At 40.8% G+C, this 72,089-nt stretch overlaps 1 protein-coding gene and 2 long non-coding RNA genes across 4 annotated transcripts; all 3 read left to right on the forward strand.

Moving 5' to 3' along the window:
* Nucleotides 1-19,089: 19,089 nt before the first annotated feature.
* LOC139433796 (uncharacterized) lies at nt 19,090-20,552 on the forward strand. Its single transcript, XR_011643195.1, has 2 exons — nt 19,090-20,233; nt 20,454-20,552. It is a non-coding gene; the product is annotated as an uncharacterized lncRNA (long non-coding RNA).
* A 3,838-nt stretch (nt 20,553-24,390) lies between these two features.
* Nucleotides 24,391-54,803, forward strand: tprg1 (tumor protein p63 regulated 1). Of its 2 annotated transcripts, none has more exons than XM_034081944.1 (6): nt 24,391-24,478; nt 24,664-24,898; nt 25,949-26,040; nt 36,008-36,184; nt 53,456-53,609; nt 54,157-54,803. In XM_034081944.1, the coding sequence occupies exons 2-6, from the start codon at nt 24,689-24,691 to the stop codon at nt 54,349-54,351; spliced, it is 828 nt and encodes a 275-aa protein (XP_033937835.1). In that variant the 5' UTR covers nt 24,391-24,478; nt 24,664-24,688; the 3' UTR covers nt 54,352-54,803. The 2 variants fall into 2 exon arrangements, with proteins under 2 accessions (XP_033937835.1, XP_033937836.1); XM_034081945.2 differs by having other exon boundaries at nt 24,395-24,478; nt 24,577-24,898.
* On the forward strand, nt 41,994-43,787 carry LOC139433725 (uncharacterized). The gene is made up of 3 exons (XR_011643119.1): nt 41,994-43,056; nt 43,154-43,247; nt 43,538-43,787. It is a non-coding gene; the product is annotated as an uncharacterized lncRNA (long non-coding RNA).
* Nucleotides 54,804-72,089: the final 17,286 nt, after the last annotated feature.

Raw genomic sequence — 72,089 nt, forward strand, 5'->3', positions numbered from 1 at the left:
AGTCTTGGTGTGGATGATGTCCAGGTTAGATATGTTAAAATTATTCTACTGAAGAGTATGATGTAATTGTCATTTTTGACACTTGACTTTTCACACTACAGGGCCTACCAAGACAAGGGTTCTCAAACAACTGTGGGGTGTTTGTTTTGATGGTAAGATACTGGATATACAGTATACATATAGTAGTCCTATTTTGCTGTTTATAATAATGTATACAAATGTATACTGAGTAGTTATATTCATGCCGCATCAATCTCATTAGTATGCATACAAAAGTGACAGGTCACACCTCCCCCACTTATGCTAATGAGCTAAGTCCCGCCTCCCATTTGGTCGAGGTGTGATATCCCAAGTAGGTGTGATTTCCCAAGTAGGTGTGAGATCCGTCGATAGGAGGGGGTGATGTGTATTCACGGGTGTGAAATACCCCCACTGTTGCGCCTTATGGTGCCTAATATATATTTTTTATTTTAAATAAAATTCTGCTTCAATCACATTAGTATGCATAGAAAGTGACAGATGGGCCCGCCCCTAATTGTGTGTGTGTGTGCGTGTGTGTGTGTGTGTGTGTGTGTGTGTGTGTGTGTGTGTGTGTGTGTGTGTGTGTGTGTGTGTGTGTGTGTGTGTGTGTGTGTGTGTGTGTGTGTGTGTGTGTGTGTGTGTGTGTGTGTGTGTGTGTGTGTATCTACTTGTTTAGAAGAACCAACCAGTCCACCACTTGAAACTTTTTTTTTTTGTACTGTTTATTTTCCTCTTAACAAAACAAGACAAGACATATCCTGACATAGGACGTTTTCATTCAAATGGCAGATGATTACATGACAAAGCAAAGTATAGTTAATATTGAAATAAAGCAAATCCATTATAAATTGAAATAATTAAGTAAATAATATAAGTAAATACAAACTGGGATATAAAAATAAATCAAATCAAATCAAATACATATTAATGAAAGCATTTTACATAGGGACTGATATTTTGGCACAGCAGGATCAGTTACACAGGGATTTTTCCCCCTAGTATTCATCTTAAGTTCAGTTCAGTTTCAACAACCCTCTTCAACCATTGATACATCCAGATATATTTTAACACAGTTCCATCTTTGGGTAAAAGAGTCCATTTTTATCTGCAGGCTCGCCGTCATTCTTTCCATCGTGTAGACTTGTTTAAGTCTGTGCTTCCACTGAATGATTGTCGGAGATTTTGTATTTTTCCAGTTCACAGTTATAATCTTTTTGGCAATTAATAACAGTATCCGTAATATGTACCTCTGGTCTGAATCGTAAGTGTCTGTAGGTATAGCTCCGAGCAAGAACAACATGGGCTCCAGAGGAACAGTCATTTCCAGGATGTTTCCAATCTCCTCTTTAACAGATTTCCAAAATCCTTCAATTACTGGGCAATCCCAAAAGATATGTGTATGATCCCCTATTTTTCCGCATTTCCTCCAACATAATGCGACTGATGGTCCTTGTACATATTTAGAAATTAAAAAAGGAGTGTTAAAAAATCTGATTTTCAGCTTCCAATCAAACTCTTTCCATAACTGACTATTAATTCCTTTATGGCTGCCCACACATAAGCTTTCCCAGACTGCATCTTCGATTATAATGTTTAGTTCCAATTCCCATTTATCTCTAACATTCCAGGTGTTTTGGGAGTCGTCTGCCATAAGCCTCTTATATAAGTGAGAGACATGTTTCTTATTTGGGAAGCCTTTTTCTGCAATACTAATAAAATATGCTTCTATAACGTTTGGATTTTTTTGGATTGCTTCTCTTTCCTTGTGGCTTGTAATATAGTGTCTTATCTGGAAGTACCTATATAAATCATTTGACGGGAGCCCATATTGTTCTTGAAGTTGGGAGAAGGATTTGACATCTGTTCCATCAAACATTTGGTTAATTGTGATAAGACCTTTATCGGCCCATCTTTTAAAACCTCCATCCCTTACAGATGGAAGAAACTCTATATTGCCTATAATTGGCATGGCTCTTGATATTGATTCTGGGCTCCTGAACATTTTTTTAACTGCCGTCCACAACTTCAGGGTATGCCCTATCCATTCGTTCTCAATCTTAACTTTCTTGACAGATTTTATATCAATAAAAGGCTAAATTGATAACGACACACCCTTAGTTGCACTCTGCTCAATCTGTGCCCATCCTGTTTCCTCGTCCTTTCTAATCCAGGCCACTATAGCCGTTAACTGAGCAGCCCAATAATAATATTTCAAATTTGGCAGGCTTAAGCCTCCCTTCTCTTTTGGTAGAAAAAGAGTTTTAAGTCTTACTCTGGGTCTCTTATTCTGCCAAATAAACTTAGATATAAGTCTATTTAACATGTTGAAGATGGAGGCTGGAATTCCCACGGGAAGGGATTGAAATAGGAAGAGTAATCGAGGGAGTAGGTTCATTCTTACAGTTTCTACCCTTCCGAATAGCGACAGGGGGAGAATCTCCCACCGTATCATGTCATTCTTTATTTGCTTTATTAATGTATTATAGTTAGCCTCAAATAAATGCATTGGGTGGTGAGTAATGATAATCCCTAGATATCTAAACCCCTGCTTGGACCAACGGTAAGAAACATCCTTGTTTAATTGTGTAGGCCAACTCCCTGTTATCATCATTGCTTCTGATTTAATTGGATTAATTTTGTATCCCGAAATGGCCCCATACTTAGACAAGCACTGCATAAGAGCTGGAATAGAAGATAGGGGGTGTTTTATAAAGAGTAAAATGTCATCTGCAAATAAGGATATTTTATGTATTGACCCTCCCTCGTCCGCTATTCCTTGAATCTGTTTATTTTGGCGTATAGCCTCCGCTAAGGGTTCAATACTGAGTGCGAAAAGAAGAGGTGATATTGAGTCGCCCTGCCTCACCCCTCTCTCTACTTTAAAAAAATCCGAACAATGCCCATTTACTCTGATTATTGATATAGGATCCTTATAAAGCAAACTAATCCATGTAGTACATTTTTCTCCAAAACCCATTTCCAATAATGTTTGTTTAAGAAATAGCCAGTCCACTCTATCAAATGCTTTCTCAGCATCTAGGCTGAGAAGCATTGAAGGTTGTTTATCTTTTGCCGCTATTGATTGAAGGTTTAAAGCTCTCCTCACATTATTTGTCCCTTGACGACCTGAAATAAATCCTGTCTGGTCCGGTTTTATCAACTTCTTTAAAATATGTTGTACTCTGGTTGCTAAGATTGAAGTTAGTATTTTGTAATCAACGCATAGAAGACTTATGGGGCGATAACTAGTGCACTGTATGGGGTCCTTTCCCTCTTTATGCAGGACTGTGATGATAGCTTCTGACCACGATTTTGGGGGGTCTCCTGTATTTAATACATAATTATATACTCTACATAATATAGGGGAAAGATCATTTATGAAGGCTCTATAATATTCACCTGCAAACCCATCTACTCCCGGTGATTTGTTGTTTTTTAGTTTAGTAATAGTTTCCTTAATTTCCTCCTCTCTGATAGGCTCTACTAATTTAGATGCTTCGTCAGTTGCCAGTTTATTCATATTGAGGGGCTTTAAAAATTCACTAATTCTTTCTTCCTTAAATTCCTGATCTTCGCTTTTATACAGTTGCGCATAATATTTTGCAAAAGCATCTGATATTTTCCTAGGATCTGTTTCTGCCTGGTTAGTTTCAGGATGTTTAATTTTGGCGATAATGCGGCTGGACTGGGCTTTTCTAAGTTGAAATGCCAATAATCTGCTAGCCTTATTTCCCATTTCGTAATATTTTCTATTTATGAACCTGAGGGCTCCCTCTACTTTGTAAGTTAATTCTGCATCTAGCTTAATTCTAACTTCCTTCAACTTTTTGAGTACTTCCTCTTTTCTAGATGTCTTATGTTCTCTCTCTAATCTTTTAATTTCTGTTTCCAGTTCTTGTTGTTTCGCCAGTCTTTGTTTCTTTAATTTAGATCCTATAGAAATAATTTTGCCCCTAATCGTGGCCTTACCAGCATCCCATAGCACCGAGGGGGAGACCTCACCATTATCATTCAAGGCAAAGTATTCAGATATTGCAGAACGTATTTCCTGTTTTATCCGGTTATCTGCCAATAGTGAGACGTTAAGTCTCCAGTACTTAAACCATTTATCTATCCCCAGATTAATTTTCATAGAGACAGGACTGTGGTCTGAGATTGTTATTGGTTCAATTACACTATCTTTTATCTGGTGTGTATCCTTTTTCGACACCAAAAAGTAATCTAGTCTTGAATAACTTCCATGTACATGGGACATGAACGTGAAGTCTTTGTCACTTGGGTGTAGGTGTCGCCAGATATCAACTAATCCCAGCTCCTTCATCATGTTTAAGACATTTCTGGACATTTTAGGCAGGGGTCTTATTGTTACGGGTAATCTATCCATTTTGTTGTTCAATGTGCAATTGAAGTCCCCCCCTATGATTATTATTCCCTCTCCATTATCTGCCACTAGGGCTGCAATCTTTTTAAAAAATAAATCGCAGTCTTCATTTGGTGCATACACATTTAAGATAGTTATTTTTAGGCCAGCTATTGTTCCAATTACCATAACATAACGACCCTCAATATCCTGGAGGACTTTCTCATTGTTATAGTATACTGATTTGTTAATTAAAATAGCTACTCCTCGTTTTTTACTCTTCCCACATGATGCACTATAGATTTGATCCACCCATTCTCTCTTTAATTTTAAATGTTCTATTTCAGATAAGTGAGTTTCTTGAATCAGAGCTACCGAGCATTCCATTTTCTTTAATTGTCCCAGAATCTTTTTCCTTTTAATCGGGTTGTTAATTCCCCTTACATTATAGCTAACAATATTTAAGTAAGCCATAATCTCTGTTTAGCATTAGAGTAAATAGCCCTGCCTGCTTGAAGACACATGAAAAAACGTTGCCTAAATCGCATAAACAAAAACAAACTGTAGAACGCAACATATGTCAGGAGAAACATACAAAAAACACTTAAAACATAAAAGTGAACTTCCACCTGTCCAATCAGCCACAGCAAACGAACTATAGCTGTGACAGATCCCCACTGGCGCTGGGGCAGAGAGGTGTGACCAGCCCTCTGTGGGAAAAAGCACATAGAGTGCTAACCTGACCAATAATACACTAACATGTAAAAAAGGTCTAAGTGAGTGTAATTCACTCATTCCGAACTAAGAAAACGGGCTCCGCCAGAGCCTAGAATTGGTAAATAAAATATTAGAATATCTTATGAGAACAACTAATTTGTAGTATTTGCACAAGTAACAACCACTTATAACCTTTTTCCACTGTCAATGTGTTACCGTTACTGTGTGCAGAACAGAGCCAACTCCCAACCGGTTTCAGTCACTTTGGTTTTTTAAACGGCATCGGGAGACGATTTAAGCTTCTTCTTGCAGGAATGTCCTGAGATCCGATGCTGACAGTACCGTGTCTCTTTTCTTCTTCCCGCTGCTCCTCCATCCGTCCTTTAACTCATCCTCAGTGCGTTCTCTTTCTCCGCAGCGCACGTCAACTCCCAGGCCTTTCAGCACCTCTGCAGCGCTGGACAGTGTGGTGTAGGTCTTCTCCCCCGTGCCCAGCTTGAGTTTTAACTGCGCTGGGTATATACACCTCGCCAGTATGTCCTTCTTTTTTAGCTGCTTGATGACTTCGTGCACCTTTGCCCGCTTCTTGTGTAACTCGGGAGAGTAATCTTGATCAAAAAATATCCTTTTATCTTGGAAAGAGACCTGTCCCTGACTCCATGCCTGTCGTATCACCAGATCTTTAACCGCTGCGTCCAAAAATCTCACGATGATGTGTCTTGGAGGGGCTGTCGGGTCTCTATGTGGCGTAAACGGGGGTGAGCGGTGTGCTCTCTCAATCTTAATATCCGTTAGTGATGGTATTTTAAGCACCTTGTGTAACAGTTCTTTAATAAATTCTGCCATGTTTCCTCCCTCACTCCCCTCTGGTACCTGAAAGATTCTCACATTATTTCTTCTCAGTCTATTCTGCAAGTCGTCGCAGGTGGCTGAGAGGGCAATATCACGGTGGATCAGGTATCGGAGCGCCCTCTGATGCCGCACCGCTACGTCCTCGGCCATTCCGACTCTGTCCTCCAACTTTCCAATCCTCCCTTCATGTTCGCCCATTTGAACTTTTATATCTAGCACCATCTGTTCCAGTCGATCCAGAGACATTTTTGTTTGATTATGCCCCTCTTGATTTTCATTGCGGAGTTTCCCCAGCTCACCCATCAACGTAACTTCATGGTCCGACTCGCACATGTTGCTATCTGTTGTCAAGCTAGCGCTAGCTGGGCTGGCCGGTCTCCGTTGTTTATTGTTTTTTTCCTTTGAGATATCTTGTTTGTTGGGGGCTTTGTTTCTGGTTGACGAGCTCATCATGCAGGAGTGCTCTTTCTTATTTTTTAAAACGTCTTATATTACTAGTTGTCTCTATTTTTGTGTATAGTCTGGCGGAGCTCCACTTCTAAGTTGCTGCTTCTCCCATGACGTCACCGGAAGTCACCACTTGAAACTTTAACAAGACATTTGGAATCAAGGCAATGTGACACCTGAGGAAACATTTGATCATAACACATTTTAAGCATTATTTTAAGATTATGTCTTAATTACTTTTTACACTAGTATAAAATATGTTCTAAATAAACAAGTATGCTTTGAACAAGGCACTTGCTTTGCAACTTTATATTCCAGTCAATGGTCAGATAAGGGGTTAGCTCCACATTCATGCTTTTACACAAGTTATTCACCTGGGTAAATGGCATATCATTTTACAATTTACCCAAAAAGTAAGAGGGAGCAAACAGTACATTGTATTTTACAACTTCATGGTTTCCATATAAGAACAATGAAGCATGCCACTGTTCTTGTTTGAATCCTTAAACATCTTAGCAGTATTAAAAGGTCTTGAATTACATGAACAAATTACATTTCTGTCAAGTCAGGTTTGTGTTCTGCTGGAGAATATGTAATGTAGTCAATATGCAAGTTTGTTGTAGTTTGTGAACACACCACCAAGTTTGTGTAGTGAAAGATGGGTTCCCTTCTGGCCAGCTGGACTTCTCTATAACTAGTAAAGGTCCTGGTGAAGTGCTTATTTTAGGTCCCACATATACAGTATCTATAGCACCCCATTACTTGCAATTCTGCACAACTACTTCGAACATGAAAAACTCTTAACAGTTTGGATTGGTTTGGTTATTGTTGTTGGAGTCTAAACAATGTCCATAACCCATACATTGCTCTCAAGAACTGCATTGAATTCTGAACGGAAATCTGGGAAGTTCTCATAGCTGTCAGCTATGTGCAGAATATTCCCACATGTGTGTGCAATCGGTCTTCTTGTGAATTCTGTCATTTTCTCAAATCCCACGTAGATGCTGTCGGTCACGATGAGATCAGATCCTGTGCAGAACCGTAGAAACTTCTGAAGTTTACTCTCATCTAGCTCTCTGATGAATCTTTTCAGATGATTTGCTACCTCCTTTTGGTTTGTAGTCAAATCAACATCAAATGTCAGTAGTTTGCAGACTTTTTTTGTGGTGGGTTGCAGGTTAGTCAGTGCCTCTGGACTGAGGTTGAGATGTTGATGGTTAATCTCCCTCCAGCAGTCAATAACGAACATCGGATTTTGGACCATCTCTTTGTGAGCAATTTCTTCAATTATCTTAGGAAGATTCTCTGCGCTGACTTTCCTTCTACAGCCATAGCTGTCGAGAACCTGCAAAAGGTCATCAGTGTCAACTGCAGTGAAATCAGTCAGCGCTTGCATCAAAACTTCACGTTCTTGGCTGCTCACAAGTTGCATACAATATGCTTTGAGGTCACTGTACACATTATCAAACAGCACCTGTTCAAGGAAAGGCAGTGCAAGTTTGTTTGGGAAATATTCACAATCTTGGTAACCTTTCAAAAGGATTCTTCCAATTGCCTTCCATGTTTCAGCAGGAAATCATGGCGAATGAAGGGCACTTTAACTGTTGTCCCAAGTGTGCATCTCTCATAGAATTCTTGCCAGAAGCAGCTGAGAACATCCCTCAGTACCCCAGAACCACGGCCTGCTTCTTCCTTGTTGTCTGGGAGAATGCGCCTCACATTCAATGATTTGTTTAACATCTCTGCATCAGAAAAGGCAGTAATCATGTCAGCTAGGGTGTTTGCATGATGTACAGTGATTGTTAGTTGTTTCTCTGTCTCAAGTGGACTGGCGGGGACAGGAACATTCTCAAATATGAGTGTGTCTTCTTCTTCATCTTCCTCGATGCCGAAATGAGGACCAAAGGTGATTTCAGGATCACTAGAAATGTTTAGTGATCGCTATGTGTCGTCCAAAACAATAATGACATTTGTGTAGTCGTCATTTTCACCCGAGACAAGATTAAACTCAGAAGTCTCTTCAACTGTGTCGCTGTCAGCGTTTGCAGAAGGTTTTCGCTTTGTGGCAATGTAAAATCGCAACATTGTCATTTGCACAGTTTCGTACATTGTGCTAATTGAAGGGCACGTTTCAGCTGTAAGGCAGTTTTGTTTAAAATCCCACACCTCAAAGTCAAACTCTGATTCAGGTCCTTTAGGTGATATTCCATCAGGAAAAAATAGTGTCTTTCCTGTTTCAAGGATTTCATTCAAACCAGCATTAGTTGATAGTTTAATTTTTCTAGTGCCACCTCCTTGTTTTGCCCTTACTTGTTTGGTTGTGTTAGTGTCCTTGTGAATCCAGCCTATTTCAATATTTCTTGTGGCTTTCAGCTTCTTTGTCTGTGTTTTTCTTGTTTCTGTACCTGATGCGTTTCCTTGAGAACTTTCCGATCTGAGTGTCATTTTTTCCCTCAGTCTTTCATAAAGGCCTTTTTCTCGCTTTGATGTGGGCTTTTTACTTCTACAATGATTAAAGATGGCTATTCGGTCTCCGTAGGAGGGCATGTATTTTTGAAGAGTGGCATCATCCATAAGACCAATGACGTCGCTGTCAATCTGCAAAGAAGAAAGAAAGGAAAACACAATCAAGTTTGTGCACATTGTATAATTATTGTCAACCCTTGTACATCGTTATATATAGATATATACTATTTTGCCATTTCGCAGACCAAATCAGTCCTGTTCATAATACAAAACATTCATTCATTTTCAGAATATTAACCCTTAAAAAGCCAGTTTTTGCCATGATGGTATTACTGTTGTCACTTTATTAGAAAAAAACAGAAACTACTAGTTTCCCTGGTTACCCTAAAGTTTATAACCTTCACATAAGTATAACCCTTAAAAGTGTTTTTAACTTGTTGGAACAAGTTAAAAACACTTTTGGCAAATAAATATGATTGATCAGTTCGATGCGTAACATTCTTTTAAGACCGAGTGGTGCTTGCCCCATGAGGACGCATACGGCCGTTTGCGTAACTAGTGCAGCGTTTCTCAAAGTGTGGGGCACGCCCCACTGGTGGGGCGCAGAGATGTGATAGGTGGGTCGCGAATGGACGCGATGAACGGGAGATTTATTTTTTTATTTAAAAAAATATATTTTTTGGACCTCAGGCCGGAATCGAACCTGGGTCCTCGCGGGCGGTAGTGGATTATTACAGCCGGAGACTCGCAACGGCGGTGGACTTTCACAGCACCGCTGCACCGGACCTGCCGGAGCCACCAGAGCCTCGCAACAGCGGGTGTTTGCGGCGGCGGCTGATGCGGCGGCGGATGCGGCGGCGGATGCGGCGGCGGATGCGGCGGCGGATGCGGTACCGGCGCTGTGAAAGTCCACGGCCCACCTATGCCGGAGCCAGCGGACCACCAACGGCAGCTTTCAGTAACGTTAACGTTAGAGACTGACATGATACGCAGCAACACATACTAGATACAATTACCAACACTGTCCTGCTGTTTTAATCTCCTTCAGACAGTACAGCAGGATTCATATTCATATGCTGATAATTCTGTGATTGTGGGGTAAAAGGACAATGGCCCAAACCCCTGTGGTAACAATGCTACAGTACCGAGAGGGGTTTTACTGGGCGAATTTTGGGAATATAATTAGCAACTGCCTCCTTGCGTTGTACTTTGACCACTGATCTCTAAACTGTTACAGGCAAAATAATTTGAAGTAAAAAAAAAGAAGGTTGGGCGATATGGGCGGTACCTGTCAGGCTCTCAGCTAGCTGCCTTGTTAAACACACTTAATGAAATCTCTACAGAAACATGAAAACCACCAGGCTCTTGGTTAGTCGCCACTGTTCCAACAAGCACAAACTTGCGTGCCAACGAACTAAACCATTATTTACTGAATTAAATGGGGGGGGGGGGAGCCATAGCATATAAACTAATGCACTTGCTGCTAGCTCATCAATGTCTGCATTTCACATTCATATTCTAATGCCTTTTCGTTGTTTTTACGAACGCCCAAAACACACTTATATATTTATAACTCACCTTTTGTTCTTCCATTTGCAATATGGTTTCCTCTTGGACCCCTCTGGCGCGTAGAAATTCACTCACGTCCTCCATTGTTGCCTACTGCAATGTGTAAATCTCTCACTGAAGCTGGTTCTACAGTTACCGGTATTTCTGACTTTTTTCTCCCAAAGAAAATATTTTTTTTTTGTTCTGAGAAAAAAGTCAGAAATCTGAGATTAAAGTCAGAATTCTGAGATTAAAGTCAGAATTCTGACTTTTATTCATGTTTCCCTAATCCTCTTCCGTATCTTTTAAATGCACTTTTGAAATTATTTATTTATTATTTCCGTGGAACAATCCAGGTTTTGTTAAAATCAAAGCTTTTTTCTCTTTTCTTGTGTTACTAAAATACTTTTAGACACACTTTGATGTATGCAACACTTAACAACTGGTAGAATATGAAGTACTTTGTAAGGAATTCGGTTTCTTTTAATGGCCGTTTTTTTTTTAAACACTTGTTCAGTTAAACAAGGTTTTTTGTTCTTCTGAGAACCTTACATATTTTAGTTATTTTCTGCTACCAAGATACTTTAAGATACACTTTGATGTACGCAACACAGTACTTTGTAAGGAATGGGGTTTTCTTTAAGGGGTGCAAAACTTTAGAACTGGGTAAAATATTCAATAATTTGTAATGAATTGAGTTTCTTTCTTTTGATTTTCAACATACTATTTGTTAGGGCTGTGCATCTTCACTGGTCTCACGATTCGATTCAATTACAATTATCCTGTCAACGATTCGATTCAATTCGATATCCCGATGCATCACGATGCATCACGATTCATACCAATGCGTTGCATCCTCAATTTTCTATATTACTGCACATGGCTTATTTTTCATCAATGCATACATGCAGTAAATACATATGAACTCTCTTTTTATTATTTAGAAAGTGCTTCAGAAATCAATAACATAAATGTCTTGACAACCAAAATAAATGAATTGTATAGGTCTAGCCTCCCTATATCTGTGTGTGAAATTGTTCCATCCTCAAAAACAAAAAAATAATGCTTCTGCAGTCTAGCTGCAGCTTCTAGCAACGGCCTTCTGTTAAAAAAAGGATACTGAATGTCCTGAATGTGGCATCACACACAGGACTTGAGTCTGAACCAAGCGGCAAACTCTGGGGAAGAGCTGGGACGCCAATACGGAAGTGCCACACACTGCAGTTCATATATTGGCCGATAGGCGATGGCTGCAGAAAGGAGCAATTTCCATAGACCCCCATGTTAAAATGCCCAACTTTACAGCAGAAAAAAACATGTTTCTACTCGCTCTGCGGTTAAAACAGACGGTGCATGAATGCGGTAAGTGAAATTTGAGTGCTTTATTTATGTGTTAATGATTTTAATAAGCTACGTAATGAATGGTAAGGCTTGGGTTAGCATGTAAGCTAGTGGTAGCTACATCGGTAGCCTCCAAGTTAAAATCATAGACTGTATATATAAAGGTTCAAACGAAATAGACAAGTGTTAAGCGTTAAGTGGGATAATACTGTTGAACAAACGGCTTCTGTTTGAGGTTGATAAAATAAGGTTACATCCTTGTAATTTAGAGATATTTTATTATGTAGGTAGAACTGTATGCATCTAAGGTTAATTTAAATTGGCTATGCTCAAGTATGTAGACAAGCTAATGTCGAAGTAGTGTATGTGAAATCAACCTCACAATAAGATGTGTGTATATTACAATTATTAATGTCATATTTCAAGATGATTACTTAGTGTGAAGAAAACTTCTGTTCAGCAATGCAGAGCCAATGCTCGTGAAAGGAATGGAAACTGGATTCGCCTTAGTCAAACACTGTTATTTATTGAGAGAGAATACGGTGGGAGAGTTCACAAGGTATATTCACAACTTTCATTATGAGATCCCAAGCAAACTCTGAAGACAAAGGGGACAGGAACACATCTATACATTAGAAGAGGAGGGAACTAAGAGCCCGCCTTTTCTCTAATTAGTACCAGACATTTGGAACAAAAGCACCTCTGTTTTGCAACTCCTCATGTGCCCCAAACCCCTCACCCACAGGAAAGGCAGAAGGCCTCTTGACCTTTGTCCTCCTCAAGTTACAGACAGGGCACATGCAAGAAAGACTGAGAATCTCTAAATACACAGATCGGATTAAAATATTCTTTGACACTTAGATATTACGAAAGATTGAGCTGGAGTTCATTATTGAGCTTACACCTTAACGTCACAGTCATCTGAAGAACGAACCCAAACCTTGTTGTTTTTATTAATTGCATTACCAAATGGGTATCAAATAAACAGTAAGCATTGGTAACACAACTTCCAAAGTTACAGTAAAATAAAAAGGACCCTGACTCAGACAATACACAATCCAACATGTTCAACAGAAGAGAATCAGTTATATTGTTTGTACACATGGTACTTTACATATATATCTGTTTGTTTAAAGTGTCCAGGTGATGCATACATGCTGGACCAGAGAGTGAGAGACAGAACTGGACTCCTCAGTGAACTTCAGCTTAGGTACAAAGACTCTTTTTTCATACTGTACAAAGAATCAAGAAAGATATTGGTTTAAATGAATGAAGTATTGACTTGAATACACTGATATACATTCCATTAAACAATACTAAATACTAGATCACCTACACATCAGTTAAGTTGAGGGTTTATTCCATGCAAAAAGTTACATTTAGATATTTAGCAATATGACTTTGTCAGCTTTCTAATGTAATGTATTGAAGGCAAAGATATTTAACACATAGTGAGAACTGCTACTATTTATCTCTCAATATTGTAAAAAACGTGGTAAAAGTTATTCTTTCAGTGAGACAACAGAGCAAGCTTCTACAGTTGCACTACGTTTTGTAACAGTTCAATATTATTTTGATAATAACATATATTTCAATGTTGATAAACTTCATACTGTTCATTCATAATCTGATTGCTCACTGTTAAAATAAAATAAAAACATTACAATTACAAAATAATTATATCTACAGCCCCTAATCACACAAACACACCGCTTTCATAAATAACACACTTGTTCTGCAATAATATGTTTTATGTTTCCTGTCATTTTTGTTAGGAAAGGACATGCCTGAAAGACACGACATTTTCTCCTTCTCTGAGGGTCAAGAAGAACATCCAAGAGGAACATTAAAAGCTGATGTTATGAGATGTTAAGACCAGTACAGGACATTCACTAAGAAACTACTTTTATTGAAAAAACAGTCAGCTGATCGAATGCAGCTATTTCCACATCTACACTCCATCCACTGATTATTTCTATTTGCCTCACTTTATGAGCTTCGCATCACTTGTGCCTTGTACCGCAGAGTTTGCAACGTCACAAATAAATGGGGCCAATCTTCAGTCAGATGTGAATGTGTAATCTAACATTTTCAGTAAGAATAATGGACAAAAGGAGTGCAAATACAAATACAATTTATTGAAATGTGAACCAAAAGTTAATCAAATGTTTTAAATAAAAAGCACATATGGACAGAAGGTGTAAACCTATTAAATGTATAAGTAAACACATTTAGTCAAATAAAGTGACAGACTAGGCCTGTGCAGTTGGTATCAGCTTTGCCCAGCATGGACTCCTCCATCAGGCCTGGTCCTCCTCGCTGAGGAAAGACCCTCAGTCCTCTCCAAACCAACAGACAGGACGTCCATCACACGGAGGTTTCTCCCTGAAGTCTCTGCAGCTCTCTGGACACCATGCTGTCTCAATCCGTCCACACTGAATATGAGAGGGGGGAAATGAAAATAATAAATGCTTTAGACAATAAGAAACATAAAGTTGACTGTTGAGTTGCTCAGTTTTTTTAGATTGTCAATACTATTACTGTATAACTAATATCTCAGGTTAAGAGGCACATTCAAATAAAGATTGGTCTTTAAATATATTTTGTCTTTTGAATTGTTTGTCTAAAGTCAAGGATCTAGAACTGGTACTTAGTTTTAATGATACAGTCTGGTTATTATGCTGTTTGGAGGAGGCCTCACAGGTAAGAGCACTAACTAGCTACCATCACATGTACCTTAGCTTGACTTAAAAGTATTAAACGTATAGTTAAGTGATATCAAAATATAAATAACTAATGTCATGCAAACATATTAACATTTGCTTGATTCCAGTGTTGAATTTAGCACAATTGCATAAAAACGTTAAGGGTTTTAAGATTCTGAAGTATTATGCTAAAAACTCAATAACTTAGATTATTATTTATAGTTTTGCTGAATAGTTTCATGTCCGCTTACCTTAGAAACGTAAAATGCGACGGCAGCGTGCAGATGGGGAGCATGTTAGCTTAGCTTGGTAGCTTCAGCTCCTGAACTCTGTAGATTTGAGAATCAAACTCACCAGATCTAACGATGCCTTTACTCTCATGTGTGCTAATGATTCTACATACCGTCTAAAAATACTAGGGGCTTCACTTTCAAAAAAGCCACCATCTCCCCTGCCGTACGTTTGGGTCATGCCGCGGCTCTGATGAGAGGTAACGCCCTCTACCCCTTATCAAGGGTGAATATCAAGACATATAGTATCCTGGTGAATTCCAGAATATGCAACCAAGAAAATCTCTTTTTGGGTAATATGCCTAAATACATAGTATTGCGTATGGTAAATCACGAAGCCTTCACTGGAAGGAGACCGCTTTCACCTTTTAATTTCCTTCATAATGATATGGAATACCTTGCTCTGTGTCAGGTTGGTAGGCAAGTACCGGCCAAAGCATTTCAGCCTCCATTTAACCTGGGGTCGTCAGTCAGAGAGTTTTACAACATGTTCACTGCTACAGGGAGACACATGAAAGACTTACCTCTGAGTATTCACAGAGATGATTTCGAACAAGGATACTCATTATTTGTGTTTAATTTAACTGCGGCGGAAGACGCTGAAGCCCTGTCTCCCATCACGAGCGGCAGTTTAAGACTGGAAATGAGATTCAGAGTACCGCTGCCACAGACTACCACTTTAATCGTATATTCTTGTTTTGATTCGATTCTGGAGATTAATTCAAAACGTCAAGTGTTGGTAGATTATTACTAAGAAGACTACAACATGAATAATCATCAATTGGACAGTCTCCTGCGTCATATGGTGGGGGACTCTTTTGGGGGGATATGGGCCTCAGACCAGCTGCCCCGAGTAAAACAATAATTTAGATATCCTGTATACATGATTGTAAACACCCACCCATCCCACATGCCCTGAGAACACTGGCTAGCAGTGACTTTGGAGGAAGAGGAAGGGGTTGGAACTTTTTTTGATTCTTTCGGATTTCCTCCCGATTTTAATCATTACCCGAAAAGCATCCTACATTTTCTAGAAAAACAATGTAAAACTATTTTATACCATAACCGGCAACTTCAGAATGTCATGTCTACAGCCTGTGGTCAACATTGCATTTTTTATCAATGCAAAAGAGCGTCGGGGTTGTCTTACGAAAATGTGATGTGATTAAAAATGATGCTGCTGTGACTAATTTTGTGAAAAAATACCAACGGTGTGAGAGACGTCATAAAGACACTCATTTTAACCACAGTGTTTGTTCTCTACAAATGTTTAAAGATTGTTATAAAATGTAGAAAATAAAAAGGTCTGAAGACAAAATTAATTCAGATGACTGTCTTTATTAGGAGAATAAAATATAATACAACTTTAGGGGGTAAATTGTAACCAGCTAGGACTTAATATCCTGTCTTTCCTTATCCTTTTCAGCAGGGCACTCAACGGTTCTTTTGCGGTGTCTGGGGTTCCTGCCACCTCCCAGCTGAGGGTCGGAGGAGATGATTTATTATTTACTCTTCTTTTTCTGGGCATATTTTCTCCATATGGTTCGCCCTCTTTGATTATACGATATTGTTCACGAGCGTGCAGGTTTTGAAAAGCTGTTAAAGAAATGTTGAGCTCATTCAGACTATTTAAAAAACCCCGCCAGCCTTTAGGTTCTCGGGCATTTGTTTTATACGAACAGGATAAATGTTTAAATAAATCTAACATGTGTGAACCTTTTACAACTATCCCCTTTTCTACAAATTCCCCCGCTGGTGTCCATCCAGCTGTACTCGTGTTTAATTTTTTTATTTTTTCATAAGGGGGTAATCCTGTTTCGTTTAGCACTGCTCTCATTTTTTCATCCAGAACATCTTCGGCAGTGCGTCTCATTGATTCCATACTATGGGGTTTAGTTACACCAGTCTTATTGAGCTGATTAAACTGATCAGGTGATAACAAAAACATCTTTTGACTCATGATCGAGCGAGTCCTCCTAAAAGCTGCCCTAAAATGGGGATAACAGCACCGAGCAGAGGCAAAAGAAAACCTCCAGATTGCTTTCTTAAGGCCGTGAATTTAGCCGTGAATTTAGTTAAGTTGAAAATGTGTTTTTCTTTTTGAGCTTCTTATACTGAACGCCAGACAGGGGAATGTTACCTTTTAAAAGATTTAAAAACAGCTCACACAGTGATTGAAGAAAATCCAGGGAGCAGTTCTTGAGAATATCCTTGCGCTTCGACGGCTTGGCTTTACATAAGGCCTTCAGCAGAGGCATGTTTCTTTTTAAACGGGCCGACATACTGTTTTTCAAGTTTTCGTTGTTGGTACATAAACAACTGACCACTGATTAGGTAGTGCTCCCGATCTAAGTCTGTAGATGTCTGGACAGCTCTACTCCAGTCTCTGTTAGGAACCCTTTTCGAAATAAAGAGGCCCCCTGGGCAAGAATGTCCACATCGTTTTTACAGTAAAGCAATGCCTGCTTTCGAAAATCAAAAGTGCCAGTGCATACCGTCTCATACCAGGTGAAAAACTCACTTTTTTCATCAGTTGTCATTCGTTCAATCCCATAACAGTGTGCATGGGGATAAGGGCCTATATAATTCAGATTGGCCTTAGAGCTGAAACCGTGGGGGAAGTACCCCTTGATTTTATCTTCAAATCCCAAAGCTTTAGGCATTGCTGCTAAGCGCATTGAGAGATAAGACAATGAGTCTATGTACTTTTGTCCGAAATCCTGGTAAGCAGGCCTATTGTTTTTGGATATTTGTGGAGTTAGGTGGTCCGTGAGTTTTTTTTTATTGGTTAAGTGGTCCTGACTCCTTGGTATGAAAAAGTTTGAGAAACACTCAGGCCCGGCGCCAGAACAAATCTACAGAGAGGGCATATGATTTTCATGGGAGGGCACATAAAACCGTGCCGCGGCCAGTATGGCGCCAGAGATTTTCTTTTGGGGGTGCTGTGGGGTAGCTTGACGTTTCACAGAGGCTGCTGAAACATGTAGGGTTTCCCACGGCGCTGGGTCTGGAAACACTGCGCTAGTGGATTGTCAACGGGGGAGCCTTGCTGCGGGGAAATCTACAGATGGCCAGTCCGCCCCTAAAAAAAGTGTATGCACATGTTATTATTAAAAATAATAATTAAAAAAAAATTCCAAAAGAAAATTCCAAAGAAAAAAAGGTTTTTAAATTTGTATTTTGTAATAATCTGGTCGCGACCCCCAGTTTGGGAACCCCTGCCTTAATGTACCTTAATGAACTGTGGGCTAAGCCCCGAATGTTTCCAGGTCCATGAAACGCCCCTGACTGTATGTCAGGGTAATCACATAGACCAGGGGGCGCCAGGGGGGTCACGCAAAGTTTGAGGGAAAGGGGAATTTTTTTTTTTATCTATGGGCCCAGAGATCACCGTGACAGCTTTGATCTGGCAACGCACTGCATGCTCCATCGCAAGGCACTTGTTGCTAAACGTATTTGGTGTAACGAGATGGGTGCAAAGTTTGAGGGGTTACTGCTCCACTCCAAAGTGCGCTGGCTTTCCCGTGGAGCGGTGCTGAATCGTGTTTTTGAACTGCGAAGGGAGATCAGTGAATTCCTCTCTTCTGAAAATCATCAACTGGCTGGCCGTTTTTCAGATGCCTCGTGGCTCCGGAAAATTGCATACTGTTTCACTCCCTCAGTACTGGCTGTTAGTGATGTGTCGGTCGCGAACGAGCCGATTATTTTGAACGGCTCTTTAGTACGAACGAGGGGAACCGAGTCGTACTTGGTGAGAGCCGTTCTTGTTATCGTTCAACTGCCTGCCAAAATCCACTGGCCTTTTGAAAAGCTTGATTTTGTTCCCCAAACGTATTCTGTGAAGACCCGCCCCTACTCTAATTGGTAGGTTTCAGCACGAGGAGGGAGATGGGGTGGGTCTGAACGGAATAGGCGAGAGAGATAAGTCATAACAAGTGGTAGGCTACAGGACAGGTAGACGACGTGTTTTTTGGATGGAAAATGAGCCAAATGCGAAAACGCAGCAGCACTTGGATGCACTTCAAACAAAACCCAGGCAGTGATAAAGTGCACCATTTGTAAAGGCAAAATACCCTTTAAAGCAGGGTCAACAAATAATCTCCATCGCCACTTAAAAACACAGTATCTAATATTAAGAGTTGCATGAATTTCATTCAAGGCAAGGCAACTTTATTTACTTGACACACATAGAGGGTACATTCAAAGTAGTACATTCACTGACATGATGAGATGGATATGGCGCCACCTTGTGTCATGTTTACAATGCAGATTATTGACATTAGGTCTGGCAATAGAGAGGCGAAGTCACGCCCATCTACTTCCGGCCCATGGGACCCCGGAAGCGAAAAATTAACATTGAATTCAATGGAGAGAGAACACGTATCTTTTGATCCCGTTTGAATTGTGCCACGAACTACACATATGATGTTTGTCAATCTTAAACAATAAGTTCCATGTAAAAAAAGTCACATTTTGTCGTAAAACTGTTGAAATATAAGACTATGAAAAATACGCGACTACAAAGACTACAAATCCCAAATCCCATTCTGGCTCGCATAAGTGATGTCACAGGCGATAATGCTCCAAGTGGTTGCGACTCGTAATTAAAGCGAAGAAGAAGATCTCATAACTGATTTATTCCCTCCAATAAATAAGAGATTGCTAAAAATAAATTCACTTTTACAAGATGCCTGTGTGCTTTGTACCAGGTTGCAATCACATAAGTGATCATACTTATAGATCATAGCTCGTTCTATCGCTTCCCGTCTGATGAAAGGACCAGGAGTCGCTGGATCAGAGATCTCAGGTAATACACATGTTGTGCATGGAACACAGTCAAGCTAGCTACATAGCTAGTAGCGAGCACGTTAGTTAGCATCACATTACTTAGCCTTGTCATTTGTATTAGCCTTAACATGAAGTGAACTCAAATGTTAAACAGTAAGAGTAGTCATGATGTTAAGTATTTTCTGAAACATTTGAAGAGGAACCTATCGCCAGGTGCTAAGGGGGCGGGAGGTAGGCTAACGGCAGATTAGCATCTGCGATCTTTTCTACTTAATGCTATCTGCTCAAATGGTTAACATTGAACATTAAAAGATCAGGCAGTTCAGGGAGAGTCGAAGGAAGGAAGGCAGGCAGGCAGCTTTGCATGACATGTATTTATTTATAGAAGGACCATGCATACAAAAACATTAATCTCAGCAAAGAGAAGAGATGCAATATGCCAGATTATAGCTAATAGCTAATTTCCATCTGTGGTCCATTCTTCTGGACGTGTTTCATTGTGATGATAGTGAGTCAATCTGTTTGTTGGAAAGACAGTAGTTGAGTGATTACTGATAGAACATTATTAAAAGAGATAATTATTCAAAGTGTTGTTACTGACCTTTTTCTCTTTTATTTCCTTTCCCTCACCTGTAACTGCTGAGACCCTGAGGAACATGCACATTGGACTGACCTGCTCTGGCAACCTGATTTCCACTGTACGTAATAGTATTTGGTTATGGTATATTATTTATATACATCAAAGGCACAATACACCCCCCAGAGACACACATGTATTGAGTGTGATATTGTGCATAGGTCAAGTGAAATCATCTTTACATACTAGAAAACTGTAGGAGCGGCAACTTGTTTTGAAATTGAATTTTTAATATCCGATAATGAAGTTGATCTGTTTTCTTTATTCTTCTCTCTTCCCAGCTCCATCCATCACCGTGCTCTGTTCCTGCAGGTCCTGCTTGCTAATCAATGCTTTATTTTTTTACACAATTACAAATAAAGTCAATGTGTTGTATGACATGAAGTTGTGCTTCATTCTGAGTCGATAATACATTAATTCTGCCTTCAACTGCACAATGATTGTGGACTGCACCGACATCCATGTAGCTGCCCCTCAGTAAGATGAACCAAGCAAAGAGGGTCAACATCATGCCTAAGGACATCCAGCTGGCCCGCCGCATCCGCGAGAGAGGGCTTAAACTGACCTGAGACCAGCACACCCAAACACGACGGCTCTTTTAAGAGCCACCTACAGTTTCAAAGAGTTGCAATCCTACGTTATTATAATGATTAAACTGGTTCATGTGTCACTTAGTTTACTGAACCGTGATGAAAGAAATGAGTGAGGTCGTGGTTTACTGAAGTTACAAAGACATTAATATATGAGTGACAGGTCAGTGTAAACACAAGCTTCTGTCAATTATGGATCACTCAAACTATTTATATAAAAATATGTAATAAAGTTCTAAAACAAGTATTAGGTATATTCCTTGATAGCTTTTGGAGAAGGTTGTTTTTAAGTTTACTAAAATCTATCATTTCAACTGTTTCACTTTATAAAAAGGAACAGGTGAGTAGAGCATCATTGAGTTTCTTATTCTGTCAGTAAATTATCCAAATGAAATGTTTATCATTATTTTATTCAACCCTAAACAAATTGATTGTACCTTTTTAATAATGACCTTACATGGTTAAGTTAAATTAACTTCAGAAAATCAAATCTGTTCTGAGAAAAAACTAATAAATGTTTAAAGATAGGAACTTGCCATCCCACTGAAAAACAGTCCGTAGAGATTTAAAGGCGTAGTTGTAGTTCAGTCCAACGTTTCATTTGGATTTATTTCTCCAACAGTCAACTATTTTCATAAAGAATATATATATTTTTCAAAGTCAACTTTATTGTCAATCTTACTCAGTTTGTGTTTATAGACAGAGATCAAAAATACTTTTAAATCAAATTAAATTATACAATTTACAGATATGTATACAAATATATATATATATATATATATCCTATATAATGATGGTGGACACTTCACCTCCAGCAGGGCAGATGGCTGCACAAGTCCATCGGGGGATGCTCCCAAAACACCGACTCACTCACAAAGAGACCAGACTCGAACACTGTCTCCTGATAGGCCTGCACAAAAGCCTTCACCGCTTCGGCCTCGTTTACAACCCCCCAGTTGACAGCCATGACTCCGTCCAAGTTGTACCCCCCGAGCACCCTCTTCATGAGTGGATGAAAGTCCCGACCGCAGCACAGAACCAAACTTGCTGGCTGTCAACCTGCCCCGCCTGTGTAACTGCCACTTTGTCCGCTGTCCTCCGGTGGCTGTCTGGATGGCAGCTTGCTGGTCTCTGCTCAGTCGCATTGAGGCAAGAATTGCCTCAAGCCCCCGACCCCCTTCACCAGCTCCGGCACGGTGACAATGGCCTGATGTTGAGGCCGCGGCTCTGGCTCAGGTGACAAAAGCCATGCCACACTGTGCGCCCCTCAGTGCAGACCTGAACCAGTCTACATCCTGAGTGGCGATGTCTCTGGCCAGTGGGTTGTATGTCTCCTCTCACTGTTGGTAGAGTTGAGACACCGGCTGGACTACTTTGGAAGTGCCAGGCTTCCTCCACTGGCACTCAACATCTGTGGAGCGATCTGCCACATGGCACATATTGCCAATGCTGCAGCGTGGCTGCATTTGTACATCCCCCGTGCACAATCACAGACAGCGCTCTGCATCGCGCCATCGCCTCCCATGCAGATCTGTACAAATAAAGAAAGTACCATGTTTGTTAGCATGCTATAATAGATTGAATGAGCAATAATACAAGGATGGTCCGGATCTGGGGGTGGGAGGGGTTATTTTTCCATAGTTTTGTCTGATTGTTGTTATTGTTTGTTTTTTCTGTATTTTTTGTAATGTGTGTTGTACTGGTTGTGATTGTACATTGTATTTTTCTAAATGTGTATGAATACATTTTTGAAAAACATTTGATCAACAATAAAAAAGGACTTGGTCAGGATCTAGACTCAGTGTGTAGTTTATTAATTAATCAATGCTCTCTACATTAGGAAAACACATACCAGTGTACCCGAGGGAGTCACACACAGCTGTGCCTGGATAACCAAACAAATTGACAAGATAACCAAAACCCTTGAATCTACACACAGCAAATAAACTCAAATGACACAACGAGATGTAAAAGGAGATCACACATACAGTATAGTCGATATAAAACTGGCCGTTTCAATCTGAAGAGCAACTAAAACAAAACACGGGAGTATACCTTGTTCTTGTGAACACTAATGTTATCCACAGCATACACAGAGACCACGAAGTTCTAAAGGAGAACACTAGTTACTGAAACAAAACACGTTAGTGTACCTTGTTAGCTAATGTTAGCTAGCTGACATTAACGTTACACATTGCACTCATATTACTCACCAACATCTTGTAAAGCCGGTCCCGCTGCTCTTACAGAACCGAATAACTCCCCTTTCGTGTATGTACAGCTCTCAACGTGTCCAGACTTGTAGTCACCTCGTTTTATACTTTTATTCTCATTCTGAAAGAAACAGGTGACATTTGCTAACGTGACGGCCATCTTTGTGATGGTGACGCGTATTGTGCGAGACCAAGAGACCTGTAGTTCACTCAGCGGTTTCACACAAAAAAATGTGTAACTTCACAGTTTTACGACACATTTTAATTTTTTTGAATTGCAAAATATTCTTTTAAATTGACAAACATCATATGTGTCATTCGTGGCACAATTCAAACGGGATCAAAAGATAACCTTTCTCTCTCCATTGACTTCAATGTATAATTTTACGCTTCCGGGGTCCCATGGAGGCTCCCGGAAAGGGAGGGACTTCGCCTCTCTATACAGTCAATCATTATCCTGGTGATTATTTCGCAGATAAACCTATAGACCCCGCCCCCTTTAAAAAAACGGCTCTTTTGAACGGCTCTTTGAAAGGACCGGAGCCATAAGATCCGGCTCCCTTCAAAGAGCCATAATTCCCATCACTACTGGCTGTATTTCAAAAAAGACTATCCCGCACTGGCTGAGGGCTCGGCTCTCAAATCCTTTCTTCCATTTGCCACCACATACCTCAGCGAGTCTGGTTTTTCTACATTGAAGGTATTGAAAACAAAGCACAGAGGACGTTTGCAAGTGGACAATGACAAACCTAAAACCTAGGATTGATAAACTGTGTAGGAGCCACCAAGCCCACCCCTCCCACCATATTACTGTTCAAAATTATATAATATTATAAAGACAGAAATCACTTTAAAAATAAGTTTACTGTTGATATTACTGTTTAATATAAGGATAGAGGGTGTCGTTTTTTCTCATACTGATATTCTGAACAATCTGTGCTATTGTATTAGCTATAAAGTGTCTCTACTGTAGGCTATTTTGATTATATGTACAGCACTTTGGCTCGACCAAAAATCGTTTATAAATGTGCTATATAAATAAAACTTGATTTGATAATATGTTTATAACAGAAGACACAATTAATGTAATGAATGACAAACAAAAGATAAATACGAAAACATTTTAGAAGAATAACTGATTATTAATTATTAATACAAATATATATTAAGAACATGTATTAAGCTGTATGATGAATGTCATATTTTCCCTCATAATGTAATACAAAACATGGCAACAGGGGGGTCCCCGCCAGAGGATAATGCTATAATATGGGGACCTTGGGATGGCAAAGGTTGGGAACCCCTGACATAGACTATAAGGGTAATAATATATAAAAGGTAGTAACAACACAGACTGTATGTTAGGGTGTATGTCAGCAGCTGTGTGCTTCATTGAGATGAACACGCCCATTAAACAAACGTTGGAGTCGGAACAGGAAGTTAATGCTACTGTCACTGCTTAAATCTAGCTTTCAACACCTTCTGCCACATCGATCATTTGTTGTAAGTAAATACGTTGTATTACAATACGTTTGAACCATTTTGACTCAAAGGGATTGAGAGATTCAATACATGTGGAACGACTGACGTTTCGATTCTAGGGACGTCACAGGAGGAACTTGACAGGTCTTTAAATCCTGCCTGCTATTCAGTCAAGTGTTCTGAAAGAAGTGAGCCGTCTGTTACAGTGCTGTTGGGGTCTTTAAGCCCACCATGCCAGCAGTCGCGGAGGAAGGAGCACTCGGTGAGGAGGAGCAGCCCCCGCTGAGCTGTTCTCCCGTGGGCCCGGAGCCCAGTCTGCCCGCTGCCCCCACAGAGGGCGCGGAGGAGCGGGCAGAGGAGGAGGCAACGGCCCTTCCACAGCACACCTCTGCGGAGCCCCCTCTGGACCAGTTCCGGATCAGAAAGTTCTTCGTGTTGAGGGTAAACACTTCTGCTGTATGGTCTTGTTGGTGAAATGAAACAAGTTTTAGACATGTCCCATCACGTGCAGCTGACATGTGTGAAACGTCTAGAAGAATATTACTAAAGTTAAGCAACGTCGCGATATACTGTACCGGAGCTAGCTTAAAGCTAATGTTTTATCTGAATTGCACGCACGCACACACGCACACTCATTTTTGTGAAAAATACTTCCTTCACCACTGTGTCAAATCCTAAGTGATTGCTCTTTAAAATAAACCTACATTGCATTTTATATATTCAAAGACAGAAAGATTTAACTTTTCCCGCAGGAATTGGAATTGTTTATTTTGAAAACCTTGATTGGCAAAATACTGTAGACTACAATGCAAATGTCTATGCAAATGTTTTACAACTTCCCTTTCCTTCAAATCAAGTTACCTAGCACTTCACCTGGATTCATGCAGACTGTAATGTCTAAAGAGATAAACCTCTATATTACATAATATAGTTAGATATAGACCAACATATCCATAGTGATTAATAAACACCTATATGACACATCATTAACAAATGGAATAATATCAGCAGCTCACAGTATGTTAGTTGCCGGCCGGTGGTTTTGGGGTCCCGTGTTTCCGACTCAGCTCCATGCTCACATTGCTGTTGAACTGTCAGCGGCCCTTATGGACTCCTAATATCTTTAACTTGCCATTGAAATAATAAAATGTGCAAAGATAGAATCTTAAATGACAGTTTGAGTGTGGATTGCATTATAAAACAGAAATGCTCAAAGCTGACAATTGGATGTGTAATGTATTATGTACAGAAGCTTTCTCTTCTTCAGGAGTTTCTCAGATGTATACACAGTAGCTGCACACTCAGCTTTCTTCATTTGCAATCATTTTCATATGTAGCAGAGGCTTTGTTTTTTGATGTGCTGACATTTTGTTGGAGTACGAGTTCCATCTGTGTTTCTGCCTCAAAGATTGCCCCTTAAGCGTTCTGTGCACTGATTGTTATTGTCACAATGGAAATGTAGACAGTGACACCGTGCATTTGTCTCCTCAGCCTGGAACTCTGAGTCAGGCCGTGAGAGACGTGGAAGCTCTGGTGGATGGCACGGTGGATGGTAGTGTTCGTGGCGTCTGGCTGATGGCAGAGTGAGTTTTTAGCATTTTATCCTTGTAGAAATTTGCATTACACCATTATCAAATTAATTGAAATTGTATTTGTTCCGATCAACTAATCGTTTGATTTCTAGTTAACATATAATTGTACAAAAAATATTCAAATCATAATTTTGATTCTGTGACATTAATTGTCAAAAATGGTAATAATCCTTTATTGATCTTCATCAACTGCCTATACAAATGGGGGCAGTGGCAACATACATTTATTTGTATTGAACTGTTCAAAAAACCTTACAAATCTGGGATCATTCAGCTTAAAAAAATAAAATGCGCTTACCTAACCGGAGAAAACAAGGTTTTCACATGAGTGATGACCATAATTTCACAGTTTGTATCATATGTTGCTCATCCATAATCCATCATTAATATATCTACTATATAACTGGAAACCCTCCTGCACATAAGGAGTGGTCCCTTCTTGTTAAAATCTTCACATATGTGATTTTACAGGCCATTTTGTCCAGCATGATGATGAGGCTTTCTCATTAATTAAGCTTAATATCAATGTTTTTATAAACTCTAAAATCCTAAGAATATTATATAAGTCAAAGCAGAGGAAGTGAACACTCTGCCTCGAATGCAGAGCAAGTTGAAGTGACTACAGGACATTTACCAAGTGCACTTACAGATGTCGGATTGTATCGCTCCTGCACAAGCTTTCAGGAAACATTTAAAAGGCTGGCCATGTGAGGATGAATAATACATCCCGTTTATGCAGCTCCGTCCAACTCACGTTAAAGTTTGTCCTACATTTGGTCGCAGTCACTGTTGCCACAGAGGCAGCCACAGGATGGCTGATGTCAGGAAAGCACAAGGAAATCTTCGTGGTTTTGCTGGTGACTGCCACTGACTTTAGAAAGAGCAAGATGATGTGAATAGATCTGTTATAAAATGTAAATTATAGTATCCGTAAAAAAAAAAGACATTGCTTATAGTGAAAACCACCCTTCAGTGTGAGAAAAAGTTTTTATTGAGTACTTGTCCATGGACAAGTGAGTTTGGCAATTTACTTGTCCGAATACATTTTTCACTTGTCCAAAATGGACAAAAATTGGGGCCACTGGAATCTTCTTCGTCATCGTATTTTACATTTTCCCACGGTTTTTACAACACCGCTAACGTAAGTGAGCGGTAAGATTTTACTGCATCACACATAGGGTTGGGTATCGTTTGGATTTTAACGATTCCGGTTCTGCTTTTCGATTCCGGTTATTTTCGGTTCTCGATTCCGGTTCTTTTGAGAGGATAAAAATAAGTCCCATGACAAACTGGGAGAAAAATATATTTATGAAAACATTAAGTCAAATCTGTATTCCTATTTACAAATCACTTCATACTGTTGAATTTCTTACAGTTATTGAATACAATTTATATAAAAATAATCTCTGCATTGTTTAGTTAGTTCTAAGCGGTGCAGTTTGAGAATGTACAATTGGCCCAGTGTCCTCTGATGTTACACTGCAACCTGCCTGTGAGACAGAGTCCAACCACACATCTCCAACACATAGGCCTAATAATAATAATAATAATAATACATTATTATTATCTCAAAAAGAGAGATGCTAACAAATAATCTAGGAAGTTTAACCACTTGGATTAAACCGGAGGTGACAAGTCTCAGTGTCATCCTGGACTCAGATTTGAACTTCAACGCCCATTTAAACAAAGCTCAGAAACATAGCGAAGGTAAGACCATTCATACATCAAAATGATGCAGAGAAGCTCATTCATGCTTTTATATCTAGCCGACTAGACTACTGCAATGCACTATTCACTGGTCTCCCCAAGAAAGCTATTGGAAGACTCCAGCTCATTCAAAACTCTGCAGCTAGACTACTAACGAATACCAAAAGGAGGGAACACGTTAGTCCTGTCTTAGCTACTCTACACTGGCTTCCTGTAACTTTTAGAATTGATTTGAAGGGGCTTCTCCTCACATACAAAGCTCTAAATGGACAAGGACCCAGCTACATGGCTGACTCTCTGATGAACTACACACCTGCCAGAACACTGCGATCATCAGATGCAGGTCTATTAGAGGTCACCAGCTTAAAACCTATCTCTTTACCAAAGCATTTTACTGATTTTACTCTATTATACTGCACTATTCTCTGTGATTGACATTGCACTATTTCTCTATGTTTTATTCCCCATGTTTTTATTTTTAATTATTTTATCCCACTTTATGCTTTGCTCTTGCTGCTTGTTTTACACTGATTTTATGTCTTATTTTTTACTGATGTAAAGCACTTTGAACTGCAATCCCCTGTATGAAAGGTGCTATACAAATAAAGTTATTATTATTTTTTTTTATATATATATATATATATATATATATATATATAGCCTATATAGCTTATAGTCCTAGCGCTTTTCTACAACTAAAAGAGCTTGCACGCTTACACATGTCCTGCAATAGCTGCCCAGCTACTCACTGTTTGTAAAAGTAAATAAATAGTATAAATAGCATTTCAATAATGTACTTTCTATACCCTGCTTCATAAACAATACTGACATGACATCCCTGTGCTCCTCCGAGTCTGGGGGTCCAGGGATGTGAGGACAGCGCGAGGACACAGACAGGGAGGCTGCTTCACTTCATAAAGGAAATGGTGGTTAATATTAACAACACAGGAGCTAAAACGCTTAATAACCTCCATTACGTGTTAGAGAAAGAACATAGAAAGTTTGACAAAGATGAGGCTGTTAAACGGGCAGCGGATCCGCTGTGTGTAGAGAGAGAGAGAGACGCTGAGCTGCACCGTGCAGCGATCAGCTGACACGGAGCATAGAGAGAGAGAGCTGCAGTCCGCGGGGCTCGGCCTCGCCTCCTGTCCTCACAACTCTTAATCCCGGGACCGGACAATTGTTATTGTTCCGAGTTTTGCTTCCCAACCCTGCCACTGTGCTACACTTCCCATCCGCTCCGCCCCGCCCCCGTCTAACTGTACAGAAAGCGGCGAGATGCATTTCCTTATGAATCGATTTGCAGAACCGAAACTAACATTTCTAAATGAACAATGGCGGACACGGACAATTTGCGAATGAGTTCTGCCTTTTGTAAACTGAATTTATCAATAATTTGTCAATAAATCGAGGCGAAAAACGTCACTTGTCCGCCGGACAAGTCAATTGAAAGATCTACTTGTCCGATATTGTAAATAACACATCCCGGACGGTGGGACGTGTACTTTTTCGCACACTGCCCTTGAATGATGGGATAGTAGACTAAAAGATTTAGGAATCCAAACTATAACATATAATAAGTGCCCTGTATCAGGGGCGGACTGGGACTAAAATTCAGCCCTGGAAATGTCAAATGCTAGAAATCCACCGTTTATTATTTAAAGTTTTATGTCCAATATGCTCCTTTTTTCCTCTGTACACAGCTCCAGTTTGGGCATTGGCCTGTCATCAGATTTCATTTTTAGTTGCTGCTGTAGCGGAAGTTTAGTACAATTATTTTCGATTAAATACTCCAAATCTCCACCCTCCATAATTGCACTTGCTTCAGTTGCTTGCTACTTTTTAAGGGCAGTGATGACAGTTACAGTACGAACTGAATTTGATGCGATCTGATTGGATTGTGAGGCATGACGTGAGTCTCATCTGATTGTAAATCGATAGTTACGACTGTAACTACGGTTCTATGAGTCCCGGAAGACCGCCAGAGGCGGTACTTTAGCACTGGATATGTCCATCGCACGCATGCGCAGTTCGAGTACCTAATAACAACAAAGTCACCTGTGACCCACGTCACTACGGCTACATAGGCCGGTGTCACTATTGGATCGGTTCCCAGAATCTTCTCGCGAGCACACAAGAATTCTGAGTGACCGGAAACTCTGCCGGTCATCCGGGACTCATAGAACCGTAGTAACAGCCGCAACTATCGTTGTATTTCGTCCCTACTGACCGCCAGAGGCGGTGCTTTAGCACTGGATGACTTATACCAACCATGTCATGAAGAATCCAAGCCCTTGCTCACTACTGGAAGCAGCGGAGCTCGGCAACAGGACCATGCCCAAAGGATGGGGAGTGGCGACATTGACCCGGTAGAACGTGGAGAATGTGCCAAACGATGCTCATGACGCCGCGGCGCAGATGGTCTCCAGGGACACCCCTCTCAGGGCAGCCCAAGACGTTGAGATGCTCCTTGTAGAGTGACATCTCACCCCTGACGGCGGGGGGCGGCCACTGGCCCCATAGGCATGTGAGATTGTATCCACAACCCAGTGGGACAGCCGCTGATTGGAGAGAGCACAGCCCCTTCTCGTGCCGCCATGGCAAATGAAGAGCTGCTCTGACTGTCGTATATGGGCCGTAGCACCAATATACGCCTCTAGGGCCCGCACAAGACACAGCAACTCAGGCGTGCCGTTCTCCTCTGGGACGTTAAAGCGCGCCAGCTGGATAGGCCGATTGGAGTGGGCTAGTGGAAGCACCTTGGGCAGGAACGCCACGTTCGGCCAGAGACCTTTCTTTTTAAAGATAGCTGCAGATTGTATTGCTCCACCTCTCACTACTCTTTTTAACCTCTCCCTCAGCTCAAACACAATTCCAAAATTGTGGAAGTCAGCGTATGTCCTGCCTTTGCTAAAAGGAGGGGAGGCCACCTTATTAAATAGGCCAATAGGCCAATCGTATAGTTGTCAGTTCTGGCTAAGGTTCTTGAATGCCTAGTGAGTGAACAGGTAAAGGTGTTTTTATGTACAAATGACATCCTGTCTAAACATCAGTCAGGCTTCAGAAAGCAACATAGCACCATCACTGCCACAATGAAAGTGGTAAATGATGTGGCGAGTATTTTAGATAATAAGCAGAGTTGTGCAGCTCTATTTATTGACCTTTCAAAAGCATTTGACACCGTCGATCATCACATTTTAAAGCAGAGGCTAGCCAGTATAGGCATGTCCAGCCATGCAGTAGGGTGGTTTGTAACTACCTCTCTGAAAGGTCCCAATGTGTGCCAGAGGGCAACACCCGAGACATCGGAGTTCCACCTCAGGCATGTATCGCTCACGGAGAGGGCATGTGAGGATGAATAATACCTCTAGTCATTCTGAGAAGTCTACTGGATTCAGGTCTGTTCTGCCACCCGCGGTGGGCAGCCCCTACAAAGGTTCGGATGTGTTGCTCAAACAATTACCGGTTGCCTTGTCACAGACAATCTGCTCGACAAAATATGTTTGTCTTTTTTGTTTTCCTGCGATGATGGTTCTTCAGGACTGCTTCTTAAGCTCTAATCACACTCTCGCAAACTTTTCCGGTGTTTTCGAAATTAGATGACAATGTATGTGTGTCGTTTAAGAGGAAAAGATGCCTGGTTTTGTTGTTGTTATTACTGTCAGGAAATGTACAACCTAACCCTGGTCCGCCCAGTAGTAGTAGTCAGATCGCTACTTCTGCTGATTTTAAAGCTAGGTCTGGGTTGGGTTTCATCCACTTGAATGTGCGCAGTCTGTTAGGTAAACTAGATTTTGTCCGTATCTGGGCGAGCTCGACTGACGCTGACGTCATTGTTTTATCAGAAACATGGCTAAACAAATCTATTTTGGCCTCTGACATTGCCTTAAATGGTTTTAATGTGTATCGTACCGACCGGCCTAATAAAGGTGGTGGTGTTGCCATTTATGTTAAGAATAAGTTCAGTGTAACCACATTAGTTTCCAAATCGATCAGTAAGCAATTTGAATTTTTAGCCATAAATATAGAAGTGGCAAAGGGTCAACAGGTCATGGTAGTGAGTTGTTACAGACCCCCCTCAGCTGTCAAAGACTCCTTGTCTTCACTAGCAAATCTTTTATCACAACTAGACTACAAGGAAATAGTGCTACTTGGAGATTTTAACTGGGACTGGTTAACTGCAGTGTCAGAGGATTTAAAAAAACCTTTGTATCTCTTTAAATGTTACTCAGATTGTTGACAGTCCTACTCGCCCTAACATTAAGTCCCCTAATAGATCCTCCCTAATTGATCTCATTTTAACTAATGTTCCCCATAAATATTCATCTGTGGGAGTATTTACAAATGATCTGAGTGATCACTGTGTTGTAGCCACAATTAGGGACACTAAGGTCCAAAAGGTTAAACCTCGCATTATCATTAAGAGAGACAAAAAACATTTTGTGGAGCAGGGTTTTGTGCATGATCTGTTTGATTTTGATTGGGGTAAAATCGATCTGTGTGCTGATGTAGAAACCGCATGGTCTTATTTGTATCTTGGTTTTATGGAGATCATTGATAGACATGCACCCCTGCGTACATTTAGAGTAAAGGGACGAGACAATCCTTCGTTTTCTGCTAATCTGTCCAGTCTCCTTCATGAGAGAAACAAGGCGTGGGCAAAGGCTAGGAAATCAGGCTCAGAGGTAGAATGGCTGCATTTTAGGCAGTTAAGAAATAGCTTCACTTCACATATCAAAAGTGCTAAATCAAAGTACTATCTGTCAGTAACCACAAATAATCTGAATAATCCTGGACAATTTTGGAAAGCCATTAAATCGTTATCCACCGGTGATATCCGCAATGACCTACCTCCGTGCATTACCACAGCATCTGGCTCTATATCAGACAGGGCTACTATGCTAAATAGCTTTAATGAGCATTTTGTGTCCTGTGGTTATCTATTTGATTGTGTCACTAACTCTGCTTCTGTGAACACTACAGTATGTGACTCTGAAAAACGTGTGTTGGAAAACCCTTTTAGTTTTACTCCTTTTACTGTTGATGTTGTTCGTGAAGCTTTAACCAAGTTAGATCCTAAGAAACCGGCTGGCCCGGGCAACGTAGAACCTTTCTTTTTAAAGATAGCTGCAGATTGTATTGCTCCACCTCTCACTACTCTTTTTAACCTCTCCCTCAGCTCAAACACAATTCCAAAATTGTGGAAGTCAGCGTATGTCCTGCCTTTGCTAAAAGGAGGGGAGGCCACCTTATTAAATAACTATAGGCCAATCGTATAGTTGTCAGTTCTGGCTAAGGTTCTTGAACGCTTAGTGAGTGAACAGGTAAAGGTGTTTTTATGTACAAATGACATCCTGTCTAAACATCAGTCAGGCTTCAGAAAGCAAAACAGCACCATCACTGCCACAATGAAAGTGGTAAATGATGTGGCGAGTATTTTAGATAATAAGCAGAGTTGTGCAGCTCTATTTATTGACCTTTCAAAAGCATTTGACACCGTCGATCATCACATTTTAAAGCAGAGGCTAGCCAGTATAGGCATGTCCAGCCATGCAGTAGGGTGGTTTGTAACTACCTCTCTGAAAGGTCCCAATGTGTTCATTTTGATGGGCTGTCTTCTGAGTGGTTGAACATTGCAAATGGTGTTCCCAAAGGTTCTGTTTTAGGTCCACTTTTATTCTCCATCGACATCAACAGTTTAGGTTAAAATGTGGATGAAGCTACTTTACATTTTTATGCGGATGATACAGTGATGTACTGTGCAGGTACATCACATCACATCACATCATTATATTATCACATCATCACATCATTATATTGGGAGGATGAAATCCTCTTTAATGGCCACACATGCAGAGCACACAGCACACACAGTGAAGATTGTTCTCTGCATATCATCCTAGTGCTAGAGTCTAGTACTAGGAGCAGTAAATACCACGATATAGCGCTACTGTAATCAAAACCATACGTTACCGGGAGCCGGAGCGAGAGCACTGCCCTCACCGACTGAGTTAAATGATGAAGCTTAACAGTACATGCAAGGTGTTAGCCAAGCGGTTGCTGCTAACAATCAAGCAACCAAGTCAAAACACAATGTTAAGACCCGATAATTAGCTTATATGGAATAGAACAGCCTGCATAAAACCGTAGGCCATGGTCACAGTAGTAACTATGGTCAGTACTTACCTTACTCTCTGCATCTAAACAAAAACCGGGCAAAATATGGCACACTGAGCTTTCCATACTAAATTGAATGAGAGACGCAGCTAAAGCTGGGACTCAAATGCTAATGATAGCTCGGGCACAATGCCACAAGCAGAACTTTCAAAAGAGCATAAGGGCAACTTTATGGGAAAGGAAGCGGGAACACTGTCGTCACCAGAAAGTCTAAGCCAAACAATAAATAAGACAGCAATCAGTTCAACTTAGCTGGGAGAGGGTGCAGGGACACAGCCATCACCAGCAACAAGTTTACACAAACCTGTCCGTCGAGGCTCTGCACAGCGCACAGCCGGCCACAGCTCCTGGAGTACGCGTTAACAACCCGTAGCTCCGACTGTCAGTCGGGAAGCTGCACGCGGCCAGCTGCTTGCAGAGAAATCCCTCAGATCAAACGTTCAAACCTGAACGCTGTAGGCTACAAGAATGTTGCCGCGGTACTCTCGCGAAGCGAGAAGATGAAAAGGAACCGATCCACTAGTGACGCCGGCCTATGTAGCCGTAGTCACGTGGGTCACAGGTGACTTTGTTGTTATTAGGTACTCAAACTGCGCATGCGTGCGATGGACATATCCAGTGCTAAAGCACCACCTCTGGCGGTCAGTAGGGACGAAATAGAACCCTCAATTTTTTTCACCAAGGGAAGCCAATTTCGGCTAGCCTCCTCTCGCAACAGAGAGTGCAATCTACTGTTTCACCATAACATCTAGAGGGGCGCTGTTTCACTTTTTGTAAAATACTCAATGAGAATGGGGGAGAGATGGGCCGGCAGAATAATTACCGAAACTAAACTAAGTGTTTTTATTTATTTATTAAAATTATAACTACAATCCAAAAAAACAGGGGAAGCCTGGCTTCCCTTGTCCTCCAGGAGAAAACGCCACTGAGTTCAAGGGATAACTAGAGAATGCAATTCCTGAAGAAATTGCTAGTGGCAATGCTTTATGCTGAAAAGCTGACGTTAAACTGCTATGCTGAAATGTAATGTGTAAGAAGAAAGTGAAGAATTTAGATTGAAATTATACATGAACACTGGGGGCTTGAATGTGTGATGAGAGAAGAAAAGAAAGTAAACAGGCTTGGAAAAGCAGCAGAATATTTGAACTGCAAACTTCTGAACTAACTTGATGGTGAATGATCTGTCGCCATCGCAAGGGCATTTTTGATGACACCCCATAATACGTTTAGATGCGTTGATGTCTGCATCGTTACCAAACCTGGGAAGTTTTGGGGCGTTTGGAGCAGTTTTACTGAAGTTATGAGAAAACCGTGTTTCATGGGGAGCATTGTGTTGCCATGGTTAACAGTTGCTGTTAACAGCATTCCCACTTCTCACCCACCTCTTGCTCTTGCCCTGCTCTTGCACACTGCCAGTTGAGATGGTTCTTCCACCAGCTCAACTCTGTCCCTCATCATGAATGCAGGAGGCTGGCTGTATATCTGAACTCGCGCCCTCATCATTCTCTTCATCATCTTGCACTTGTTCTTCTAAGCTGCTGCTGATAGTACTTGTAGCAGCGCTGCTGCCAAAAAGGTCTGTAAATTTGCGACATTTATATGCTTCACCTGCGAGTGACTTCACCTTTTTTTCTCGCCTTCTCTGCCCCACCTTTTTCTATTCGTCATGTTTCTCGCCCATTTCCCCTCTGTTGTTGTCGGCTGTGTATATTAACAGCCAACAGAAATGTTTGATTGAGAACATCAACAACAACGATGTTGGATGAAAATGTATCAATATGCATATGGATAGCTTTAGAAAGAGAGTATACTCATATTTTACGAGAATGTGTGTTCATTTATGGCTCTGTAGTTTAAGAGGAAATACGGCATGCCTGTCTCAAACCGTTTCACAGTGACAACAGTTTAAAGGGTCTCAGAGGGTTAAACAATAAACAGTGTTAAAACCTCTACACGTAAAGCATGCTTAAGAAATGTGAGAGCCAAATAACATGTTTGGATTAACATTACAATATATGATTACATGATTTCCCCCCCCTACATCTAACAAACTCTGTCTCTTTTGGTGTTTCAGGGTGGATCACTGGAACAATGAAAAAGAGCGTCTTGTCCTAATCACAGACAACTCTCTCCTTGTCTTCAAGTACGACTTTGTCATGTTCAACTGTGAGCAAATCCAGAGGATCGCGCTCAACTTTGTGGACCGCATCTCCTGCGGAAAATTCAGCTTCCCAAAGCACTCCCTGCTGCAGTAAGTCCCCCCCCCCCCCCCCCCATTAGCTTTACCCTCACAGGTTAGTATTGTCCTGTAAAGTGTGGTGTTTACCTGGAAACACTTGGAGACATGTTCATTGACATTGATATTGTGTTCTAGTGAAACCTAAGATCTCTGGTGTCCCGTCTGATTTTGAGTAACTGCTGGCAAGTTATTTTCATGGAACTGTTAAGTTTTATTAGAACAATCTCTCATAATTACAAATGTTAGCCCAATTTTCTGCGCTGTGCCCACATTTGCTTCATAAAAGGAGAAATCCCTTTTAAAAATCCCATTCAGCTCTAACACAAAAGCTGTTTAATCGCCTGTTAGTATGTTATTGCTTCATAACTATTCTGAAGAAAGAGTTAACTGGGGACACATGGAACAGCCTGAACAAGGCACGGCAGCGGAACACGTATTTTGGGGGTAAGTAGTGCATAGCTGTCACTTGGAGCTGTCGCTTAACTGATTAGTGGCAAAATGAATGTAGTCCTTTCATCCAAACCTTTTAAAGACGGCTCAAGGGATACCAAACCAACTCAAACTAATTTGATGAATAAAACGTAATGCGCTGTGAAGAGCTTAGAGAGCTCGGCCTTTATTGGAGGCTTTATCTCTGCACATTCCGCTGAATTATACATAAAACGCTTGTGAAAGCCACCCGGGAGTCCCAACAGTGAAGAGACGGATTCAAATGAGAAGAGTCAAACATTTTCTCTCCCTGTCTTCATCTCCTCCTCCTCTCTGTCTCTCCCTCAGGAAGTGTCACCTTTTGTGCGTCGATCATTCTGTAATTTTGTACAGAAAGTGATATGCAGGAGAGTTCATGGTTATATTAAAACGCATCCCCCTCACCGCTGTAACAGTGCATATCACTTCAAAAAGGCAGTGTGAGGGAAAAGTAGGAGAAGTCAGGCTGTGAACTTTATCCAGCTGCTATCTGTCATAATCTGTCAAGGTTTCCTGTTTTATTGAGAAAATCGTTCTTTTTCACTTCCTGTCTTTGTGTTTTCCCGCCTTTCTGATTGTTGGATTCTTTCCACCTGCTGCTTTCTGTTTCGCCTTGTTGTGATCCGTATTAATTTTCCCTGTTTTATTTTGTCCTGTCACGATCTGTCTTATTTTGAAAAGTGTTCACCCCAAATATTATGTCTGTTACTTCCAGTCTTGTCTAGTTTTACTTCCTGTCTTTAGTTTCCCTCCTGTCTGATTGTCTGGTTGTGTCCACCTGCTGCCCCCTCTGGAGCTGTGTCTTCAAGGTTCAAGGCTTTTATTGATCATGCGTACACAGGGGCGGCGGGGCCCCTGTGCATACATAGCTACAGTGTAGTTATGACGATGAACATTTGAGGTCACAGGCTCCACCAACAGTGCAACACAATTAAACAGAAAAAATAAATATCAAAATTGGGAAATAGTGCAATAAGAGTCTATATACAAGTGATTGGAATATGATATACTAGATAACTAATTTGTAAGTAGCAGCCAGATGAATGTTATGGATGCTGTTTAACAGTCTTATGGCCTGTGTGATGAAACGGGGGGTTATGTATTGTAACCCTTGATATATAAGCACAGGCGGAGCTCTCTACTGGACTATGGGTACTACCTTATCATGCAAGCATTCAACTACTGAGATGTCTATAGATGTAGCCGGCCCCGGGGCGGGCCTACCTGAATGTGTGTGCATCTCACCTCCATATAAAAGGAGGCCTCGCCTCCCGACCGCCATCCTACACCTCTCTTCAGCGAGCGGTATAGGACATACAGTGCCCCCTGAGTAGAGGGCTCCATCTGTGCTTATATAACAAGGGTAACCTTGTTATATAACCCCCCCGTCATATCTCTCACAGGCTCCTCTACTGGACTCTCCTGGATGGGTACAGTGGGCGGAGCCCCGATGTATACACGCACTATCGTCCAGCACACCGTTCCACCTCACTGTCCCTGACTGGCTTTAGCAGCCGCTGCGCCTCACTCACCTCTCCCTCGGTTGTAACCGTGGAGAAGTCCGGGCTGCGGCTGACAGAGCACACCCTGACGTGCTTACATCGCGAAAAGTGTGCTCGAAAACAGTGCTGAGGGCTCCCCCCATCCGCTTATAGGCAGACAGGGAAAGTCCGCAGCTGTATGGCTTCACTATGCACCACCTCTCCCGAGTCTCTAAGGAGCACGGGGAGAGCGCAAGTGCCCCCATATCCCCCACACTCAGACACTGACCCCGTGCAGAGTGTGTACAGACTATACTGTAGTGTGGAGGGCTCTCCCCCTCCTTCCCCCAGGCAGGCGAGGCGAGCCCTCCAGCCCTGTAAGGGCCCAGTGCGCACTACGTCACCCCGCGACCCTCCAGGGGGCCCGGAAAAAACGTAAGCGCATTTACGCCCAGGGAGGGGGTCAGATGCCCACTGACCTACAGCCACCCAGCCACCCCCCCCCCCCCCTTCCTCCCCAGTCCTGTGTTGCCCCAGCAAGCACAGACGCGGAGAAAGAGCCAGACATATCCAAGAGATACAATTTTATGGATGGGCCTGGCGTTAACCAAGACACCGCCGTACATATATCCTCCACACTCACACCGTTGAATAAAGCTGTTGACGCAGCCACAGCCCAAATGGAGTGCGCATGGACCCCTGCGGGGAAGGCTCTCCCTGCCTGTTCGTAGGCGTGTGCAATGTCTCCGCAGAGCTAGCCTGCCAGGCGTTTCTTGGACAGAGCTTTCCCCGCCCCCCGAAGCACACAAACAGCTGTTCAGTGCGTCTAAGGGCAGCTGTGCGCTCTACTTTACATGCTAACGCGTGCACCGGGCAGAGAAGGTGTCATTTAGCTGCCCTGGCCCCACCATGTGGTGTAAGACTAAAACCCCCCAACTGAATAGCCCTCGACCTGAATGCACACCTTAGGCTCTTGGGCACAAAGGAGGGGTTCGGTCTGAGTGTTGCCCCGCTCCGGTCACCCCGAATTAACAAGCAACTCGGGTGCACCGACAGAGCGGTTAACTTGGACACTCTTTTGGCTGACGTTAAGGCAAGTAGCAATGCTGTCTTCCACGACAGTGCTTTCAGGGAGGAGAGCTCCAGAGGCTCAAATAGTTCTGTGACCAGAGCCTCGAGCACCAGCGGCAGGTCCCACTGCGGGGCGGAGGCGTGCACTACTGGGCGCAGCCTCCTGACCCCCTGTAAAAACCGCGACATCAGTGGATGAGAAAAGGCTGACCTGCCGTTGAATCCCTCATGGCAGGACGAGATGGCTGCTGCATACACCTTTACCGTAGAATGAGCACGCCCTCTGTCCACCAATAACTGTAAGAAGGATCATCACCAGGGTCATCACTGCTGGGAAGTCCAGCCGCGCAGACCTGAGTGCTGGGCCCTCCTGGCCACCGGAACAGAAGGTGTCGGATAACGAGGCATCCTCGTCATCCTCCCCCTCCGCGAAGTCGACCACCCGGTCCCTCGGGAGGGTGCACTCAAACGGCACGTTGTCCAGATCGTCCATGTTTACCACCTCGAGGTCCGGATCCTCCACCTGTAGCTGCGGGCCGAGCTTCCTCCGGAAGTGCTCGACACGATGCCGGCGGTATAGCTGCGGAATCGAGCGACAGACAATGCAGGCCGGTGTCTGGCCCAGGCCCTGCTCGGCATGGTTCGGCCCCAGGCACTGGAAGCACTGGCGGTGCGGGTCAGCCCCCGCAATCAGGCCAGGGCACGATGGGCAGGTTCGGTGCTCCAGGAGTGGTTCCATTCTTTCAATAACTTCCTTACTTTCTCTCATACGTCTTACAGCTCAGTGTTACTTCCGCTCGCTGAAAAGAAACGGATTGCGGTCAGGAGGCGAGGCCTCCTTTTATACGGAGGTGAGATGCGCGCGCATTCAGGTAGGCCCGCCCGGGGCCGGCTACGTCTATAGAAATCTCAGTAGGTGAATGCTTGCATGATAAGGTAGTACCCATAGAGTCCAATCAATCAATGTCAATCAATGTTTATTTATACAGCCCAATATCACAAATGTTACATTTGTCTCAGTGGGCTTCACAGTTTGTACAGAATATCAGTATGACAATATGACACCCTCTGTCCTTAGACCCTCACATCGTACAAGGAAAAACTTCCTGAGAAAACCCACAGTTTAAAGGGAAAATGGGAGAAACCTCAGGGAGAGCAACAGAGGAGGGATCCCTCTCCCAGGACGGACACACATGCAATAGATGCCGTGTGTAAATTGAAAAGATAATACATTTACATAGGTATTCCAAATGTTTCGAAATGCATGTGTCTATAATAAGAAGATGAATCCACGAGGATATCCATCCAGGACTCATGATCAAGGACCACAGCAACAGGATCAGCCACAACTCAGGATCCCAGCGTAGATAGACACCAAAAAGACATTTGGGGAAGCTGGGTTAATCGGAACATGAGAGGACACAGGTACAGACAGACAGAAGGAAGAAGTAAGGTGTCCCCCAACAAACTAAGCCTATAGCAGCAAAACTAGGGGCTGAATCTAATCAGCCCTAACTATACGCTTTATCAAAAAGGAAGGTCTTAAGTGCACTCTTAAAAACGGATAGGGTGTCTGCCGCCCGAACACAAACTGGAAGCTGATTCCACAAATGTGGAGCTTGATAAGAAAAGGCGCTGGCTCCCATTGTACTTTTAGAGACTCTAGGAACAACCAACAACCCTGCATTCTTGGAACGCAATGCCCTAGTAGGCCAGTAGGGTATAATGAGTTCTTTAAGGTAAGATGGTGCCTGCCCATTAAGGGCTTTGTAGGCGAGAAGAAGAATTTTAAATTCTATCCTGTGTTCTATAGGGAGCCAGTGTAAGGCAGCCAGAACAGGAGTAATGTGGTCCCTTTTCCTAACTCTGGTTAGTACACGAGCCGCAGCATTTTGAATCAGCTGAAGTGACTTAACTGACTTCTTGGTACACCCTGATAATAAAGAGTTACAATAATCCAGCCTTGAAGTAACAAATGCATGGACTAGATTCTCTGCATCGTTTTGAGGCAAGATATGCCTGATTTTTGCAATGTTGCGTAGATGGAAGTAGGCGGTTCTCCGGTATTTGGGTGAGCTCCCAGGTCAGTGGGATGGCAGCTCTGCTGGGTATTCACATTCATTAAATAATTGTAAAGGTTTCTAAGAGAAGTTTGTCTTACTGTGAGATTCACTTTACGGGGTTACACAGCATGTCACATCTCAACCCCTGCTCAGTAATCTGCTGAAGGAGACACACCCCATACTCTTCTTATATATGGTTTGGACAAACTTTGGATCCTAGATATCCCATAATGCAACTCAATAATATCTTTCAGAAACATCACACATATTTTTAGAAAAGCTGAGTATAGTACTTATTGATAAAGTAAACTGAACTTTATCTGTAAAATCAGCACAATGTCCCTTTATTATAAAGTATGTTTACTTTGTTTAAAAACATAATAGTTTTAAAACCCTATTAACGGTCTTCAACGATAGTGTGTCATTTTGAACATTTGTCATACAAGGCAATTTTATTAAGTTGCCAATTTGTGTGAGCTTTAAGACTTCTGGTAAATGTCCTTAAAGAGCTTACGAAATGCTTTTAGCACCTGTTAGTGGGCTTAGTATATGATAGAGGTTGCATTTGTATTGTGGAATGTGCCATATGATTTTTTTATTATTGATCTATTTTTAATAAATCACGATTATAACAGCATACAAAAGTTGTCAGTTAGTAACAATCGTTCGTTGCGCCGGAAACATCAACTTCGGCCATTTCCGGCGGTGACGTCATGAGTGGAACACAGCTGAGCTCAGTCCCGTTTGAATGCATTGAAGGGCCAAATATTACGACAAAGGATGCACAGCAATAAGACACCAAGAATAATTGGCAAGCGATATGTTGTATGGGGATGTGGGGCCGTCTCAACATCTGGTTATGGGATGTTTTTGTGGCCCAAAAATTATCAAATGTTGCGTATATGGACAAAACAAGTGCGCCGTACGAGGCGGACGTTTGCTAGACCAGGTAACCCGGGGTCGATGAAACCGACGATGTGTGGGGCAGCACATCGAGAGATCGTGTTTCGCACAATCAACAATGCCCGCTAAGGAGAGAGAGCTTTCTCGAAGGTTCGTTTTGCTTTCTTACAACGTTACGTTAACTCAACCTTACGTTTGCCATGAGGCTATGTTACTTCCCTTAAGAGCTAGCTGTCTTAGCTAAAAACAGTTAGCAGCTAACGTTTTCTGCAGTTTGTGTTTCCACTGAAAAACGTGATGTAGTTATTTAAGGGTAAGTTAACTAAACGTTATCTTACAAGTAGAGTAAGTTAAGTTGTGTTTAAAATCGTCAATGTAATGCACGTTAAAGGTTTTGTGTTGAGCATGAAGTTAGCTTTACTGTAGCTCACCAAAGGTTAGCATGTTAAGCTGCACTTTCTGTGGCAGCTCGCTTAATACAAAGAGGGATTTTGTGCTTCATTGTAAACTTTTCTTACAAATGTGTGTTAATCTACCTGAAATTGTAGGGACAGTTTTTTTCTACTCAACTATACAGACCATTGTTGAGGAGATGCAAAACATACTGTAAATGAGTTGGGTCTGACATATACTTTGAGTAATGTTACTATGCTGCTAAAAAATGAAACATTATCAGATGAGGACATCACCAAAGTGTGTGAGTCTGTCAGGGGATTTGATCTGTTCTCTGCATGTCGTACAGGGCCTGTACACACTGCTCTGGTATGAATTAAAAATATAATTGTAAAATGTATGTCTCTCGCTCTTGTCATCATTCAGGCTTTGCATTTTAACTCCTATGACTGGTTGCGGACTTGAAGGGAACGACTCCATGGCCTTCCTGACATCCAGGAAAAAGGTGAGATTCTAATCCATTTCAATGCCAACAGCCAGTCATTGTTTTTAACTTTTGTAATATGATTTTTTTGGGGAATTTCTGTTTTATTGGATAGTAGAGATCTACTGGAACCTAACACCAAAGATAGAGGGAGGAGATGATATGCAGCAAAAGGCCGAGGTTGCTGCTCCGTGTGGAGCGTGTTCTATCAGGTAAAGCACTTTGGTACCCAGTTATTTATGGTATTGAGTTTAAATTTAGCCTTTGGAAGGTCATTTCCGACAGTGCATTGTAAAGACTGAAAAAACATTTATTTGTCTCAACATTCCTGTAATAATTAGTTTTTTTTATTGTTGATATTGTTTTGTTCTTTATTTTTGTTGTGAGAATCACTTTGCAATTGTGTAAGTGCTATATACATAATTATACATAATTATACTAATATTATTGTTGTTACCATTATTAAAAAAAATGTCTTTGTTTTCTTTATTTATCGCTGCAGAAAGGATCATGCCAGCCCACATCAAACACCTGATCAAGAACTTGTGAATCTTCAGGCAGAAAAGATGAAAACACCTGTTCAAAGTTCCAGTTTCCTGTACATGGAACCATGCCTGTCCTCTGTTCCACATGTCTTCAGTCAGTCCTGAGGCCTGTACTACGAAGCAGGATGTTCTCTTCGCGGCTAACTTCAGGGAAAACTCCGGCTTTCCGGTCCTACGACGCTGGTTCTCTTCTTAGCGGGCTAGATCTCCATGGTAACTTATGCTGAATGGCTAAACTGCCCCGGAGCAGGTTAGGTTGCAGGCTAAGAGCTCAACTCAGTGAAAGCACCGCCTGCTGACCAATCAGAGCTCAGTGTGCGGAGTTTAAAGCGATCAAGTCATATTACAGGAGAAAGGAAACACAGAAAAGCTGCCGTTGCAGGAAAGACGGCCGGCAAAAATCACCGACTGTGTGAACGTGAACATGAACAGAATATCACCTCCATCTTCAGAGCAATCTGACTATTATAACATTAGCGTTAAGAAAGCTCACTTAAATATCTGCCACAACATAAGAACCCGGATCAGAGTAACATTAAGTACAGTCCGCGGCATATCACTTCATAATGTATCACATATCTCCTGATCTGAGTCAGCTGAGCCGTATCTGGCCGTGCAGCACTCACTGTGTCACAGACTGTATGCAGAAGTATTATTTTAAGCAACACATTAAGTTGAGGAAACACTCGAGTCAAATGTAATGAAAGTCAGATCGTGTTTTAGATGGGGCAGTGATATCATAAACCTGTTAATGTATGCATTCAAACACTTTTTCTTTTGCCAGCTGTGTTCCCCTTGCAGGTTGCAGCTCTGTGGCTTTGATCCTGATCAAGTGTTTAAGTCATGGATGTTTAAAGTTTAACTTCTTCATTTTTGACTAGTATTAAAGTGCACTTTTCATTCAGGAAGTATGACGCTGCACTGTCAGTACGCTTCTCCATGTTTGTGATTGGTCGAATGCTCCAGATACCACCCCTTTCATGTGAACGCGCACCTAACTAGATAGGACACGGCTGGCTTGAGCGATCCACTTGATAACCCGCGTCGTAGGACCGTTTAGCGAGAGCGCGTATGTTTTGGATTAGGCCAACCGGCTAACTCAAACATATCCAGGTTAGGTTGAACCGGCTTCGTAGTACAGGCCTCTGGACCCTATGACTCGGACACTAGTTCTACCAAGGCTTGTTAGAGGTAAGAGTGGTAGGAGAGGAGTGGAGTTATCTTTGTATTTAGGCTGCAAGTCGACAAAGGTGATCAGATGCTAATAATGATCCGATTAATTTGATATTGATTGTCTGCCAATACCGAATCCTGATCCGATTCTTCTATTTCCCAGATAATACAGCTGCACCGTGTACACTAGCTCTATTTGTTTTTGCCATTGTAATTCACCATAAGCAATTGTTGACTGTAACGTCTAGACTCTATGCCAACCAACTGTAATTTGTAATGTATTATACTTTAACGGTTCTGGCAACCACAGCAGCCCAAATGTTAACGTAAATATTAAGTTTTCTTTTTACAGTGTACTTATATCTGTACATTTCTTTTCAGTTTGCTTCAAGAAGTGGCTTCAACAGACAGAAGTGCAGGTCAGATTGGGAAAGGCTGGACGCTACACAACGGGAAACATTATAGACATGAACAAGGAAAAACAACAAACACTTTCTTTGTTGCCTTGTTCTTATCATACATAGTGTTACGGTTTTTGTTACCATTTAAATATTGAATTCTATGTATTACTTTTATTTTAAATCAAATGCACTGGTTTTAGATAATATTTATTTTGATGTGTAGGTTGATTTGCAGGTTGGTTGTTATTTGTATAATTATTGTATTGTTACTGTGTATTTTATTATATTAACTAGCTATTTATTAAATTAAAATACTATTATGAACACTATACAATGTCTTTATTTTGTAGATACCAGAATACATGACACAATGAATCTTTGTAATATATTTATGTTCTCTTGTTTAAATAATCATACCAGTATTTAATGTATGCTGGTCACCTGGAATCCTGGTAAGCTCCCAGCAGGGTATATTTAATACTATTATTAAACATAAGCTGGTGATAGATGGATAAACCAGCCCTCCTGGCCAGCTGAAGTGTCCAAAACCCCTCTCCAGCCAACCATTCCAGCCTAATATCTACTGGCTGGTCAATTTACAACAGCCTGACCAGCTACATGTATCTAAACTGGTTATTTCAGCAGTCATTATTATTTATTTACTATTTTTTGAGAATCTCTATGAATTTTAGTCAAATGTATATACCAGTCTCTGTTCTGTTGCCTGAGCCAAGTTTGTCTGCTACATTACGATGTATTATTATTTATTTACTATTTTTTGAGAATCTCTATGAATTAAAGTCAAATGTATACCAGTCTGTGTTCTGTTGCCGCATCGGATCTCCGCCAAATGAGTCTTGTCTGTCACTCGATTCTGTCTCCAGAGTCCGACATCAGCCACAGAGGTAGTGTATTATTCAACAGGTGTTCTACTCGTGACGTGCGTGACGTCACTAACCGGCGAAAGCTGTTTTGTTCGGAGCGGTCGTGTAACATCGGAAGTGAGCATGGAAAGTTGTAATAAACCACGATTTATAAATACTGCGGGCATATTGTCATGAATGACATGATTTCCCATTAATAATAGTATATATATTATCGTAATAAGAACAGTATTGTCCTTCATTTCGTAAGCTCTTTAAGTGATGTGATTTGAGTAAGTGTCTGTTGGTGTTGATGACCACATGTAATAATACAGAAATAATCTGGCGCTGTGGAGTTAGACCCCTGTGCCAGTTCCTTATCTCCGATGATTATTAATTCATAGATTTTCAAAATAGTGGCCGCTTATTTTTATGTTGTGCAGTGCAGTGAGTGGACGTGATGGTTTAGCTCTACTTGTATCTTTGCTACATGAATATGAGGGCCAGTTATAAATATGACTGAATTTGCTTTTCAGTATGACATAGAGGTCGGTGTGGATGTCAGGCAATTATTAAATGTATCTATATGTCCCTATTCTGATGGATCCAGTGGATCACAAAGGCACAATCAGTAGAGCCATTAAACAAAAATAATGTCCATATCCAGTCAGGGGATATAGGAGACTTCTCCTGAAACTGGTACAAAGCATCAAGGTAAATTATCATTGTACTATGTACTCTTAATATTTTTTTCATCTAATAACATTGTTCAACAAAAATAATTCAATAACGTGCTTTAACCACTAGGCGGTGCACACAAGGTACACACAGCATACTAATAAGAACTTTGTATTATTAGTGTAGGACACTTATGTATGTCTAACATCTGAAGATATTTAGTTTTATTCATGTTTTTACATAATTTTACAGGACATTGCTATACTATTTCTCATGTGTTACTTCTACACATTAATATCTGATTTGTAAAACATCACAGACAGAAAGGTATATCCATCATTTAATGGTAAGCTATTGAAATTGTGATTCCATAGATGTGTCTCCCATCACCCAAATCCCCTGACTATTCTCTCAACTCAGTATTTAGATTCTTATATTCAAAGAAAATCAGTAATATCTTTAAAAACGTGGATTGCGGCTAAAACATCCAATCAGCGAGCTGAGGATCCTACGTCTGTTTCCGGTATTGTTCCTGTAATGAGAGTTCACATTTATGCTACATTGAAGGGTGGAAATGACTACACATCTTCAGAAACATAATTTGCTAAACAAATAATATAAGTAATAAAAAGATAAAACACTGGCATGTAATTTACGTTAGAATAAATAGAATGGTTTTGAATAATAGATGAGAGTAAAATCTACGTCACTTTTTTTCTATGAATTTATGTTTCATTCAATCACAAAGCTTGTTGACTTATAACAAGGTTTGTCAAAGCGGACAGGCGTCGTCACAACAATAGCTGGGTATTGTGGGTAGTGTAGTCTCTTTGGCGCTCCACATTTCAGAGAAAACAAGTTGTTTCTCAGAATTGAAGGCAAGGCAAGTTTATTTATATAGCACTTTTCAACACAAGGCAATTCAAAGTGCTTTACAAAAAATGAAAGACATTAAGAAAATGGCATTTAAAATCAGTCATTAAAAAGAAAAGCTAATAAAATAAACATTAAAAGAAAAAAATACATGTATAAAAGTTACAGTGCAGTCTAAGATATGAATAGTTCAATTAAAAGCAGCGACAAAAAGAAAAGTCTTCAGCCTGGATTTAAAAGTAGTCAGAGTTGCAGCGGACCTGCAAGTTTCTGGGAGTTTGTTCCAGATATTTGGAGCATATTAACTGAATGCTGCTTTACCATGTTTAGTTCTGACTCTGGGGACAGAAAGCTGACCAGTCCCTGAAGTCCTGAGAGATCTGGATGGTTCATAATTTAGCAGGAGGTCAGAAATGTATTTTGGGCCTAAACCATTCAGTGCTTTATAAACCAGCAGCAGTATTTTGAAATCTATTCTTTGACACACAGGAAGCCAGTGTAAAGACTTCAGAACAGGAGTGATGTGATCCATTTTCTTAGTGTTAGTGAGGACTCGAGCAGCGGCGTTCTGAATCAGCTGCAGCTTTCTAATAGATTTTTTAGTGAGACCTGTAAAGACTCCATTACAGTAGTCGAGTCTACTTAAGATAAAAGCATGGACAAGTTTTTCCAAATCCTGCTGTGACATTAGTCTTTTAATGCTAGATATATTCTTTAGGTGATAGTAGGCTGATTTAGTAACTGTTTTAATGTGACTGTTGAAACTCAGGTCAGAGTCCATGACTACACCTAGATGTCTGGCTTTATCTGTTGTTTTGAACATTGCAGACTGAAGCTCAGCGCTAACTTTTATGCGTTCTGCCTTGGCTCCAAAAACCATTACCTCAGTTTTATCTTTGTTTAATTGGAGAAAGTTCTGACACATCCAGTCATTGATTTGTTCAATGCACTTACTCAGTGTTTGAATTGGAGCATAGTCTCCTGGTGAAATTGTTATGTACATTTGTGTGTCATCTGCATAGCTATGGTAACTTATTTTGTTGTTCTTCATTATCTGAGCCAGTGGTAGCATGTAGACGTTAAAGAGAAGAGGCCCCAATATGGAGCCTTGAGGTACCCCACATGTCATATTTGTCAACTCAGATGTGTATTTACCTATAGAAACAAAGTTGTTTCTGTCCTTTAAGTAGGATTCAAACCAATTTAGAACTGTTTCCGAAAGTCCCACCCAGTTTTCCAGTCGGTCTAGTAATATGTTGTGGTCAACAGTGTCAAACGCAGCACTGAGATCTAATAATACTAACACTGAAGTTCTGCCACTGTCTGTGTTTAAGTGGATGTCGTTAAAGACCTTTACAAGAGCAGACTCAGTGCTGTGGTTTGGACGAAAGCCTGACTGGTACACATCCAAACAGTTATTTAAATGCAAGAAGTTACTCAACTGTTGAAAAACAACTTTTTCAATGATTTTACCTAGAAATGGCAGGTTTGATATGGGCCTGTAATTGTTCATTACTGAAGCATCTAGATTATTATTTTTTAAGAGCGGTTTAATGACTGCAGTTTTCAGGGCCTGTGGAAAAATACCCGAGTGAAGAGATTTGTTTACTATATGAAGTAGATCTGAGGCCATGCAAGGCAAAACATCTTTGAAAAACCCTGTTGGAATAATATCAAGGCAGCAGGAGGAGGATTTCAGAAGTTGAATAATGTCTTCTAGGTTTTTATCATTAATCTGATGGAATTGTGTCATGATGTCTGAATGGATGTTAAGTGGACACAGAGACAACACATTTGCTGTACCTGATGCAGAGGCACTGACTGCTTGTCTGATTTTCTGAATTTTGTCAGTGAAGAAGGGGGCAAAATCATTGCACGCCCTGGTGGATAGAAATTCAGAGGCTACTGACACTGGGGGGCGTCTGTCGACGGTAGCAAACAAGGCACGTGCGTTGTTTTTGTTTTTGGTAATGATGTCCGAGAAGAACGATTGTCGTGCGTTTTTCAATTCCAAATTATAAAGGCCAAGTCTCTCTTTATAGATTTCAAAGTGAACCTGGAGATTTGTTTTTCGCCACCTGCGTTCAGCTTTTTGACATTCTCTTTTTTCTGTTTTCACGGTCATGGCCTTTCTCCATGGAGATATTTTCTTGCCAGACACTTCCTTTACCTTAGTTGGAGCAATGGCATCTATAACATTTTTCATTTTTTAATTAAAATGATCTACTAGCTCATTTACTGAGATGATAGCAGGGGCAAGTGTGGAAGAAAAATTCTGAAGGGGAAAAACACAAAATCATTGTACACAATTTAAACCTATCAATGTTGTTTAATTAACAAAGGTAATCTGGTGTTTTTGAGTTGATGAGTAGTGCATATATCACTGTCAAATCAATCGACAGTAAGGAGAATACTTACTTCCGGGTGTACAATTCTCCGTTATCCAATGGGAATGGACGCTCACATTGCCTTTTAAGAGCTGCCGACAAAAATGGATGCGGTGCTTCCCTGAGCGTCAAATCCCGCCACTGATGGGAATACATTGTAATCAGTTGAATGCTCTTTGCGTCCGTTTATGAAGCTGAAGGAGCCTCGGCACGTCATAACTGCACGCCAAGGGACCCTGACCAAGCGTTGCTCCTGGACACTTAGGGAGTGAGAGTGTGTTGGGATGCACACTCTGCTGTCGCTCTGACATTGTTTTCCCGTTAGGCAGGGCCGCCGCTTGCGGACAGGCAAGGCAGGCAACTGCTTGGGGCCCCAGACCAGTAGGGGGCCCCCGAGGGGCGACACATCTTTAAAACGACATCAGTGTCGTTTTTTTTTTTTTAATGCAAATTTCAGAACAACAAACTATTCAAAAAATACAATTAAACAGACATCATACATTGCCATAAGCCTTCATCAAATTCAGTTAATCTACAATAGTGGGGGCCCCATTATTGTAGATGAACTGAATTTGAGTGAGGGGGGCAATGCGCAACGTTTGCAATGACAGACAGTAGGAGACCTCCCTAATGGGGCCCCACCGTATCCAGGCTCACTCCGGTCAGTGTCGCAAATCGTGTGCATGATTGTTTACAAAATAATCCTGATGACAAGGAAAGGCACTGAAAAATGAAGAGAAATTATCTTTCTGGAAGCGAAAAAAAGGAAGAAGAAAAAAGATGAAGATGAGAGAAAAAAACAAGTTGAGTAGATGACGATTAAATACTAAATAACTAAATGTTGCTAGTCTAACCTTAACTTTGGGATAGAGAAACTTGAATTACGTAACTTCCACTAGAATCAAATTATTTATTTTGTTTACTTTGACGTTTAACATGACATGAGTTAACCTAGCAGAACTTAGCTTAGCTAGCTGGCTGAAGGAACGTAGAAGCTAGAAATTACAGTTGCCGTTGACGTGTTAGCTTAGCTTAGCTTAGCTAGCCGGCTGAAAGAACGTAAAAGCTAGTAATTACAGTATTAACACATCTTCATTAATCGTTTTGGCATTGTTACTGAAATAAACATGGTCTCTGCCATTTCTACCAGTGGCAAACCGTCAGGGCCTTCAAGGTATTCAGAGAATACCCTGGAACACTCAGATAAAACAAACAAAATATCGATTTAATTATATAAATAAAATGTATATGCATTTCAGTGGTTTTGTGTTAGAAAAGAAAGCAACCAATCAGATCTTGTTCTGGGTCTCTGGGTAGAATATCCTTCAACCAGGTATTCTACATCCTTGATAGAATGCCCTGGCCGTTGCACTGAATGAGAGCGTGCGTTTGGACAGTTTGATCAATCAATCATATATTGATTTGTAGCCAATCGGCGTATTCTTTCAGAGTTTCCCTCGGTTCCAGGGTACTCTAGAAGGCCCGCTAGTTAACTGGCTCGAGACAGAGGATCTAGATGAATGCGACGAAGCAATGCATGCCGTTTTATTGTTTTTAACGTTGAAATGACAAGTGCAACAGGTGAAGATGAAGTTGTTGAGGAATTGTTGTGAGTACCCTTTTCAACACGACAATTCAGTGAAAAGACGGACATTATAATGCCGCGGCGGGGGGTGTGTGTGTCTACAGAAGGTCCAGTTGAGATAGACACGGTTCGCCACTGATTTCTACATTAACGTTTCACCCGTTGTTTAATGGGACACCAGTAATGGAGTAATTTGGAGGTGGAAAACAGCTAACTTTTTCTGTAGGCTAGTTAACTGATGAAGCTGTGTCCGACTGAGCTAACTGTCAAGTTATGTTAAATTAGGAAATGTAGATGCAAGACATTTGTACAAGTGTAAGCTGAATATGAGGAATTTGAATTATATAAAGTGAAAGCATTTTGAATTGTTAACATGTTACTGTTATAAGTTTCACTTTATTATCTATCCTCAGGATCCTTTCTTAAGTTTCTGACAGCAGCAGCTGCAGCAGCAACGGAAAAGGTGCCCCCTCCAAATGCTGATGATGGTAAGTTAAGTATCCCACTTTTAATTGATTATACTGTGCATTGCATTCCAAAGATTCCTTGTAACATGATATTCCCTGTTTCTTTTTTGGTCATAGCAGTTCAGTCAACATCTACCTCCAGTGGGGCGTCATCTGCCTCCAGTGGGGCGTCAACATCTGCCTCCAGTGGGACAGCAACATCTTCTCATCATGAAGATGACACGTCAACCCCTACCTCCAGCAGCACTACCACGACTACAAAGGGTTTGATCACATCAGACGACCCTGCACAATGGCCAAATGTTCTAAATGATAGTGAAAAGTGTGCACTAGTAACAAGAGGACCTATACAAGAAACAGATATAGTCTTTCTGCAGAATACTGAAAACACTTCACGTAGATTTACAAAGGAAAACTATTCTGGTTTTGATTGTTCTTTATATTTATATGTGTGATTTATTCGTTTTTGTATGTCTTTTATATTCATATTACTAACTAATTAACTTTGAATATAACAAATGCGAAGTTGTTAAATAAAAAACTGTTTACATTTAGCCATTTTTTTGTTGGTGTCAGATTATTTCATGGTGATGAAAGCTGGTTTGAGGGGCCCCCAGTGCATTTTTGCCTAGGGCCCCCACATACCCTAGAATCGGCCCTGCCGTTAGACGTGAGGTAAAGCGCTACAGCTGACAGCAGGACAGTATTTACAGTTTGCATAAGTCTTCTTTGTTTTCGTCCTTCAATGTTCTCTTCCATCCAACTGCCATGATATCCGCACTGAAAACACCCAGTGAGTTTCATCTATAGCCTCCTCGTGGGTTGTACCCGCTCACCAAAGGTACACAGTGCATTAACAGGCTCATTGCAAATAAATCATTTTTATATCTCTTATTCAAAATTCTAACTATAACTTATGCTTATATAAATATTTGAATTTTATTTTTATCTTTTAATTGCACATTCTTACTTTAAATTCATGTATTTTTACATTTGAAAAACATGTAATTGTAAAAGCACCTAACTAGCGGTCTTACTTTGAGAGGTCTGATGCAGAGACCTCAGTCTGAGCAGCGTACCTGCAACACAGCTGCACTTTGCTTTCTTTTTGTAGCTCTGTTTACAATTACTTGATGGCTTTCCTTCATGATGCCTGGGATAAAAGCTCTAAGCGAGAACAAATTCGAATCCACATAAGTGTCACTTGTGAATGACAGCCTTTAAGTTGCAGCTATTGTGGATGTGGCCGGAGGCAAAGGAAGCATTTCTATTCAGTGTTTGGTGAATCATTCTCTGTGGGAAACTGAAGAATAGCTTGTTTGTAGAAAGCAGTGAGCAGTGTCATTGAAGTGGTGACAACATGAACTGTGGAATATGAATCATGTTTGACTTGTCACTGACAGAAAGACACTTTGTCTTCATGTGTTCCATTGTCTCCATGTGTTCAGGAGAGATGGGGAGGGGGTGCGAGTGTTCTGGGACCGGCTGAGAGAGCCCTCCTTCACCTCCAGGTGGAACCCCTTCGCCACGGACTTCCCATTTGTCACGTTCACCCACCACCCCGTCAGGACCGTCAGCGACTCTTTCTCTGATCTCTGCGACGTGAGTTCATCCCCCAGTGATTACAGTTGACTCAATCTTCATAGACACGTTCTTACCTCTGCCTTTTCCCGTGTGCAAAGCAAAGTGGCACGAGTGTGAGCAGCTTTGATGATTCTGAGCCTGAGATCCGTGTTGCTGGCTCAAATGTGGCTAAACACTCCTCTGTAGTGCTCAAATCATTAACACCATGTTTTTATTGTATTAAAGAACTACAAGGCAAAAGGTTTGGAGCAAATGGTTGAACTTCTGCCATGGTTCAATCACTCACTCTACTCCACATGCATTGATACTGGAGATATTCTCGAGGCGTGTTGAAATCCAGTCTGTCTGTTTAGGCTTCTATTGAGCCTCTCCACACGACTGAATGCCATGACTTGCACTCAGATGAGTTGTGTTTTCTTGTTGATAAAAAATAATCAAGAGTTACTATAGAACAAGTTTAAAATGTAATGCAGATGGTTCTTGACACCAAGGAGAAGAGTAAGAGTGACGTAAACAGGAAGTCAAGAGTTGTCTGATATCTTCCTGATCCTCTCACCCCCCACAGATCCAGAAGTTTCAAGAGCAGCTCAGGGCTGCAGCGCAGAAGGTCCATGCCGTGAAGCCGGTTCCTGGGAAGGCCAACGGCGTCATGGTCCTGAACAAGCTCATCCACATCGAGGCCTACGTGGGCCTCATGTCTTTCCTGGGGAACCAGAACAAACTGGGATACTGCATGGCTCGAGGAAACATTGGCTTCTGACCATTCTGCATTTATACAATAGTTTTGTTGGAGATACGTTTCTTCACAAAGAGTTTATTTAATTGTACAAGGATGATTTTTTTATTCGATGTTTGTGTGTCACATTGAAGCATGGATTTTCAGGATGTTCTGGATAAGGTTTGTAACCCCCCCCCCCACACTATTTATACCAGAGTGTGGTGTCGTGTTCACACCGGATCCCTGCTGCTCTCAAGGCGCTTTGTGTGTGCTCCTCGTGATATGCTAATCTAACTCGTTCACAAAGGGACCTCTGTTCCGTCTCCGTTAAAAGCTCATTCCCATGCCATTCGGCCCCACATGTTACGCTTTAGTTTGATCATATAAAGTGTGTTTCTACAGTGCATTCAGTGCTTTGTTTGTGGCCTCTTTTGACATCACCTGTTCCTCTGTTGAGCCTGTGATTGACAAGAAAATAAAGGCATGAATCTTTGGTTCTGTTTCCTTTGTTGTGGAATAAAATATGCAGATTTTCAGAGCAATTTCAATGGACATAATGCATCATTAACGCCTGAAATCACAGCTGACTGCAGGAGAGAGGAGAACAGATTTAAAGTTTGACTTTAGCGCAATCATTGCGATTGGCTGCTAGCGATTGTGGTGAAATGTAATCTCAAATTAGAGGAATGCAGAGGAATGTAGCGCAGCTACGGGATGGGATCCTCTGTGTCCTCTCCACTTTCAGGGGAAGGGTCGGACGAAGAACGAACAGACTCCACCACAAGCATCTGATCATTTCTCTAAGCATGGCTTCACGAGGCAGCGCAACCAATATTCTTGTTACTCCTGGGGCAATCTCTGGTGCTATCGTCCCCTTTGTGGTGTGATGGAGGAGGAGATCACGAAGCACTTTAGTGAACATCAGGCTTTTTCCATCTAAATGGTTTTGTAGTCCTTCATACATCTCAACCTCATCACCATCGTGTTGTTCCTCAGCAGTTCCTCAGCAGCTCCTCAACCTCCTCAGCAAAGGACCTCATCGATTCCTCTGCATCAACGTGGGATTCGGGGCAGCATTGTTCCTTCTTCTCTGCCCCCATCTGATAAATGAACTGTTTGGCAAAAAAGTGTTTTATCCTTGTGCTGACTTCTTTCAAGCACAGTGCAGCTCCACACCAGATTCTCCTCCTCAGGGTGCTTCTGCTTCAGAGGATGAGTCCTGCAGCTGAAGTTACGGGCTGCATGAGACCTCTTGTCCCACAGAGAAGCTCCTCTTCATCTTACTGCTTGTTGCGTATCACAGGAATTAAATGACCAGCCAGCCAAACTACACATATTTGAAGCTTTGCAGCCAGGTGTTTTTATTTACTTCAAGGAGTATATGTATGGCTAGAAGACCAAACCTAGGACCAGAGATGCGGGCATGGCTACACGACACCGAGTTGGACATATAACGTTATACGAAAGAAGAAGAAGATGTATGGCTGTGTATGTCTGTTTGCTAAAGAGACATTATCAAAGGACTTTGAAGTTCCAAACAATTCAAAACATCGAGGTCAAGATCATCCATCTGTTTACCTCAAAGACACATGAAACAGCACAAATGAAAAACAACACTTCATGAGAGCACACTTACTCCTGTCTCATTCTCACACACATACACAACCCAGTCTCACGGCATTTCGTGTTCACCAACACGATTTTTAATCTATTGATTCGTGTTCACCAACACGATTTGCCCCTTTTTTTCGTGTTGCACAGCACGATTTTAAAAGCAATGTATTTCTACTGGTAACGTGTTTCGTGCCTGCAGGCTGCAGCACGGCTTTTTCTCCGGTCGGGTCGAGGAAGACCGGAAGCTGTGTGGTTCATAAAAACATGTTCTTACTCAATATCAAGCCACAATTATTGCTTTTATTTTAAATCGTATAATTTCGGACTTTTGTTGTGAGGAAAATAAATGGGGCTCAGAGCCTCAGGATACTGAAATCTGTATTTTTAAATATTTTTTTCCTTCTAATTTGTTATTCTTTTCAAAATAACACACTGTTATTTACTCACCAATAACACTCAATTATCCTTGCTTTTATTTATTGGTTTAATTCCATAATCTCGGGCTTTTTTGCGTCCGTCAGGAACTGAATTTCAAAATAAAAATAACCGGAAACAGACGTAGGCCTATAAGGGACATTTCGAGCATCATTGCGATTGTCAACATTTCTGAGTTTAGGATGGCCGAAGACACTACACTACCCATAATCCCCAGCTATCGTTTAGGACTACAGTCCTTACGCAGAGCGTCAAACAGCTGTGTGAAATGGAATGAAACCACAGCAGACTATCCAAAACTGGAATCGAACACCCCTCCAGAACAACACATGCTGGCTATTGTGTTTCGCAAAATGTTCTATGGGACGTCTCTACTGAACGTTTTCGTTTTTCCCACAATTAGAAGTTGCCAGTAATAAACACATTGGTGTTATCAAATGTAAAACATATAATTAATAAATGGGTGAAAATCGCTTGTGTCCATAATGCGCAGCATTAATATATACCCACATGACAGCTCATTGCTACTTTGTAATTCTACTCCACTACAATTCAGAGGTTAACCTGGTATTTTTACTCCACTGCATTTATTTGAGTTACTTTGCAGATTCTGATTAATTATGTGAAATATAAACAACCCTTAAATCAGACTTTAGTTACACCTGAGTAAAATTCAGGTAAGGTGATTGTCAAGTGCCAACAATCAGAAGAGATATTTGATAGTTGGTGCTTGAGAAGACTAAAGATGTATCTGCAATTGACATGAATAGAAACAAGTAATAAAGTATATTCATTACTCGTTATTCTCTACTAATACTTAATTAAAGACTTTATATTATGGCTATTTTGCACATCCCTTTCAAGATTTCCAAAGGTTTATTGACATATCATACACAACTACGGTGTAGTTATGCAATGAATGAAAAACTTGGGTCACAGGTTCCTCAACAGTGCATTACAAGACATCTATCAATATGTGTGTACCACCACCATTAAACTGTCATATTCAGCACATTTCTTATTCTATCTACATACATAAGAGTATCATCCATATGTATAATATCAGTTAAAATAAGTGCTTCAACATAGTTAACATTGCAGGAAAGCAATATATTAGACGTTAATTACTTTGTCAGGCTTAATATTTAATGTTTAAATAAAGGTTAATCCATTTTTCTGTTTTGCACCTCCTCCTATTAATATCTTTGTACATCCTGCACTAAACTGTTTTATTGTAGAGATCACTTATAGTATCTTCTTGATTTTTTATATTCTATATTTATACTTTCCCCCTATGAAAGTATGTACTCTTAATATTTTTTTAATCAAATATAACACATAAAAACAATAATTCAATAACGTGCTTTAACCACTAGGAGGTGCACACAAGGTGCACACAGACATAATAACTTTGTATTATTAGTGTGTATGTACAACATCTGAAGATGCGTAGTTTTATTCATGCTTTCACATCATTTTACAGCATATTGCTATACTATTTCAGACTCAGTATTTACATTCTTACATTCAAAGAAAATCAGTAATATCTTTGAAAACTACAGTCCTTTTCTATCAGCTGTGCACCGTTATGGTGTAAATATAACCTATCTATGAATTAGATCAAATGTAAAAGTCAGCCGAATTAGTGTTGATACTGCAAGGAGACGTATTGTGTGAAGAGAAATTGAAGATGTTGTTTAATTGTTGATATATTTATGATCCACGTCAAGTATTCAGTTTCGGCGCCATTTCTTCCAGTTTTTCCAAAGGTCTTCTCATCAGGGCTCTCTAAATAAAGAACTACGGCAGATCTGTAATATGTAATGCAGCCGAACCGTGTATTACAATGCCGTTATGTGATGACTTTCAAAGAGAAAAGCAAGAGCACTCGGAATTAAGTATTATTGTATACTTTAAAATGTTTTCCGGATTTCATATAATATAAACACGAAATCCCAGCATGCATTGCGGCTAACACATCCAATCAGCGAGCTTAAAACCATAGCTGAGGATCTTCGGTAATCGCTCGAAATGCCTACGTCTGTTTCCGGTTATATTTATTTTGAAATTCAGTTCCTGACGGACGCCAAAAAAGCCCGAGATTATGGAATTAAACCAATAAATAAAAGCAAGGATAATTGTGTGTTATTGGTGACACGAAGGACTCCCAAGAACTCAGATGCACAATTCTTTCTTGACTTCAAAACTATCTTTTAATATACAAAAGATTTCTCAAAGTAAAAAGGTATTTAGGATCTACTAGGACACTCAAAAGTTCACTAGGTTCGACTAGGTTGCTCAAAGTTACACGAGGAAATACCGACATGGACTTAGTGTTGAGACAAGACGAACCGACAAAAGACAACAGGAAAACAGGGCTACATATACACAACAGTTAATGAGGCACAGGTGCAAACAATTCAGAACAGGAGATCACTATCAAGCTGACAAGTGACACACCACCACAGGAAGTGATGACACCTGAAACGAGAGGACAGAGTCAACATCAAAATAAAACTGCAAGGCCACCAGAATAAACACAAAACAATAAGCTCACAGACTCTAACGCTGAAACCTTACTATTGGTGAGTAAATAACAGTGTGTTATTTTGAAAAGAATAACAAATTAGAAGGAAAAAAAGATTTAAAAAATACAGATTTCAGTATCCTGAGGCTCTGAGCCCCATTTATTTTCCTCACAGACGACAACAAAAGTCCGAAATTATACGATTTAAAATAAAAGCAATAACTGTGGCTTGATATTGAGTAAGAACATGTTTTTATGAACCACACAGCTTCCGGTCTTCCTCGACCCGACCGGAGAAAAAGACGTGCTGCAGCCTGCAGGCACGAAACACGTTACCAGTATAAATACATTGCTTTTAAAATCGTGCTGTGCAACACGAAAAGAAGGGGCAAATCGTGATGGTGAACACGAATCAATAGATTAAAAATCGTGTCGGTGAACACGAAATGCCGTGAGACTGGGTTGACATACAAGGTATAAGGAGGTTTAATATGTAAGAGTGTGTATGAGTTTGGGAATGAGGGATTGAGAGAAAGAGAGAGAGAGAGAGAGAGAGAGAGAGAGAGAGAGAGAGAGAGATATGAGGTGAAAACTGCGACTTGCTGTAAACCAAATCTACTGTATATTGTTGTCTCTGTACACACACACTGTACATCCAGACACACACACATTTCTCAGCTGATACCACTCTTCCACATCCATACCAACACACCTACATCATATTAGTTGCATACATGTATTCCAATGGCTCTCACATGACAAGCATGTAATTCAATGGTAAAATGTCACATCTGGTTTTTACAGTAAAAAGGACAAATGTAACTATTTTCCTCCAATATAAAACCCTGACATTACAAAATGCATGATTTTATACCGGTATGGCGGAGAGATCAAAAGATGTGGTTTTAATAAGAGTGGACATTTTTGTCCGCGAGTGGCTAATGTGTGACTTTTTTGTTTCATCTGATTTTGTGCAAAAACTAATAATCCACCAAAATCAATGTTGTTGCTAATCTTTGACATATCCAAGACTTTGATAAAAAAAAAAGCCGACCCTCCAACATTCATTATATGGAAAATAACTGCCTTTTTGTGCATGTTTTTCATAGAAAACGCACATTTATGTTTTCAAACTGGCAGTTCAATGGTTAAAATCCTGAACATAATTTAACATTTGGTATTTTTGATCAGGACTGAAGTTGATTGAAAGATTTAACCCCAACAAGTTTTAAAAAATATTAATCGGTTGTCATTTTAGAGCAGTTTTTGGAAGTGGACATTTTTGTCCCGAATGACTAATTTGTAAAAAACATGTCAATCTGATTTTGTGCAAAAACTAATAATGTTGTTGCTAATCTTTGACATATCCAAGACTGTTATAAAAAAAAAGAGCCAATCTCCAGATATGTATTTTTTGCAAAATAACTAATTTTCTCTGTTTTCATCATGAAAAAAACCAGCGGTTTCATGTATTCAAAATGGCATTTAAAGGGTTAAAATCCTGAAAATGATTACATTTTTGGTATTTTCTATTAGGGCGGAAGTTGCTTTAAAGATTGAACCCAAATAAGTTGTGAAAAAAAAATGAAATATAATGTTTTTATCAAAGTCTTTTGCAGTGGACATTTTTATCTCGAATGACTAATTTGCGTAGTCCAATCGAATGATACCGGAGAGTTAACACATGTGGAGGAATGATGTGAAATATAATCAAGTGTTAAATCAGACTTTAGTTCCACCTGGAGTAAATCCACCAGCTACCCTGCAGTATACAAAGTCATTCAAACTAGCTGCACCTTCACCAGCTTTGAGAACACTTTAATGATCAATCATTATAAAACATATCATATATATTATTCTGAAATGGACCAATCTGCACAATGACTACTTTTACTGTCGCGACTTTAACTATATTTTGATGATCATACTTTTACTTCAGGAACTCTTCCTACACTATGGTATTTGTTTACTTAACTACAAGATCTGAGTACTTCTCCCACCTCTGCACACCTGATGTGATAACGTTACTCGTAATTGGCGCAACAGAGCTACAAGTTAAGGAAGTCGAAAATTGTGCATTTCTCCGACTGAACATGACACCTTTTGGCCGGCTGTTTGGACAGACTACTCTACTCGTGTCAACGCGCTAGCGCGAAAACACTAATGGAAAACGAGCTTTGTCCACATCGAGCCTTGTAAAGTGTCTCTATACTTCTGAATGCTCCGTCCCCGGCAGATGTCTGTGTGCCGCTGCAGCGTGTCTGTTAGGCCCCGCCCCCCGCACACAGAGAAACACAGGGAGATCACTCTTCTGGAGTGAAGAGATCGGAAATAATGATATTGCAAGTTAGAAACGTAAGATGCATTTTGACAGACAAGACGGACAATTGGGGGGAAATATCCTGCATTTTGAATGTCCGATAGTCCACCATTAACATCGTAGTCCCGTCTCGTCAACAGAAACTAAATATCCATTTCGTCAAAGTTTTTGTTATCAAGAATCTATTTTTAGCTTGTCATCGTCTCGTCTTAGTCATGTAAAAAAGGTTGTTGACGAACATTTTTCGTCATAATTTTCGTTGACGAAATTAACACTGGTCAGTAGCTCTCAAGTAGGCAACAGCTCCTATAGCTACTGACGAAGCATCTGAGAAGATGCAAAGTTCTCTTCTAGACAACAAGACTGGAATGTAGCACCTCTGTATGTTTAGGTCTTGAGAGCCTTCAGAGAGTCCTTCCATATGTTCCATTCAGTTTATTTTTCAGGGATGAGTGGAGAATCCCACTCACTCTGTTCAGATGAGAGCTCCCTGACTAATGCTTTTCCTTGCATCGTTATGGGTGCTACAAACCCAAGAGGGTCATACAGACTGTTGACTGTGGACAAGATACCTCTCCGTGTGAATGGTTTTTCTTCGTTGGACACCAGGAACGTGAAGCTGTCTGTTTCCAGGTTCCAGGAGAGTCCCAGGCTTCGTTGAAGAGGGAGAGGGTCAACTCCAAGGTACAAATCCTTCAGATCCTTTGCACGATCTTCTGCAGGGAAGGCTTCCCATGTCCACTATTTGATGCTACCTTGTGAAGTCTCAAGTTGGACTCTGCCAACATATTTCTGGTTCTTGTCAGAACATCTATGGCTCCTTCAGATGTGGTGAACAAGGTGAGGACGTCATCAACATAGAACTGCGTCTCCACAAACTGCTTTGCGTCAGATCCGTGTTCTCGCTCACCTTCATGCGCAGCTCGCCTCATGCAGTAGATGGCTACCGCGGGTGAAGGACTGTTTCCAAAAACGTGGACCTTCATCCTGTACTCTACTACATTCTTGTTGATGTCATTATCCTCGTACCAGAGGTATCGAAGTTAATCTCTGTGATCTTCTCGTACGACGAAACAGTAGAACATTTGTTCCACGTCTACTGTCAAGGCTACAGGTTCTTTTCGAAACCGCAGAAGGACTCCCAACAAGGTATTGTGCAAGTCTGGGCCGGTGAGGAGCACACTGTTCAGCGACACTCTGTTACACTCAGCACTTGAATCAAACACAACACTTATCTTATCCGGTTTTTATGGGTGATACACACCGAATGTCGGGAGGTACCAATGTTCTTTACCTTCTTGCAGAGGTGGAGCAGGCTCAGCTTGTTCATTTTCCAAAATCTTCTGCATGAACTCAACGTAGTGACTTTGCATTTTTGGCTTTTTCTCAAGAAGTTCTCCGAAGTGAGCAGAGACGCTTCATAGCTTGCTCTCTGTTACAAGGAAGATGCTGTCTGGGAGAGCGGAATGGCAATGGTGCCACCCAGCTGTTTCTGTCATCTTGGTAAACCTGTTCATCCATGATGCTCAGGAAGGCCTTGTCATCCATGGATAGTGCTGGCTGGCTTGTCATCATACTTTGACCTTTCAAAGACGGAACACCCGAGGCTACAGATGTAGCACTCCAGATAGGACTCACATGGGTGTGTCCCAGTCAAAAGCCCAGCGGATGCCAGTGGCTGGGGGTGTTGCCAAATTGCTAGAGGGCGTTGCCCAATTTCCCCATTTGTTCAATTACAGGATTTAACCATGAGATGGCGCTTCATTCACAAAATACACAAAGAGAACTGAGTGTTGTAGAAACATCAATATTTTAGATCAAATAAAGTATATAGTTTGCTTTATGCAGTATATCTCTTGTAATATTGTTGGGGTGTTTTTACCCAGTACAGTAGATTGAATTAAATCAACTTATACATTAAGATAAGATAAGATGGACCTTTATTTATCCCGTGGGGAAATTCAGTAGTTCAAACAGCAACAGGGTGAGAGTGAAAAACAGGACAGCACAGATTCACACAGATTAATAAAATCAAAAATAAGATGAGCGATAAAAATAATAATAATGAGAAACTATGAAATAAGAAATGAATAAAACTAAAATGTAATTATCATATCATATATTATAATCTATTGTATTATTAAGTGATATCATACATTAACATAGCAGATGCCACATTGAATGGATGAACACATGTATGCATCAATAATTACAACAGAGTATTTCTAAATACAAGTTGTAAAAATACTTATATGTATTTAATATTAACCCTTTGGAGTCGACCGTCATGCCGGCGTGATCAGATCACATGGCCTGTTCAAGCCGGTGCCGCATACAAACAACAGTCCGGACAACATTGCTGTGTGTTTCTGTCGAAAGTACTGTCTTGAAACTATATCCCAGTCTTTGTTTCAAGCAAAAAGACCCAGTAAACACGGAAATACGATGATATAAAGTTAATACATTTCAAAAGTATGAAAAATGGAAGCACATATTTGAATATCTTCGCCGTATTTGATCATTTTACGAAACGGAAAATACTGGAAACTGTAGATCCTGCTCAACAGGATGTATATGTGTATTTCTGTCGAAAGTACTGGCTTGAAACTATATGCCAGTCTTTGTTTCATGCAAAAATACCCAATAAACACGGACATACGATGATATAAAGTTAATACAGATATATTTCAGAAGTATGAATAATGGAAGCACATATTTTAATATCTTCGCCGTATTTGATCATTTTACGAAACGGAAGATACTGTAAACTGTAGATCCTGCTCAACAGGATGTATTTACCAGGGAGGGGGTGAGGTAATCAGGTAAACGGAGTGATACAAAACGAGACGAAAAGAGACGAAGAGGGACGGCGGGAACCGAAGAGAGACGGCGGGAAATAGAGAGAGACGAAGATATACGAAGACAGGCGGCGCGAGACGAAGAGAGGCGGCGGGAGACTGCGATTGAAGTAAAGTGACAGACAAACATTGAGAATTTAGATATAGTTAGATAGATTTAGAGTTTTGAAGATTCAACTATGATGAAGAGAACTCTGAACGTGAGTCAAGCTTTAAGCTTGTTTTTTGACATGGAGGAGGAGGAATCTGTGATGTTGCCCTCTGTGTCGTAGTTGACAGAAACCGCTTTGAAGCGTGGCACAGATAAAGACAGAAAAAACTGATTTTTGTACATAATGTGTTTATATTTGTATTATATTTATAATAACACTTTTGCCTTATCAGAATGAAATCCCATGCTATCTCAATCAAACTTTCACATTATCATAGTCACATCCCATGTATATATTTCCAGCTTTTAAATGGTTTCGTTGTGTATGTTTGTGTTTTATGAAAAATAATATCATTTTCAAAATCTGTTTTTACGTTTTTTGTGTGATTTTGGGTCCAAAATGTTCATATAGTAGAAGATCACTGCTCTAAACAAAGTCAAAAATCCTACATCCAAACGAAATAAATATAATTAATTATGATGAATACCTTAAGTCTTGTTCATTGTTTTTCACTTTTATTAAATGTTTGATATTTCCGGTGAAAATGGTGGACTATCAGACATTCAAAATGCAGCATATTTTCACTCTTACACACATATATTCTCCTTTTACATACATACATTTTCACTCTTACACACGTATATATTTACACTCACACATTCATGCATTTTGTTCTCATATTCATATAATTTAATGCTCATATTTATACATTTTGCTCTCATGCGAAATCTACTAAAACAAAGTATGTCATGGTGGTCAGCTGTTAAACACAAAAGTGTATCTTAAGGGCTGTAAATATAATAAGCCTGTTGTCAATTTTAGACACAGGCTTATTATATTTACAGCCCTTAATAACATTCATTTTCTGGACTCAATGTGTGTCTTGGCCGTTTTCTTTGTTCCAAGCAAACGAGTGCTTTTTGTTTTGAAATCACTTCCGCGAGTTTCGCGACCCCCCCCCCCCTCGCTCCACTGACCATTAGACCATTTAGTAAGGGAAAAAGCAAAAGGGCAAAAACGCCTCTCAGACGCTCTTCCGTTTACTTTTTTAATAAAGAAAAACAAATGGTCCGTAGATACACGGACTCATATAGCCTATGTATGTATACTGTAAGGAGAATGTATGTGCGTGAGAGGACCAGTATGAATTACGGCATAGAAATATGCAAAGAAAAACCTACAGAGTGGGGGGGGGGGCTGTGGAATGTGACCCTTCCTCCACACATTCCGATGGCCAATTCGTTTTAAACAAAGAGTTTGCAACACAGGACAGCATAGGCAACATGGGGGGTGGGGGCTGGTGAACGGTCTGGTCAATGTTTGTAAACACAATCCCCAGGATGTGTCCTAATCAAACCAAAAGAGAAAATGCAGATATCATTCTCTCTCTCGACTCGCTGGTATCTCGAGCTGAGCGCTCATTGGTGTTCATACTGCTCACAGGCTGGGCTGCTGTGTACATCTAGTGTATTCATACTGTACCCCTCCTCACTGTTTATTCATCATTCAAACATTTACACCTTCCTTTTTTCCCGTCAAGAGGTTGGAAAAGATTGAGTCCTATTTTTCCAATTGGTTCCCAAATCTGAACATTGACCAGTGGCATAAGATCAGGAGCCGGGTAAATGAGAGACTGAGGAGCCCCCGAAAAACAGATCCCGAAATAGCTCGTCCTGGTTTCCGCAGCAGATAGGCCTACAGTATGGTGTCTGTTATGTCAGTTATTTTAAATAAAACGTTGAAAACTGAACTTGAAAATGGTTTCCTCTTTTTATTTTATTTATCATTTTCGGGACGGGGAGACGTGGGGAGACGTGTGTGATTAAAAATTAATTTGCAGAAATATAAAGTGATCTAACTAAGTTCTATTCATATTATTGACGGGAAGAGCCGTGTAAATTGGTGGCCATATATGCATTTGAAAAGCAATATAAATCACACAGTTATTATACAATAGGCTATAAAAGCACCTTCGATAACCATTGCCTTTATCCAATTCAAACTTTGGACGGGAAAAAAGGAAGGTGCACATGGTTGGGCTATACTGTAGGCCTACTGTATACATACAAAGGCCATTCAAGCTAGAGTTCTTCTGGAAATGTTCACATCGGGTAGCGGGTAGCGGGGCGGGTTCGGTAGTGCACGTCACGGGGCGGGAGCGGGTCTTGAAAATCAGACCCATGCAGGACTCTGCATCAGGCACCTTCAAGTTAAACAATACTACAGTAAACAATTAACACAGTAAACCTAAATTATGTGGATTAAACCACATTTATTTCGTTAAAAATAAACGAAATATGATTTTGTTTGAATGATTAAATGTCATCAGGCACCTTCAAGTTAAACAATCAGGTGCACACTTTAATGTGCCGCCACCCAGAGATGGGGACTCGAGTCTGCGACTCGGACTCGAGTCGCACTTAAGTCGCACACACAGAGACTTCAGACTTGACTTGGACTCGTGACCAAAAGACTTCAGACTCGACTTGGACTCGTGTGTTGGGACTCGTGAACAATCATTGTGTTTTCTATGTTTGGCGTATTAAAGGTGGGGTAGGTAAATTTGAGAGAAACCGGCTCGAGATCGCTAGAATTTGAAAATACACAACCGGAGATAATCTGCTAGAGGCTGCTACTTCCTTATAGAGCCCGCCTCCTCCAACACACACGAACGTGCACATGACCAATGAGGGCACGAGATAAGTTTGTGCCCAGATGGAAGGCTGACAGGCAGGTAGGCCATCCAGTTATTTTAGCCGGGCTCATTACGCAGACGTGCGCGCCTCTGTTACTACCTCGTAGTAACACAATAGCGACCGGCGGCACACCTGCGGCTGTACCGCTTGTAATTAGGTTCAACTACAAAAACTTCGAACAAAACACCGGCGGCACCAACAAAAGGAGCGCACACTGCAAAGTCTGCAATATCAAAATCAAGGATGCTGGCGCAACAACGTCGAATTTCATCAGGCACTTGAAAACTCACCCGGAGGTCAGTCACATTAACGCATATGGACGGTTAGCAAACATGTTTAGCTCAGCATCAGCTATGGAATGTTAACTTAGCTTGCTACTAGCTTTGTAACTGAATATTTGAAAAGATTAGTGAATTGCTTGTCACACTTGTTTGAGTTGAGTGGCGTTGACATCCAACTCTTGACATGACATAAAAAAGGTCGGTAACGTTAATCATTACCCGCTTTTAAGTACTTTTAACAGTTTCCCTGTGGGGGATTAATAAAGTATTTGTGATACTGATTTCTGATTCTGAAGTGTTTTGCTTATAAGTTGTTTGCATTTAGCTAAAGTGTGATGTTTTTCCTCATATTTCATTGCAATAGCCTGTTTAAAGTGATCATATAACACACAACTAATCAGTACTGATACTGTCTGCTAATAGATATAGGAGTGATAATAACACAGTAAATGCTTTGAATTTCTTAGATATAGCTGTGCAGTATTCTTAACAGACTGGATAGCAGCAGACAATTGAAGGCTTATTACAACCAGAAGAGACATGAGACTTTTATTTTTTTAGAGACTGGACTCGTGACCAAAGACTTGAGACTTGATCAAGTCTCACCCCACAAAGACTTGAGACTTGACTTGGACTCGTGACCAAAGACTTGAGACTTGACTTGGACTTGCAAAAAAAGACTTGTGAACATCTCTGCCGCCACCTCCGGACTCGGCTTGACTCGGTTTAAAGAATGCACAAATGTGTTTAATCGTTTATGTCAGATATGTACTAAGTAGCCTAAATACATTTGTTCCTGCTCAAGATTAGATTCAACTTTATTGTTATTGCACATATTGCAGGTAGGCCTACTGAGACAACGAAATGCAGTTTAGCTTCTAACCAGGTGCAACAAGCAGCGAAAAGTAATGTGCACAATACTACAGTAAACAATTGACACAGTAAATTATGTGGATTAAACCACATTTATTTCGTTAAAAAGAAACGAAATATGATTTTGTTTGAATGATTAAATGTAGGGTGAATTGCCCTAATGTGGGACATTTTTGCATTTCAGACTTCGGGAATATATATTCTATATGAAGCCGATACAATAAATCAAAATCCAGTACCATTCCGAAATCCCCAGTAATATTAGACACTAATAATACAGTAAACTATTAACACTGTACATATTATTGTTTGTCCGTGGGATTAGGATGATCTGTCGTGAGAGACGCTGCATTTTCCTCCGGTCGGATGTGATATAAAAACAAAGTGATTATTTTTGTTGTTGTAAACTCACGTGGATTAAATATAGTGCATTAATTTGAACTCGCGAACATATGATACATTAAATGATTGTGAGGATGATGATTGAAAATCGTTTGTTTGAGTCTGGATGCATTTCTTGATCTAAAAACATAGCGATGGTTTTGTACTTACGCCAACGTGAATTAAACATTATTTTGTTAAATAAAAACATGGTGATGTTTAGTAAATGATAACATGTCTCTTATTTAGCATAGAATATGATCCTATCCGTGACATATGGATCTTAACAAATATCCGCTATATCAGATACCTGTAGATCAGCTGTTTATTTCACATGAGTTCCAGTGTGGCAGCTTTTCACGGCTCCCCCTGGTGGATCCATGATCCATTGCAGCTGGTTTCATTATAATTAAATGTATTTATCAAGGGGGCGTTTCAAGTCCTGCGGGGGGTTTTCCTTTTCAGCAGGGGCCCACCCCGTGCCGATCACGGACCCGCACGGGTAGGCGTCTGAAACGAAGCGCTACATCTGTATCTGTACCAACAGTGAGTCCTGTGTCTTTCCCACAGACAGAATATATTGGCCTATGATGTTGTGTCATGCCACTGTAGTCTAGGGCTGCACGATTTTGGGAAAAAAATGTAATCGCGATATGTCTGACAAATATTGCGAATGCGATTCGATTTGCGATATTTGTTTTTAAGCGACCTAACGGAAGTTTATTGTAAAATGCGGCCATATCTCCGACTAGGAAGGTCGCATCAACATGCTCCCGTCTCTCGCACCCCCGCAGTCCGAGCTACGAGTGAAAGAACTAAACTTACATGAAACTTCCGTTGGGTTGCTTTAAAGTCAAGCTTCAGTTTAAGATTCACCAATCGACGCCATGAGAAAGCTCCCCGACGGTCGGTTATTATTGTCAATATTAATATAATAATTATTTATTTTTTAATAGTCACACTCGATTTTGCCGATTTTCTTGTTGTCCCAGCTGGTTGACACCTCTTTTAGCAGAAACAAAGGCTACATTAATGTATTAAATCGATGTTAATCCATGTGTGTGGTTGTGGAATTAATGGTCGTGCCGTTGTGCGATTGCAACGCAATAATTTACAAACTCTTCAACTACAACCCTAATTATATTTAAAAACATTTTAGAAGGCCTCACAAAATACTTTAATGTAAATTTAAATGTGAAGGGATGTGTGTAATGTGTTGATTGACATTATTAACCCACGGATCTATGGGTTAGGCTTTTCTCTTTGGAGGTCATCACATAATGGCATTGTAATACACGGTTCGGCTGTATTAAATATTACATATCTTCCATAGTTCGCTATTTATAGAGCCCTGATGAGAAGACTTCTAGACAGACAGGAACAACTGCCGCCGAAACTGAATATGTGACGTGAATCATACATATATCAATTAAACAAAATCTTCAATTTCTCTTCAAAATATAAGTCTCCTTGCAGTATCAATACTAATTTCGGCTGACTTTTATATTTGATCCAATCGGTATATTGGTATATTTACACCATAACGGTGCACAGCTGATAGAAAGGGACACCTGGTGGTTAAAGCACGTTATTGAAATGTATTATTTTTATTATTAGATATTAATAGGAGAGACAGACAGACAAACTAATAAGGCTTTATTTAAACATTAAAGAATACTTTAGGTTAAGGTCTTATTTTGAATAAGAAAAAAGCTTTGGGGGCAGGGGCGGACTGGCCATCGGGACGTTCGGGACGAATCCCGATGGGCCGGTACTGAAGTGGGCCGGTCGGACGATGTGGGCCGGTCGGTAACCGGCCAGGGCTCGACATTATAAATTGGCCGCTGGCCCGGAAGCACTATTTAGACACCCCGGGCCAGTATAACGTACTTTCCACTTGCCCGCTTGGGCCACAAAAAATATTGCTTTAAAAAAATGGTCCTGTGGTATTGGTATTTTGACTAGCAATTTAGTTAAATTGTTTCGTTTATTAACGCTACAACATAGCGTTCCGTGAGTAGGTTGTCGTTGTTGGGTGAAAAGCAAACAGCTGTTTGCTGCTGAGCGCAGCGCGAGCAGGCTCCCGTGAGCGGGAGCGCGCTCCTTCACTACAGACTATCGCGCCACCTAACCATTCGCCAAAATGTTTTTAATACCAGCGGTAACCGGCCAAGCGCCGTGCAAAAAACAATCTTCAAATAAAAGAAAGTCACCGGAGGAGTTAAAGGAGAGTGACAGGGAGCAGGAGAAGAAGAGGGAGAGAACGTTTCAGCCAGCTTGATCGATGGAGTTGGCTTCTAGTGGTGCAGTGACGCGTCCTAAAACCCTTTTATAATCTATCGATTAGATTTATGATTCGAAAATTATAAAAGTAGGGTAGACATGTGGAGATTATCCGGCTGAACAAAACGTGCATTTATCAAACAGGTTTGTTTTCCACAGACCTTATTTCCAGCTATTTTCCAAAACCCTGTGGAGAAATCCCATTGCTTTTTGTCGAGGGAACCAGCAGCTTACTTCCTGGTTTCAGGACGCGTCACTGCACCTCTCAATATGATGCCAAAATAAACATGTACATCAATGCCGACCAATGCTGACAAGTAAGTGAAGAGTAGACAATATAAAGGTATTGGCGAAATGTCCCAGGAGTTTAGGATAATGAAGGTTCTAATCAAATCAATTGATTGTTGTTCCTGTAGACGGTTACATGTCTAACTCCTAATGATAGGAAGGCAGAAAGTGCATTATACAAATAATAATACTCATAATAGCAGAAATGTTTTAACAATGACCACAATATCATTATTTTAATAAACCAAATATGAACAATTGAGGAAAATGAGTAAGAACTGATGAATCGAATGTTGTAGTAGAAGTAGTAATGTAATTAGTGCATCAATTACCGAAGTGGGCTGGTCGAGAGTCCCGGGCTGATTTGTAGTCCCAGTCCGCCCCTGTTTTGGGGTACTAATATATTGCTTTCCTGCAATGTTAACCACTGTATGTTTAAGCACTTATTTTAACTGATATTATTCATATGTATTATACTCTTATAAGATGTATGTGGAAAGTATAAGAAATGTGCAGAATACGACAGTTTAATGGTGGAGGTATACACACATATTGATAGATGTCTTGTAATGCACTGTTGAGGAACCTGCGACAAGGGTTGGGTACCGAGAACCAGTTCCGGTTCGGAACCGGTTCCAACATTTCGATTCCAACGGCATCACTTATGGCGCATTTCCACTGCAGCGGGTAGCCCCGTTTAAGCGTCCTTAACCGTCCTCAAGCGGCCAGGCCCGTTTTTGGTGGCATTTCCATATAGCCTAGTACCGGCTAGCGGGTACTTTTTCCATCTTTTTCCGGCCCCATAAAATCTTGGTTCTATCAGACCAGGCCAGGGCTGTGACGTCAACACTCGACTGCTGATTGGTCAGAGAGAATCGTCACAAGATCCGCGCGAGATCATCCCTAGCGTCGCATATAGATCTCGAAGCAAGCTTGCAGCATTTTGTAAACAGAGGAGCTACAAAAATGGCAACGTCGAAGAAAAGCACACCGTGGTCGACCGAGGAGGTGACGACGTTCCTTAATCTCATTGGGGATGATAAAATCCAGCGGGAGCGCGACGGAACAACGC

Source organism: Pseudochaenichthys georgianus, chromosome 4 (genome assembly GCF_902827115.2).
Source record: "Pseudochaenichthys georgianus chromosome 4, fPseGeo1.2, whole genome shotgun sequence".
Taxonomy (NCBI): Eukaryota; Metazoa; Chordata; class Actinopteri; order Perciformes; family Channichthyidae; genus Pseudochaenichthys; species Pseudochaenichthys georgianus.

What these genes read in the sequence shown, in the direction of transcription:
- tprg1 (XM_034081944.1), top strand. Translation starts at nt 24,689, where the DNA reads ATGCCAGCAGTCGCGGAGGAAGGAGCACTCGGTGAGGAGGAGCAGCCC. An exon ending in GGCGTCTGGCTGATGGCAGA is followed by an intron (nt 26,041 to 36,007) that starts GTGAGTTTTTAG and finishes TTGGTGTTTCAG; the next exon opens with GGTGGATCACTGGAACAATG. An exon ending in CCAAAGCACTCCCTGCTGCA is followed by an intron (nt 36,185 to 53,455) that starts GTAAGTCCCCCC and finishes CCATGTGTTCAG; the next exon opens with GAGAGATGGGGAGGGGGTGC.